The sequence below is a fragment of the Amborella trichopoda genome, chromosome 6 (assembly GCF_054954075.1).
Source record: "Amborella trichopoda isolate Santa Cruz 75 chromosome 6, AtrichopodaSantaCruz75HAP2 v2.0, whole genome shotgun sequence".
Lineage (NCBI taxonomy): Eukaryota > Viridiplantae > Streptophyta > Magnoliopsida > Amborellales > Amborellaceae > Amborella > Amborella trichopoda.
Genome location: NC_142341.1, coordinates 33,118,005 through 33,190,093, shown reverse-complemented (window position 1 = coordinate 33,190,093; position 72,089 = coordinate 33,118,005). Strand labels below are relative to the sequence as shown.

At 36.9% G+C, this 72,089-nt stretch overlaps 1 protein-coding gene and 3 long non-coding RNA genes across 7 annotated transcripts; 3 read left to right on the top strand and 1 right to left on the bottom strand.

Annotated features, from left to right (window-relative positions):
* Window positions 1-19,514: 19,514 nt before the first annotated feature.
* Window positions 19,515-54,849, bottom strand: LOC18434997 (trihelix transcription factor GT-1). Of its 3 annotated transcripts, XR_016058214.1 has the most exons (8): window positions 53,763-54,841; window positions 49,022-49,060; window positions 46,467-47,416; window positions 46,109-46,264; window positions 45,434-45,856; window positions 20,676-20,807; window positions 20,235-20,459; window positions 19,515-20,146 (listed from the first exon to the last, which is right to left on the bottom strand). XR_016058214.1 is itself a non-coding variant. In XM_006845054.4 (5 exons), the coding sequence occupies exons 1-5, from the start codon at window positions 54,289-54,291 to the stop codon at window positions 19,938-19,940; spliced, it is 1,134 nt and encodes a 377-aa protein (XP_006845117.2). In that variant the 5' UTR covers window positions 54,292-54,849; the 3' UTR covers window positions 19,515-19,937. The 3 variants fall into 3 exon arrangements, 1 of the variants encoding a protein (XP_006845117.2); XR_016058213.1 differs by having other exon boundaries at window positions 46,109-47,416; XM_006845054.4 differs by lacking the exons at window positions 45,434-45,856; window positions 46,109-46,264; window positions 46,467-47,416 and having other exon boundaries at window positions 53,763-54,849.
* Window positions 28,187-37,318, top strand: LOC148781703 (uncharacterized). 2 transcript variants are annotated; one of them, XR_016058216.1, is made up of 2 exons: window positions 28,187-28,336; window positions 34,698-37,318. It is a non-coding gene; the product is annotated as an uncharacterized LOC148781703 (long non-coding RNA). The 2 variants fall into 2 exon arrangements; XR_016058215.1 differs by lacking the exon at window positions 28,187-28,336 and adding an exon at window positions 33,186-33,269.
* Window positions 42,237-45,138, top strand: LOC148781702 (uncharacterized). Its single transcript, XR_016058218.1, has 2 exons — window positions 42,237-44,975; window positions 45,093-45,138. It is a non-coding gene; the product is annotated as an uncharacterized LOC148781702 (long non-coding RNA).
* LOC148781701 (uncharacterized) lies at window positions 45,285-46,214 on the top strand. The gene is made up of 3 exons (XR_016058217.1): window positions 45,285-45,367; window positions 45,738-45,870; window positions 46,127-46,214. It is a non-coding gene; the product is annotated as an uncharacterized LOC148781701 (long non-coding RNA).
* Window positions 54,850-72,089: the final 17,240 nt, after the last annotated feature.

Sequence of the window (72,089 nt, the reverse complement as noted above, 5' to 3'; positions counted from 1 at the left end):
TCCTATTAACCATCTTGAACAAATCAATGGTGACCTTTTGGCTGACCTTAAAACAGTCAAAGAAAATAAAAAAACTCAGCTTTTTGAAAGATCTCTTTTAAAATAGGTTAAGGACAGGGACAACAATACCATGTATTTCCATGCTTTGGCAAATTCCAGACATCGAACTAATAGCCTCAGTGCTCTAGAGATTCTAGGAGTTAACATTAATAATAATGAGCAGATGACTGCTGTCATAGCCAGACATTTCCAAGATGTTTGTACTTCATAACCCAGGATGCCCTTTGACCTGACGCAAGTGCCTTTTAAAGTTTGGGTCAGGAGGCATCTGCAGGTTTATAAGCTGAATTTTTTAATGAGGAGGTTAAAAATGAACTTTTTGACCTACCTAGGGACAAAGCTCTGGGTCCGAATAGCTTTCCATTAGCCTTTTTTCAAGAATTCCGGGATGTCATCAAAGAGGATTTATTACTATGGATTAATCAGTTTTACCTAGATGGAATCGTATGTAAAGCCATCAATTCCACTTTCATATCTCTCATTGTGCAGAAGTGTTCTGTTGCGTCTCTTCAGGATGTGAGACCTATTCGCTTGCTTTTCAAATGCTATAAGATTCTATCAAAGATGCTTGCTAATAGGTTACAGTTAGTAATCAAAAGGTCGTTGACGGACCACAAACTGCCTTTATCAAGGACAGATTCATTATGGATGGCATTCTTCTAGCATAAGAGACAATTCATACCACCTCCTTGTCAGGAACAAAAGGAATCCAGCTAAAATTGGACTTTGAGAAAGCTTATGACAGAGTAGAATGTGATTTTTTGGACAAGATCTTGGAACTCATGGGATACCTTGGCCGTTGGAAAAAATGGATCAAAGGTTGCTTATCATTTATTGATCTTACTTCGAAAAAGGCCACCGGTTATTTCAAAGCCTCAAGGGAATTGCGTCAAGGTGACCCTTTATCTCCTTTTCTTTTTACCTTAGTGACGGAGGCTTTTAGCAAAATGATTCAAGGGATAGTGGACTCAGGCTTGATCCAGGGACTTCGGGCTTGGCCCAATGGTATGGTGTTAAGCCATCTGCAACATGCAGATGACACTCTGATGTTATTAGATGGCTCGATGGAGAATATGCAGAATGCCTGATTGTTTCTCAAGCTCTATGAATTGGTTTTCGATGCTCAACATGGCCAAATCTCGGATCATTGGGATCAACTGTGAGACCTCGGAGATCTCAGATTCTATGCTCTGGTTCAACTGTGTAATCGATCATTTTCCAACTAAATACTTGGGCTTGCCGCTTTTTTATGGGCAGCAACCCTCGATCCCTTTGGGTCTTCCAATCTATTATCTTTCTCTTTTTCAGGTACATGGAGCTATCATCAAGAAGCTGGAACAATTAATGCGCAATTTCTTGTGGAACGGCTCCCAACATAAAAATAAATATCATCTTGTTAATAGGGCCTTAGTCTGTCTTCCTCGCAAGTTAGGGGGACCGAGAATTCGCAGGTTGAGGGTGGTTAGTGAAGCTTTAATGACCAAGTGGTGGTGGAGGCTCTCCACTAATCATAATTAGTTGTGAGTTCAAGTCATTTTGGGCAATTTGGCATTGACCCAGACGACTTCATCACTAAAAGGTGCTCAACACCGGCATCCTTCTTGACAGTATGGTGAGGTATTATACGATTCAACCGCTACTCTTGGCTTATACGAGGATGCTGCTTAGCGATTGAAGGCCTACTAGGTTCTTGGCATGTTGTGGCTTGGAGAATATCCACTCAAGTTGCTGTCACCCAATGTTGTGGGAGGTTTATTTACAAGCAGGAGTTGGCTTGAAACTTCATTTCCATGGGAGGAGGCTGCCAGGTTGGAGTATACTGTTAAATATTAGGAGGGTAGATAAGTGAGTGGCGAATCAATATATTGCTTGCTATCTAGCCTTTAAAACTTTTGCTTCCTGCTTAGGATGCCAAATAAATTTGTCTGTACCTTAAAGCCTAGTGGAGACTTCTCTGTTAGTTCTCTATGACGTTCTTTATAGGGATCGTTATATTGAGGGTCGACTTTATCTCGCTAAGCTTTGGAATTGCAAAGTACCTAATAGGGTCAAATCTTTCCTGTGGTTGCTTGGCTTTAAACGCCCCCTCACTGTTAACCGGCTTTATAACAAGGGGATGATCATGCCCAATATATGTCTTCTGTGCAAGGGTGGAGAGAAAACCATTGATCACCTTTTCAATCAGTGCCCCTTTGTAGAAAGGATGTGGAATTGGCTGAGTCTGATCTTGACTTGGATTACCTCACGCCTGGAGGGGACTAATGACCTCCTGCAATAGTTTTGGTCGCCACCCTTCTTGTCTTTGGGCATTAGCTTGCGGAGGATTGTTGTAGCTACGTCTCTTTGGAACCTCTGAAAAGAGAAGAACCTAAGAACTTTCGAAGGCCGTGGTCGTGATTCCCCAACCCTTTCTATCACTATAAAGAGATCCATCATCTTGTGGGCATTTGCCTCTCTGCCTTTTTAAGTGATCCCCACATAAGATTCCTAGACGCCTGAACTGTGTTTGGGCTAGGCCTCCAGAAGGCTAGCTGAAACTCAACTTTGATGGAAATGTTCGTCACAATGTCAACGGATGAGGGGGCTTACTTCGAGATCACAATGGTGTCACCTTGTGGTCTTATCACGAGAGAATGCATGATTGTGAAATCAATGAGGTTGAACTTTGGGCGCTCAAGATGGGAGTGGCATATCTGACCTCAGCACACTTCAAAGTCATAATTGAAGGCGACTCAGCAAACATCATCAAGTGGTGCTTAAGGCCAGATTCTATCCCTTGGAATCTGAGTGCTTTTATGGATGAAATCTTGCTTAGTTTGGCATCCTGCAAAGTGGTTTTTTTCTATGTTAGGGGGGGTTTCAATTCGGACGATGATGAATTGGCCAATGTAGTTGTGCTCCTTTCCCTTCTTCCCTTTTTGTCTAATGTTATTTTCTCTTTTCCTTTCTTGATTTTCGTTGTTCGTTTTGTAACTGGTTCATTGCCTAAATGAAATTTGCGTGCGTTCTCAAAAAAACAAAAAGTTATTATTACTGTAATTTTTAGATTTTGAGTAAAAAATATTCACCATTAGAATGTGTAGTTTATAAGGCATCCAACTTAAACAATTAAAGTAAGATACACCTCTAAACCCTATGGGAAGAAATGGTTTCAGTATTGAAAAACTCTTACAAGCCTGAAAATCTCTTCTTACCTCTAATTAAGAAATTTAAATCTTTAAAAAGTTGTGTGGATCAAGCAGATTCATAAGCTTGAAAATCTTGATATTTGAATGTTTAGATAATGTACTACAAGATGCAATATTTTTAAAACATGAAATTTTTTTTGTTTTGTTTTGGTTCATATGTATACATCTTGAAGTCGAAATGATCAATTGGAGAGTTTTTTAATATACAAATAAGCTTTACCAATAACTTTTTTAGGTATCTCACTTCTACAGTATGAGGTTTATATCTTATATAAACTTTCACACATACACATACACACACAGTTGAAATGAGAGGTGCATTTTGATACATTCCTTTTTTTAATTTTCTTTTTTATTTGGAGTGAGTTTGAAATGATATGATTACCGTTTTAAATTTATAAGGGTATAATTTCCCCCGAAAGTACTCTCTCCAAACAACCAATCACACTACTATTCACTATCTTTACACAACCAAAATGACTTTCACTCTCTCTCCTGAAGCCTACTCTCTTTCTATAGGAAGTCAACTAATAGAGTTTCTCGCTCTACACAAACTTAAAGTTGCTCTCTATAAACAAAAGTTATCCTACTGGTCTCCTCCATTTTTGTAAAATTAGTACATTAATTGCAACTTGGAATCTTGGATGTAAAAGAAGAAACAAAATTGTAAAAATAATTTAATGTACAATTGAATCCCCCTTCCACAATTATCCTACCTTAGATCCCCCTCATCCAATTAGCTTTCCTCCTTGTAAAAGGGATGTCATCTCCAACTCATGGGCTGAGCAATTTTGGTCTGTAATATATGAATATATGGCCATGGTGATCCCTACATATTCCGCCCACTTCCGCTTTGCAAGGGTTTCTATACGAACACATGTCAAAGTTAAGTTCGACTGCAAGAGGTTTCCATTGGTTCCAAACGAGCTCATGTCAAAGTTAAGTTCAGCTGCAAGAGGATGCTATTGGACAAGGAATTGTGGCATTTCTTTAGATTCCCCAAAAGCTCCTCTATGAATGCATTCTACTCTATGGGAGTGTTTGTGATCTTCAATCATATGACTTCTAATACTTTGATGATACTTTCAAAGGATATTTGGTTTCTCTCCTTCCAAGCATGTCTGAAGAGAGTTATAACGAAGGGGCATTGAAGGCCTTCTCACAATTTCCAATGAGACATAAATCTCAACAAACCCTTGATTCCATAAACCACAGATACTATCTTGGTGTGTACAAAAAGGAGGGCAACCCATATGTTTGTGAATCGATACTCAAGTATGATAGAATCACTTTACAAACACTACAATTACCTTGTTGGAGAGGACTGCTCTATATAGGAAGCGACTCCTATGGGTGAGTTCTCTATGAGAGTCGAGTATGGACTCCTATTCGTAGACATAGGATGATGTGGAACTTCTGAGTCACCCACATGATACAAGCCTTTGGATGGCTAGTTAGGCTGAAACAACTATTAACTACTGATGACTCAAGGCGTTGATTTTACCCAATATTTGTTTGTTGTGTAAAAATGATATTGAGTCAGTTGATATATGTTATTACATTGTCCCTTGGCGATAAAATTGCGGTTTTAGTTGCTAAACTTGTTAGCTTTTCAAACACTTGGGAAGCACAACTTCAGTAGGGGATCACCAATCTATTCACTATTCCAAAATATGGTTCTATCCCTTTTCTCTGCTAGTATTGTGTTGTTTCTCAAAAATACTTCCACACGATCATTAGGTGGTTCTTGAGTCACCAACAACTAGAATGTATCATGGTCTAGATAAACATTATCTACAGAAGACATGGGTCAATTCAAAACCTGAACAAAATAGCTCAAAAAGACTTGAAATTTGCTCGATAACTAAGAATGCCATCATACAAAGGGAATAATTTCAAAATCGTAGCATCTTAGTTTTAAGTGATTTGAAACTTTGTAAGATGAATTCTTCAGGCTATCAAAGCATATTGATGAAGCTTCACTAAATATAAGCATTAAAAACTGAAAACGTTCATGTGGTTCACTGCAGTAGTTCATGGAGTAAGCCATTAGAACCTCAATGAAAAATCGGTCTTAAGTCTTAATCAACCACGATCCTAAATCACAAAGGGTGAGTTTTAAATAGTGAGGAGATGCATTTGAATAATAATCAACCTATGACCAATGAATCTGAGCCATCTAATGATCTACGTTTTTTTGGGCCACAATGAAATGTGAAATCTCGCAAAATATGACATGAACCCTATGGGATATCTATAAACTCCTTGGAATCTTGGGATAATTACGTTTTGGAAAATTATTACAAATATCCCATTTTTATTGATAAATTTCAAAAAAACCCCTCTTTTTACCATCTCATTCATGCCACCTTTTTTATTTTTTTACTGTTCATATTTTGTTACATAAGGTACCCTTCATGTATCTAAGAGAACTGTGAAGTTCATCATGGACCAAATAGGACCATGATGCTCATGACCTAACACAACCGTCAAGTTTGTAGTATGATTATTTAAATCATCATGGTTCTACTAGAGCCATGATGGTTTTTATGATATCAACCATCACGGTTCTAATAGAAACGCGATGACGTTTTATGTTTTGGGAAGCATCACAAATCTATTGAAACCCTGGCCTTGTAAGAAACCATTACTCATAACCATGATGGCCTTGTAAGCATCATTTCAGATTTTCTAAATGTTCGAATCTTCCAAATCCCACTGTGTTTTTGGGAGAAAATATGCCCACCGAGAATGACATAGTAGGGTTCGATGATTCCTTGCTTTTCCTACCTATTAGAGTGAAGAATTTGCAGAACCTGTGAATTAGGGCATTTTGATTGGTGTTTTGTGCATCTAGGGCAGGATTGAGGGGCAAATGATGAGTTGGAGCTAGATTTGGAGTCTTGAATGATGAATTAGGGTTTTGATGCCATGCGGATTCTGGATTTTTGGGCAAAATTTACTTGTGAAAAGGGTGGTCCGGGGCAAAATTTGGAGGCTGGAATGTTGAAAAAGAGCTTCGGTGTTTGGCGTGAATTTGTTTTCGGGGAAAATTTTGTTGGTGATGATGGAGAGTTTGTGACAATTCAGCTGCGAAAAGTGTGGATTAAGGTTTGGTATTTATCGACTTCATACATAGGCTGCTGAATTTATTAGTGAAAATGGTGGATTAGGGTTAGTCGATTCATCACCTATGTGTTGAGGAGGTGTGAGCATCAGGGTCCTAAATAGGACTGTGATGACCTTCACGGTTCTAATAGAACTATAAGGGTATTTTAGGCACTAAAACATTAATAATACAGAATTTGGGTATAAATGAGGTTCTCAAGAAAAGGGTTTTTTTTTAAAAAAAAATTGATATTTTTGATAATTGCCCTTATGTTTTTAGATCAGTTGAAGATTCAGAGATGTGATGGTGAATCCAAGAAATTGTTTAACCGACTATGATAAACATGGGGAAAATACGATCACAACTTTTGTGTTTAGAAGGTTTGAGACCCAATTGTCAAGGGTTGGAAAGCTAAGATCCTATAAGAATTCAACATTTTTGGATGGAATAATCTATGAAAATAATCCTTGAAGTGATGTTTTTATATAAATATGATGATCTGGAGCAGAAAGAATGGAAACATCAACATAATCTGATATGCAAAGGTGTGGCTTCATGGTTTTGTTGAACGCAATCTATGATTTTCAACATCAATCATCAAGAAACTCATAAACAATTCAAATTGCTCAATGCCTCATCTTCTATGTATTAGAGCAGAGTGATTTAAATGGCATGACTATCACAACATGATATCGAAATTTCAGATGATACAATGGTAGTTGTTGCATCATTGTTACTACTAAAATTTTTGCATTTGAATTCAAAATCCAATAAGTTGCAATTGGATAATTTCAGTTGATAGGTTTCCCATCTTTGTCGGCATATGTAACAAAGGAATGCCATTGGCTACTGAGATGGATGGGTGAAGATCTTAAAATTATTGAAACATAGTTGCTTACTCGCACAAAAACCAAGTAGGCTCTAAGCCCAAAAACCAAGTAGGCTCTAAGCCTACACTCGAACAACAGAGAGAGGAGAGGACTAAAAGTCTACCAAAATGACCTAAAGTGTTTCTTTGATGATTGGGTATTAACTTATGGCGAATGAGACATCAAGAGAGCAGAATTAGAGCCTCATTCATAGCAAAAATTTTCAAGGTTCAAGAATTGGTCATTTTTGCATGGTGTTGCTTAGATCAACATGGTATTTGTTTTCCTCATCTTTTTGTGATCAACCTAAACCTTTAATCAAAGGCGTTTCACATTTGGTCATTTTCCTCTTGATTTTATTCTTAGAAAAATTTAGGCGAATCACATTAATCTATACATTTTCCATATAATAGAGCCCCTAGGTCAAGTGTTGTTCAGTTTTTTTGAACTAGGCTGTCATTTGATTTACAACCATATTTAGCCAGTATGACTTGTTCCTACAGTGATTCCCTACAACAATACACCACCAATGTTTAGTTAAAAAATGCCATATTTGTGAGTTTCAAATTACCTTCTCCTAACCTTTTGTATGTACGTATACATTTACCAAATGAAATTTGTGTTAATCTACATGCCCACTATTTCATCATACTCTACAAAAGAGAGACAGGTAGTATATGTGTCAGTTAACCAGAGTTGATTTTGGCAAAATGCTTCCATCCTGCAAAGATATGCACCTAGCCTTCCAAGAGTTTAGTTTTTTCTAAAACCCTTATATGATAAGCCCCATGCACTTCTGGGTAATCTGCCTTCATGGAGATGAACTCCCATACTTACAAAACAAAGCATTAACTCCACACCCTATGACTCTGGCTAGGTTTGTCACCTCCTCATTACTACATCCCACACCAATCAGCATGGTCTTTTCAAAGTTCACCTGTAGTCCAGAAACCACCTAAAAACACTGTATGAAAAGCCACATATTTCTCATCTAGTGTGTTATATATAATATCAATATGACCAGGACCATAAGATCATTTTCGGTAGCCAGAAAACCTAACTCTAACCTTTTTAGTTGACAGTGCTAAAGATTTTACCAAAGGGCTCGGCCATGAATGTGAATGGTAGGGGAGACATAGGATATTCTTTCCTTAATACCTTTGGATTCTGTGGAAAAACAAAAAAATTCTCTTGTTCTACCAATGACAAAGAGAGAAATATGGGTAAAAAAAAGGCACCATAGTCCTCACCAAGAATTAAAACCCCTTAAATCTATTATTCGGTTAAGTTACAATGTCGTAAGCCTTCTAAAGGTACAATTTATTATACACGGCATTCCTATTGCACTCTTAAGTCAATGCATTGCTGGGCCATTAGGATATCATCAATTATCTCTCTCACAAAGTTCGATTATGGTCCTAAAATAACTTTTTCAATTATTGATTTCAAGCAGCTTACCGGACCTTAGCTAGGTAAGTATGGGCTTCCCAATAGACTGATAGGTCTAAGGTCATTAAGGGTTCCAATTACCACTCCTTTTTTCTCAAATTGCTTCTCTCTAGGCAACCTGGTCATTACTAGCTTTATCTATGGGTTAAAAGAGAGAGAAATTAGTAGGATTGGATTTTGTCAGAAAGTGAGAGAGAGTAGTTGGTTTGACTATGTATATTTGAGAAAAATCTATGCTTGTAGTGTCGTGGTTATATATATATATATATATATATATATATATATATATATATATATAGAAGATGCTACGGTATCCCGACAGGTATACCTATAAGAATACACCCAATAGTCTAGATTGAATCTGGGCCGATCTAACAGTCACGAGAAGACCACGACCTCATTTCATGTTTAAATTCTAATTTTTTTCTACAAATCCAAATCACTTGAAATTTTAGACGCGTGTTCTTCTCATCAAGGCACACCTAATAAAAATATCACAAAAATAATTCAAAAAAAATAAATTGACCAAAATACCTTCAAAACTTTTTGGGGGTATTTTGATCAATTTATTTCATGTAAAATATTTTTTTGATATTTTTATTAGATTTTTCGATTTTTGAAGAACACAAACTTAAAATTTCAAATGATTTGGATTTGTAGAAAAAAAATTAAAATTCAAACACGAAATGAAGTCGCGACCGTCAGATTGAATATGAGCCGTTAGGAGTTTACTGTAGCAGTACATACATGTGTGTACAGGATCTTCTCTCTCTATATATATATATATATATATATATATATTTGTGAGTTAGAGGACGAGAGATAGCTAGGTATGTGGGACATTAAGGACACTTTTGGGTTAGAGTGCGAGAAAAAGCTTGGTTTCTTGGGCTGGGGGTGAAGAGGGGAGACGCTTGTGGTTTAGAGTGAGAGAAAAAGCTTGGTTTCTTGGGCTGGGGCAAAGGGGGGAGATGTTTGTGGTTTAGAGTAAGGGAAAAAGAATGGTTTCTTGGGTCGAGGGGAAGGGGAAGAGATAGAGAATGTATCACTTGTGAATTAGGTTTTTATTGATTATCAGGCGAGTTACTTGGTATTGATTAGGAAAACTTAATTTCCAATTTTTTATATATTTCAAAAAAGAAAAATGTGGGTTTGGCCATGCCGAGCCATGGACACTATTCCATGCCTAGCATAATGCCCACCTTTGGTGGCCTGAGCCCAGTTCCGGATGACAGGGCTGGCTAGGCTAGGCCAAGCCAACCAAACATGCCTTTGGTTCATCAGTCCAAGAGCGCAGTATCATGCTAATCATTCAATTGACATTCAATAGTCTTTTGTGGAACCAAAAGAATGACTTTTCAACATAACTAGCTAATGCAAAACCGACATTCAATAGTCTTTTGTGGAACCAAAAGAATGACTTTTCAACATAACTAGCTAATGCAAAACCGACATTCAATAGTCTTTTGTGGAACCAAAAGAATGACTTTTCAACATAACTAACTAATGTAAAACCATACCTTCACCAAGCCTGCATATAGATTCTTGACTTTGGTAGTCCTCACAAAGTATAGTGTTGGCAATGGGTCAGACCGCCTTGTCTGGCCAGCCTAAAACATCCCAAGGATCAGGCTTAAGCCTGAAATTTAGGCTTGGTTTCCTGGCTAGGCTTTGATCAAATGATCTTGGCCTCGCCCGTCTTATCCTAACCTTGCCTTTCTCTGTTTTATTTACTATGTAGAAAATTAATTTAATATCTACTAGCCCCGTCCTAGCTTAAGAGTAGAGCTAGGGTTGGACTAATGCCCTTCTGGCCCTAAGGAATCCTCTAGGTCTCGGTAGGGTCTAGGTCCAACCTTGCCTAACCCCGGCCCAATACATTGTCACCCTTAATTAAGTATATTTTTATACGTCACTAAAAACACTTCAACCGTACAAGGGATATTCTTCAACTTTTACACATGAGCAGCTTGATTGCTCATAATTCCCCCATCACATAGTACAGTAAATCTAGTACATTTGTTCTTAGGCACTTCATACTATTTGCATCACCTTTAATGGTCCAGCCCAACTTATGTATGAGGATTTGTTGGGCCATGGACTTCAAGCCCAGGCATGCCCTGTGGGGTAGCTATAGTGGCCTGGGTCTAGGTCTTTTAGGGCAGGCTGGCTGAGCTAATTAAACTTGGCTTTGGAGCACCAGTCCAAGGGTTATCATGGTAATAATACTATTTATGCTCAATAGTTCGTTGTGTAAAGCAAAGAAAGGATTTTCAGCGTAACTACCTAATGCAAAATCAGACTTTCAGTGGGCCACAGAAAGGTCCCGAACATCTCCTTACAAATGATCATCAAAAGCTACCCATACACTGTCTCTACTTTAACATTACTCACAAAGGATATTCTGGTAATTAAGTAGTGATGGAGGATAAAGTTATTCTTAATTTAAATTTTTATTCAATTTCAAATAATGTATATCATATACAATTGTTTTAGCTTTAGGGTTTTTTTTAGCTTTTTCGGGATTCCAGGATTTTTATATTTTTTATTTACCTCATGAGTATCATTCACGAGTACTGTTCACAAGAGTAAAACTATCATTACGAATTTTAAGTGTAAGTTAGGATATATGGATCAATACATTATCTGTTTAGATATTTTTTTGTACTTGAAATATTAAATATTATTATAAAGAGGTGTGTGGTAGTCTAGGAGAAGGCAGTCATGTGATTTTCTAGAATTGAGAAAAGAGAAAAGCTCGAGCTTTTGCTGCCCTACCTTGGGTGTGGAGAAGAAACTCTAGATTTCTTTGAATTGTGCTTATGCTTAGCGTTGTTTCTTGCCAATTTTACTATTTTCACAAATTTCCCCGCATCAATTTGGTATCAAAGCTTTGGGTTTCTTCAACAATAAAGCCAAAGAACTGCAGCCAAATCCATGATTTGCTGATCTTACCCAAGTTTTGCCTAATCAGCCTAGGTTTTTGTTGATCATCTGTGTAGGGTTTGTGATTTCGGCAAATCCATGGCGGCAAGAAGGAACCGGGGGAGGGGGGGCGTTCGTATACTCGCTCCTTGATCCCAAAGATGACAGAATCAAGGAACTTGAAAGGCAAGTTCAACAGGTGACGCAGTAGTTTGAGAGCCTCAGTAATGAACGCGACTACATCTTTCAACCCAAGAGGCTCCCAAGAACAAGCATTTTCACTTTTGCATTGTATGTGGAGAATCCAGTGATTAGGATAGTGATCGAAGACCTTGATGTGGGGACCATCATTTTAGGGTTTTCGATTTGAAATATGAGATTTTTGATTTTGACATAGCTTGCACCGTAAATTAATAAGTTGTTGATTGAGATTCAACACCAATATTCGATACATACTTCGATGAACAACAAGATCGTTTAGGGGATTTGATCTATGATAAGGATCAAGATGATGATGAAGAGATTTTGGAAGAGGGTGAAGAATATGGAGAGAATGTAGTAGGAGGATAGATCTAAATCATGGCCTTTGAAGATCTCATTAATATCGCAGAGGTAGAGCTTTTGAGAAATTTAAGGTATTGGAATTATAATAACGCAAATGATACATGGTCAACTCTTAAACCACGAATTATGCCCATGACTTCATATAGTAATGAAATAGATGAGAAAACCTCTAAAGACCAAAAGAGTGAATTTAAAGTTTCCTACATGATTTTCAATGAGAGTTCAATGATAGCCATATTTGATAAATTTGCATTGATTCCTCAATATGCATATTACTACCCGTTTCATGATGAATTTTTCTTACCACAAATAATATTTGAGCCGACAGAAAAATAAGGTTAATGAAGGCGATTTTGATGCTGAATTCATTTTCAAAATTTGTGTATACAATAAAATTCATCTCCACACTTCAAAATTTAGGGATGAGTTTTCTCCAACCAGGGGGGAATGATAGAGGGAAAAACCATTTTTACTTTGAATTTTTATTTAATTTCAAAATGTGTATATAATGATTTTAGTTTTAGGATTTATTTCTAGGGTACTTTTAGCCTTCTAGGGATTCTAACGTTTTTATTTATTTATTATTTACTTCAAGATTACTATTCACAAAAACTGTTCACAGTTGTTCACAAAGGTAAAATTATTATTACAAATTTTAAGCTTAAACTAGAATATATGAGTCAATGTATTATTCATTTAGATACTTTTTGTACTTGGAACACTAAATAATAATGTAAAGATGTGTGTGGGTCCCACAAGTAAGCAGTCGCGTGATTTTTCAGAATTAAGAAAAAAGAAAAACACGGGCTTTTACAACCCTAGCTTGTGTATGGAGAAGAACCCTAAGGTTTCTTTGAATTATACTTATATTTGACTTTGTTTCTACCTGATTTTACTACTTTATCAGGAAAGACTGATATTTAAATTCAGGGGATCTTAATTCCTCCATCACATAATACCATAAATCTGTACTTCATACTAATTGCACCCAAACCATAAGCCAAGCCATCATAGACTTCTAGCCGAGGCCCAACCCATAGGACAACAAATTTCCTACAAAAAATATGGGTTGGGTCGTGCTGGGTGATGATCTTCAGGCCAGTCCTGGCCCGCTTTAGTGGCTGAGCTCGGGTTTTTTAAGGCAGGGCTGGTCCGGCAAGCAAGGCGGAATTTGCTAGGCTGGGCATATCGAAAAACGGCTTTGGAGAATCAGTCCAAGAGATAGAATCATGGTAATTCTTATGTTATCGCTCAATAATTTATTGTGAAACCCAAGAAGTAGTTTTCAGCTAAGCCAAAATGACACCTTCAATAGACATGCCGAAGGCCCTAAACATCTCCTAACTAACCTATTCCTCCCAAGCCACATATTCTTGTGAATAAGTAGTATAAAATTTTTAAGTTCAAGGGAAGCTTTATACTCTAAATAACCCCATCACATAACACCATATATCTCGGGGCATATGCTCAAAGGGCTAAGATTTAGCTATCCTTCGTTTGCAGCTTGACAACTTTAGTATTCAAACCAAGCTCGATATGGAGTGACCCCCTCCCTTCCCCTAATGAAGGGACTTCAACACAATACTCAAAACACTGCTCTACTGAACCAATCCTTGTGCAATTCAGTAGATGGAATTCCATAATCTATAGAATACAAGAATTGAAAAAGAACAAACATGTGCAATGAGAAGCAAGTTCCTGTATATGACAAAGCCAGATTACGGAAGAGTAAAAAATTGTAATAGCCGTAAGCTTGCAATATTTAGTTGATAATTACAAAAACATATTTGTTCCTTTCCAGCTGATCATCATCATCATTATAATCCTTTTTCGATTAATTGGGGTCGGCTGCATGAATCCTGGTCAGCCATTCTGCTCTATTGAAGGTCATACCTTGAGTGAGGTCATAAGTCCCCATATCTTTTAGGACTATTTCCAACCATGTCTTTTTGGGCCTACACCTGGCTCTTTTCAATCCTGCCACTTGAACTAACTCACACCTCCTAACAAATATTGTACTTAGTCGATGCTACACATGGCCAACCCACCTAAGTCTACTCACTCTCATCTTATCGCCTATTGGTGCGACACCTAAATTCTTCTTAATGGATTCATTTCGAATTATATAAGTTATTGTCTTGCTACATCCATCTCAAACACCCTCATCTCCGCTATACTCATTTTATAGGTATATTGTTTTTGTTCGCCCAACATTCTGCCCCATAGAGCAAAGCTAGTCTCACAAGTATCGCAATAGAACTTGCCCTTCAGCTTCATTGGTATGTGGCAATCACATAAAATTCCAGTTGTATATCTCCACTTTGCTCACCCGGCTTTAACTCTATATGTGACATCTTCTTCAGTCTCTCTATTTTTTTGGATTATCGAACTATGATATCAAAAGTGTGGTCTTTTTTGTACTTCCTGGCTGTTAATATTAACTTCTTCCTCACCTTTACTCATATTAGGACTAATTTTAGTCCTGCTAATTTTAAAATCCTCATATTCCTCATCTTTACTCATCTTAACTACTTCCTCATCTTAACTACTTATGACCGTCAATCTTAGTCCGGTTAATTTTAAAACCTTTGGATTCTAGGGCACCCCTCCAAATTTCTTAATTTTTATTGACACCATTTTGGGTCTTATCGATCAAAACTATGTCATCTGCGAACAACATGCACCACGGTACCTCGTCTTGTAAGTGCCTAGTTAAGTCGTCCATAATTAAGACAAATAGGTCCGGGCTCAATGCTGACCCTTAGGGGTCGTTTGGGTACCTGAAAATATAATACAGGGAAATAGATTACTAGGAAATATGACATTTACACTGTTTGGGTACATTTATTAGTAAGAAAATAAAAATACACATTTCCTCAAATATCGTGAAATATATTAAACACAGAGGGGGCTGGGACATCTTTTACGTGTGTGACGGGTAATCTACTGCACACTCTAAAAAACTATTTTCCCTCTCTCATGCGTACATCCTCTTCTCCCTCTCAAGCTCCTATTTTTCCTCTCAACCTAGTAAGCCTACCACATCCCTCTTTCTCTCTCAAGCTCCTATTTTCCAGATTCAAAGCCATTTCTAAATCATGGTATCAAATTTTTTTCTCCCATCATTTTGCTCGAATCCACTCTCTCTCGTCTTCCATACTTTCTCAATTTAAAAATTAGATTGAGATATTGGAATAAGCCCATGTGATAAACTATATGTTATTTAAATTATAATGATTACTCTTTTGGAAAGAAAAAAAAAAAAAGATTTTTTAGGATTAGAGTTTAGATATGGATAAAGAAGTGATAAATTATTTACACATTGGCATCTTCCAATATCTCAATCTAATTTTTAAAATACTTTACTAATTTACAATAATTTTTTTTAAAATACATCACCATCTACTATTTAAACTACAAAGTAACGATACTTAAAGGTTGTGACTAAAATAGTTCACTCAATGTTTATGTCCAATATTAATTCACACTATTAAGTTATTATTCTTTGAGGCATGACAAGCATGGTATAGTCGTGCTATATTAAATAAGAATGTCTACAAAGAGACCATTTATCTTTTGTGAATGGAGGTCACAATTATTCTCAAATATTAGATGTCAAATTGGATTGCTTGAGGTGAGTTATGAAGTGAAATTTCCTTTTTTGAAATTTTGTATTTATTCAATAACACTACTACAACCACCCATTTTGAAATTTAATGGACAAGAATTATTGTGCATACAAAAAATAAATGGTCTCTTGGTAGACAATTCCATATTAAATCGTTATGTCCAGTAAGAGCATTGTAAGAGCAAATTTAAGGTGCAATGTAGACAAGTTCATATTAAACTATGTCAAATAAGAGCAATGTATTTCCCAGGTTGCATCTAAATACTACTCAAACAGTAATAATTCATTTGCATGTAATGTCTTATGCAGTAATGAATTACACCAGTAATATATTTCACATACAATATATTTCAAGTATCCAAACGACCCTTTAATATAGACCTATTGTCACTGAAAATTCATTTGTCTCTCCACTAGTTGTTTGTATACTAGTTAGCGCTCAATTGTACATATCTCTCACCAAATCAATGTAGTGTCTGGAGACTCTTTTATTTTCTAACACCCGCCAAATTAAATCTTCATGTACTCAATAAGTTTTCTCTAGGTCAATAAAAACCATGTAAAAATCTTTGCCTTTCGCCCTAAACTTCTCAATCATTGTCTACGTAATCAATCACCTCAGTGGTTGACATTTCGGACATAAAACCAAATTGATTTCAAATACACCCGTTTCATGCCATAAACGTTGCTCAATCTCTCTCAGAGCTTTATAGTATGGCTCATAAGCTTGATCCCTCACTAGTTCGCACATTTATGTATCTCCTTTGTTCATGTTAATAGATACCACAATACTTTTTCTCTATTCGTATGGCAATTCCTTGTTCTCAACACCTTGTTGAACAACTTCGTCAGTCTGTCAATTAATAATTTTTTAAAATAAATTCTCCATTTTTTGTTATCTTCATCATCCTTCACCAAAACCTTTTGATCATCGCTCTTAATGTATTTAATATGGTTTAGATCCCTACATTTTTTCTCTTTTATATTTGCTAATTTTAAGATATCTTTTTCACCTTCTCTTGTTGTTTGTTTATTATATAGATTATTATGTGCCTTAAGGTTGGCTTTACTTACTATTTGTTTAGCGATTTTCTTAGTATTTTTATATTTTTTTAAGTTTTGATTGTTTCTATTACATTGCCAAGTCTTATAATATGATCATTTTTTGCTAATAGCCTTTTGAACCTCATCACTTCACCATCAAGTTTCCTTATCGGACTTTATTTTCCCTCTAGATTCTCCTAAACCTTCTTTTACCATTTTCTTGATACAGTCAATTATGTCATTCCATATTATATTAACATCATGTTCAGAGTTCAATTTCCTTCTTGAACTAATTTATCCCTAAATAAGTCTATGTTCTCACTTTTTAAATTCCACCACCTAGTTCTTAGATACCCATTACTCTCACCCCTTCTCTTCCATGTCATTATGCAATCTCTCCTAGGATAACTTTGTAGTCTTTACATGATGGTCACTCTACCTTCTTAACTAGAAAGAGGTCTATCTGACTTTTATGTGATCCACTTTTATAGGTTATTAAATGTTTATCTCGTTTTTTAAAGTGAGTGTTTACTATTGCTAGGTCGTAGACTATAGTAAAATCTAGAATAGTCTCAATCATCTCATTTATTTTCCCAAACCCATATCCTCTATGTACCTTTTCATATCCTCTACTATCTTTCCCTACATGACCATTTAAGTCCCCTCCTAAAAACGTCCTCTCTCTATTTGGTATGTCTTGGACTATTCTATCTATGTCCTCCCCCCAAATTGTCTCTTAATTCTATCATCTATCATACTTGTGGTGCATAAGCATTAATCACGTTAATTGTCTATTCCTCTAATACAAGTTTAATTAATAAGAACCTATCACCTATTGTTTTGACATTAACTACTTTATCTTTTAAATATTTGTCTACTATTATACCTACACTATTTCTATTACTATCTTTTCCTGTATATCAAGGTTTATACCTATTTATTTATTTAGCTTTTTCTCCTTTTCATTTAGTTTTGGGTGCGGTTTGTATAGAGCGTACCTTCAAATTGTGTCGAGAAATGTGGTTTCAATATTGGAAATCTTTATGATGGCCTTAAAATACATTTTTCATCTTTATTTAAGGCCATCATAAAGATTTCCAATATTGAAACCACATTTCTCGACACAATTTGAAGGTAGGCTCTATACAAACCGCACCCAAAACTAAATGGAAAGGAGAAAAAGCTAAATAGTGTAGATCAACATATCTATGAAGATTTTCAATATTGATAGTGTAGATCAATATTGATAGTATTTCACCGTACCCCTTCATCTCTTCTCTCCCACGTTTATTTAACTTTTGGTCACAAAAACTTGCCCCAATAAATTGTTTTATTCTATCCAAAAGCTTTTTAAAAAAGTGCAAAATAGGGTTCAAAAGATTTTTGGATTGAGATGAAATAATACAATTTGTTGAGGCTAATTTTTATGGCCAAAAGTAAATAAACGTGGGAGAGAAAAGATGAACGGGTACGACGAAATACTCGAGGGTTTTTTTATGCCGCTTGAAATAAAAATAGGAAGGTCTACCGTAAAATAAGATGAGGAATTAAGGGCCTGTACGATATTTTCCCAACAAAAAATTTAAACATATAAGCGCAAAATATAATTAATGAGGTGATAATCTTGTCTGAAAATAAAAGTGAATTAGAAATCCCATTTTATAGAGGACAAAAACAAAATGCTGCAACCCAAGAATAATAAATAAAATGAGCATATAGATGAAATTCATATTTTCACCTCAACTATAAGGAGTTGAGGCAGTTAAAGAAACTGGAAAAAGCCTATTTGGCATCTTACTTAGAACACCATCCACTATTGTTGGGTTGGTTGCAAAAACAATACATTATATTTCAAATCCATAAGTTTTAATCAGTTTGTCTATCTTTTCTGATAGATGAAAAAAGATGAACAAACTGATTACTCAGTTTATCTATCAATGGGACCAATTTGAAATCCATAATTTAGAGGATAGGATTCTAAAATCATCAGACGTTCCAGCAAAAATATGCTTAATGTTCACAGAACAAACTCTTCCAGGCTAACTGAGGCTCTAGTGTAAGCCATGAGAGGGCGATAATTATCAATCAGTACAAATAATGCTAAATATCTAGAGATGCACAATAGGGTGCGGTTTCTATAAAATTGCAACCTTAAACAATCCAATTAACGTGCTCCTCCAAATTTTATCATAACATGTAATTTTAACGTAAAATATTTTTAGAATTATCTCAAAATCTATTTTCATATCTAATTATAAAATTTTAAACTCCAAAAATGGTTAAAATCAAATAGATCTATAAACATATGAAAATCTTTAAAACAGAAGGTTTAGATAATGAGTTGCAAGATACACTATTTTTGAAACTCAAAATCTTTTTTTTGTTTCATATTCATACATCTTGATGTCGAGATCATCAATTAAAGAGTTTTTCAACGTTAAAACAACTTTTTCCGATGGATTTTTTATGTGCATCTTTAATTCTACATTTTAAGGTTGCCACCTTATATAAACTTTTTCCTATACAATATAACTGGAAAAAAAAAAACATGAGCCAACATTTCCTATTCCAACATGTGTAATACGCCAGAGCTATTACTAGAGAGAAACTGAACGGATGTATAAATATTACAGAATGACTGCTCAGGGACAAACTCCCCATCTTCCAATAAATGAATATGGCAAACTGCACTTCTTTATTTATAAGCCTTATGAAGGGTAACGCCACTTCCTGTGTAAAATATTTCGAAGCCAGTGGGGAGAAAAATATAATTACAGAAATTCTGCCAAAGAGGAAGAAACTTGTCCTTCACTATTGTACTATACACAATTGAGCATAATGATAACAGATTTTTATCCAAATGCAGAGGATTAAATAGAAGTTACTGGCTCCAGAATTGAAGCATCCATAACCAAAATTCATCATGCAGGGTGGCACTTCAGTTGTCCTTGAAATAGCTCAGGAACATACTAGAGTACAACAATATCTGCAACAGAGCATGCTTTCTTCTGATCTTTCATTTTTTGAAACTGAGCAAGCTAACTTCTGAACTCCAAGGAATTCGTGGCTTTTGGATTACCAGCATCTAGTAAAAAGAAAAACTACTCTCCCAGCAACCTCAGACCCTGATATACAATATTGGGACGAAGTTCATCTAGAGAATCAACAGTTTTAAAGCCATTGAACTCTCGAAGAGCAGTCCAGCCACGATGTGTAAGAAAATCTCGGAAATCATCTTCTGTGTAAAGAGTTTTTTCTTCAGTACGAACCGATAGCCGATCAGAGTCATCATACACTTTAATTGTCAGCCCTGGAGCCAAGAATATGGATGTTATTTCCATGGGGGTAAGTTTTTGTCAGACCAGAATGTAAAGAATACAAATGTAGAGAATGCTTACCCTCATCAAGATGAAGAGTATAGGTACCCAATGGCATGTCCCTGTCAAGGCTGCGAACTACCCCATCTTCATCCTCTAGCCAAAATGTCCTTTTGGTTCGCAAACCAAAAGCAGATTTAATTGCTTCTTTGATAGCCTCTGCAGTACCATCAACACCAATCCTCCTACTGTAGTCACCACTGCTAACTAAAATGACCCTTCCAAATGTAGAATGATTTTCTCCTCCTGCAGAAAACCACAGAAACTTGTTCATACGATTGAATGCAATTTGAGGATGAGGACGTTTACCACTAGTATAAACTTGAGCATATTTAAGAGAATTGATTAATATGGTCCAAACTATGAATCTAGAAGAACACAAAAGCCTCTAGAGGAATAGTCCTAATTGAATTCAATAGGGCCTGTACGACATGCACATCCTACCATGGAAGGACGTCTTACCATTTGCTGAGGTATCTCTCCAATTCCATGGAGGAACATTGTTGGCTGCAACTGCGTCAGCTCCATTAAGTGCAAGAGGATGTCCATCATGATCCAGACGCCGCTCTAAATTGAGAGATGACCTACCACTACCTGCATGGCACATTTTTAGTTTGCAGCCCTTTATCAAAAAATATTTTCTGGTCATAGCCCATTATCGACAATTTTAGCAAAAATCATGGAACTTTTTCTATTAGTGAAGGTCCCAGCAGTAAACATATCATAGCAAATAAGAATGCACTTACAGAAGACATAGACAAGCCTTTAAAGAGACTATGTGGTGTAACTGTTCCATTATCAATAATTCTCTACGAACAGAATAATACTAAAATTAAGTTTTATGCACATCATATTTTGAGTTGGCAAAGAAAATTTAAGTCGTAAATTTCACCAATCTGAATTGGACTTTGCTGATACACACTAAGTTTCATGCTTTACATTGATTAACTAAAGGGATGTGTCTGTATACCATTGGAAAATAAGCTTTGAGCAAATGGATTGCCAATAACTCAAGAGAGTAATTAATAAATACTCAAGTCAATACCATATGAGTGATTCAGTAAACTCAACATTCTTTGGCATTTCCTCTGTATTTACACAGTAATTGGCTAGTATGATTTTCCCAAAAATGAGCCTACAATTACATGGCCAACGGCATCTATTTTTTTTTTGTAAGTGTCCTACAAGGTATTATATTTTACATATCTTATTGTAAATTTTGACAGAAAACACACCAAGTCAAAATGGCATTGATAGTAGGAAATGTTTCATAAAACATGTTTTTAACGAAGTCGTCATCCAAACAGCAAGGAGACCGCATAGTTTTCACCAATATTATAATCATTCAAACAAATTAAGAAGATAAAATTTTTTATAGTCACATGGGCCAGTATCGTGCAATTTGGCCCACAGGACAAACTAGTTAGGAGGATAATTGTTTGCACACTTTGTGATTAATTTTAAAAAAATTGTTTACTTTGAGTACTTAAGACAGCATTGTTTTAGCCCAAAATCAATTTTCCCTCCCTCCCTCAGCAGAAGGCAACATGTTCATAGGGCCCTAGGTAAATGGAAAACTCAAGCACCAGCATTACAATAGTCTACAAGCAGACCAGCACAAGCATGCTGGGCATCATAAACCTAGAATATGCAGTTAAACAGCTCAATGCAAACACTGACATCCCTAAGACGCATCATTGAGCTAATAGGCACCATCAAGCTGAATATGTCCACATTTTAGGATCCCGTTCTTTACGTCAAGATCCACGGCCCTAGGCAATTCCAATTCTAAGAATCTTAATACGTCAAATGGAGTGAAATAGTGAATTCCTCGCTAGAAAGGAATCGCTAAGATCACAAGGACAAAACATTTCCAGCAAATCCGCCCGACCACCTCATCAGCCATAAAAATTTTGGGAAATGATGATTCGCCCATGAATGTGGCTAACACTATTTGGTTATGGCATCCATGTCAAGCAGATCTATTAAAAAACGGGATGCACTCACAATATCATAGATTTGTTGGCCATCATCTATCCATTCAAGACATGAAATCAAACTTACACCACTATCCATCTTGGTTAAACAGAGGATGCACTTACTATTGGACTTAAGGCCCTGACTTCGTTGTTCTCTGATAGTGTTCTTGGTCACAGTGGGAGTGAACCAGAATGCTGGAATTACCAGTTTCTTGACGAACTGGGATTTGGAAAGTTCTAAAACATCGAGTCATGAGGCATGAGTGTAGGGCCTTGAAATCGAAAGGTTTGAGGGGTGGGAGTACACCTCATGACCAAAACTTCAGCCGTCCGACTGCCTGGGCGAAAAAAATTAAAAAAACAACTAGGCGCAATCTGGGCAGGGGCATTATGCGTTTTTGCGTTTGGGCACCCGCCTAGATAGTGAAGGTGCCACCTAGGCACTATTGTTTGGGCACCCGCTTAGGCACCGCCCCATGACAACTTGCAGGCAACGGGAGGTGAGGGCAAAATATTTAATTTTTCCCCTTAAAAAGGGAGGACAAGGGTTTTAGGGGATATTCTAAACCCCCAATAGAAAATCCGTGGCCTTTAGGGTGAGAAACACCTCTCTAAAACAACTCTTTTGTGACTTATCGAAAGATCGATAAATTTTTTATTTTTTCGATTTCTTCCCAAAACAAAGGCAATAGTTTGTGGGTGGATTTGGAGCTTCTAATAGTTGATTTTGAGAACTTTTGACGACCCAATAGACGAGGTTTGTACAGGCACCAATTTGATTTTGATATTTTAAAGTATTATCATATTTGAAAGAGGGTTTTGATTTTATTTTGCTATAACATATTATGTTATGAATCATGTATCTTTTCTTTAATTTTTTTTATTTTACGATATATTTACATGTTTGTAATTTAAAGATTGATTTTTTTTGGTGATTTTTACTCACTTGGACGATAAAATTGAGCATATATCGTATTCTCTTATGAATAATTGATTCCTTTTTTGTACAATGTGTCTTATTTTGATATTCTATTTTTTTTTGCTTTAGTTTATTTGATAAATAATTGATTATGTGATATCTTAATGGGCTAAGTCTTATGTGAAAGTGAAACTAAAATCTTAAAATGTCTTATATGTCCAATTATTCATTTAAGTCTTATTGTTAGTGTCTTATGTTTGGGGAGGGGGGAGGGGGGGTTTATTTGGTGAGGGAACCCTGTCTCTAGGCAGCGAAGCACCCAAACCGCCTAGGTGCCCCAATCCGTTTTTTTGAACATTGATCATGACTGTGAGCCAGGGCATGAGGGAAATATCCGAGAATTTGATGTGATAGAGAAAATGTCTGAGAATAAGCCTTGCGTGGGAAGACTAGGCCTAGAGAGGACATGAGCCTAAATCCCTAACCTCGAGCTTTCTCACAGCATGTGCATGGACAGTAGCAAGTAAGAAGCCACTCTGATAAGTTTTGAACTGCTTAATCAGAGTTATGCAAATATACTAGAGAGAGGACCCCCGCATCAACAGAAGTGCATGTCCTGAGGGGTGCAACCGCAATCAATTCTACATTCAGAAACCGGGTATAATATTGGGTCATCTTTGATAGAAACCGGGCATAATATTGGGTCATCTTTGATAAACCAAGCACGTACCCCTGCCGGAGACTGTGAGACATGGTTTTGTTGGGTTTACTTGAAAAAATGGCTTTAAGTTTTGAAGCTGGCCCAGTGGAGTACCATACTGCCCAATTTAACCTCGTGAAGGATACTAATTTCCCAATTTATATTTTTCTCGGATGCCGGACTGAATTAATTTGTTTGAGAATGACTAAGAATGATTTATGATGATTTTTTTAGAATTTTTATAAAATTTTTATTTTGGGTAAAATTGATTTCCTAAAATTGTTGACGCATAATTCCAATTAAGCACAGTTTGCACATGTGGGGAGAGGCATACATTTGGCCAGTGTATGCCATGTGGACCCCACATGGCTGTCATGTTGTTTCCATGCGTAGATGATGTGGCGCACTTTCCTAGGCATGGAGCCCTAGTTTGGATAGTGCACTTATCTTGGTTATGTGCAATATTTTTTATGAAGCTTTTACATGTGTATGTGTGCATGTGTGGAAAATGTATTTCTAAATATTGCATTTGAATTTGGAAAATCTAGCTAATAGGATTTGCGGAGAAAAAGTGATTTACTAGTGTCTTGATCATCTATTGGTTGTGTGTGTGGTTTATGACATCACATGTGTGATTTATGGCACTCATGACACCACATGTGTGGCTTATGACTCCACATGTGTGATGTGGTCTTATTGAGAGTGATGTTTTTACTTTATGGAATTCAAATTTTTGAGTGAGAAAAGAAACCCTACAGAGGAGCTCATCCCACTTAAAGAGATTTTTCATCACATAAAATCTTGATCAAGGTTTTATAAAATCAAGGGTGATGATAGGAGCAAAAATTTGAGTTTCTGACAAATGTAATAGAAATTCAGTTGTGGGAAATTTGGACGTAATTAGGGCTGAATTTGTTGATAAAGGTGATTTAAACCCATCCTATGATAGCCATGGAGGGTGATGACATAGGCTAGGATCAAAAGCCTCTTCCAACCCTTGGATGGTTCAATCAAGGGCTAAGATTCAATCACAACTAAACCCACACTAGCAACCACATATAAAAGGGTAACTTGACCTAATTTTCCATACTTCAAATGAACAATTTAGAACGATAGAGCGAGTCATAAGTGACACACCCCACCTAGCCTTGCCATCCTTGAGCCTTTAATTCATGAGTGTGAATTGAATGAGAGTTAGTGCATAATATGGAGGCTCAGTGAATGGTACATGTTGTCCCCACGATGCCTTGCACCAATATGTACAATAGTCCTTTTTTTTTATCACTTGGGTCCTAAAAATTCCAGAGAACTCTAGTGGATTCATGGAGGGTCTAGATTCTAGACCTACCCTAAGGGAAGGGCTGGAAGGCATTGTCTAGAATGTTTTACAGGCTAGAAGGTTAATAGCCATTGGATTTGCCACGTGTGTCAATCCTAACCATTGGTTGTAAGGCCCAGTGCCTATATAAGGGGGAGGACCCCTCATTTAGACCACAACTCAGAAAGTTGTAAGCTCTTGAGTTCCAGTGGAATACAAGCCGTTCTTATTCAATTTGTTTGTGTCCCTCTCTCTTGTACTAGTGTGTGTTGGTTGAGCTAGTGTGTGGGTGATGAGTACTAGCATTGACTATCTTATCATGCTTAGTTAATGCACACTTGTGCTCGTGATTGGGAAGGCTAACTTATCCTCGACGGATTAAGTTACGAGTGTCGCACGGTCAAAGCACAAGGCTTCACTAGGGCCGTGATAGGTGGTATCTAAACAAAGGTTGAGGGAACCACCAGATTGGTTTGTGGCAGCTAACATACTTGTGGGTTAAGAGCATGCGACCATGTCTTATGGGGTGACCGATGGTAACCAGGCTCATGGCAATACCAACAAGGAGGGGAAAAGGGACAAATCCTAAGATCCGTTGGCTGCCTTAGACAAATGAGTTGCATGATCGGAGCTCACTATGGCAGATGTCCAAGAACTACTTGGGGAAATCGGTCAGAAGGACTCGAGACTGAGCTCGAAAACCTCAAGAATGGCATGTTGTGTGCCTTGAATGAGATGACCAACACTGGACACCTTTGAGAGCAAGGTGATGGCACTCCTGTCCAAGCTGCAGAAGTAAGTTGAAGAGCTAAGAAGCGACTTAACGTTGTGTAAGAGGGCCATGAACAATGGGGGCATCATGGCTCATGAAGTTCCAAAGGTGCATACTCCTGACCCCAAAAACTTCAATGGGTGAAGGGATGCTTGGGAGCTAGACAACTTCCTATGGTAAATGAGAGGTATTTTGTGGTCATCTCCCTGAGGGATGAGAAAACCAAGGTACCTACAACCACTATGAACCTCACATACACAGCTACACTCTGGTGGTGAAGAAGACACCGATATCGAGCAAGGGAGTTGCACCATTGATACATGGATGATTTTAAGAGGGAGATCAAAAGGCAGTTCTATCACGAAAATGTTGAGTACTTGGCCTGAAAGAATCTTAACCGGCTAAGGCACATGGAGTCCCATCCGTGACTATGTCAAGGAGTTCTCCACTCTCATGCTGGAAATTCATGATATTGCCAGGAAAGACTTGATATTTACTTCATGGACGGGTTGCAACCATGGGCTGAACAAAGAGACATGGGGTGCACGACTTAGTATCGGCCATGGCGGTGGCCAAGCATTTGGTGGAGTTGAGAAAGAGCAGTCCCTCTAAGCAGGCGGCCCTTCAAGGATGACCAGGATAATGACGAAGGTGACCAGGAGAGAGTCTCCAACAATCAAGGATGACCTAACAAGGCCTTAGGTGGGAAAAGCAGCAAGGAAGGTAAGAGTGACGAGGAACAAAGGGATGTGTCCAAGTCACAAAGTGTGGGATGCTACATATGTAATGTACCACACCGGGCACGGGATTGCCATAAGGAGGCCCTTAATGACCTAGTGGCAAGGTTGGACAACATCAATGAGTCTCAAATGGGGTCACTACAGATCTTTAATGGGATGAAGGCTGAGATGGAGAGACCCAAGGCCCCAAGCAAGAGTCTCATGTATGTGGGGGCTCAAGCCAATAAGAAGGCCATGATCGACACAGAAGCCACACACAACTTCGTCTCCGTTGAAGCTAGTCCATTGGGATTGAAGTTTGCCAAGGAGACGGCCTAGGTAAAAGCCGTCAATTCAGAGGTCAAACCCATTCCTGGCACAGCTCGTGGAGTAGACATATCCCTTGGCCTATGCAGTGGCAAGGTCGATCTGTCTGTTGTGCCTATGGATGATTACCAGGTGATCCTCGGTATGGACTTCCTGAGTCAGGTAAGGGTGATGCTCATGCCATTTGCAAACTTTGTGTGTATCATGGAGGAGGGAGCTCCATGCATGGTGCCTGTGGTACAAGGCACCAAGACCGCACTAAAGACCCTATCAGCTATGCAACTCACCAAAGAAGGGGAGTTGATTTATGTGACTGCCATGGGGAAAGTACCTAAAAATGGGAACCTAAGGAAGTAGACCACGTCTCAGAGAGGGCCAAAGATATGAGGCCACCAGAGCTATCTAATAGGTTGCTCCCAAGGAGAAAGATAGCAAGCCAGAGTCTGTGACAAGAGCTTGCCAATTCCAAGGGATGGCACGTGACGAGATGCGGGATGGACAGCACCACAAAGAAAGGCGGTACACGGTACGGGACAAGGAGATAAAAGCTATGGGCCAATGCCTAAGGGAAAGAAGGCTGAGAATGTCCTCACACAAACGGCACGTCGACAAGGAGGCCACCGCGAAGGGAGTACTTGAAGGAGCCTGTCGGACCGAAAGGCTAGCTGGGGGCACTCTCAAGCGCTACGAAAAGTCGAGGACCAGGACACATCATGGAAGAAGTTCGAAAAGGGTGTCGCCAGATTAGGCGCAGGAGAATGTCACGCCCAAAAATGCCACATGTTGTCCCTATGATGACTTGTACAATATGTACAATAGTCATTTTGTTATCACTTGGGTCCAGAACATTCTAGAGAACTTTCGATGGTTCATTGAAGGTCTAGAGGGTTTCCAGATCTATCCTAAGGGAAGGGCTGAAAGGAATTATCTAGAATGTTGTATAGGCTAGAAGGCTCCTAGCCATTGGATCTATGACATGTATCAATTTTAACCATTGGCTATAAGGCCCAGTGCCTATATAAGGGGGAGGACCCCTCATTTGGACCACACCTTAGAAAGTTGTATGTTCTTGAGTTCCAGTGGAATACAAGTTCTTCCTATTCAATTCGTTTGTGTCCCTCTCTCTTGTGCTAGTTCCTATTGTGTGTGCGTGTTGGATGAGCTAGTATGTCGGTGGTGCGCTGGCTATCTTATCATACTTGGTCGGTGCACGCATGTACTCGTGGTTGGGAAGGTTGACTTGTCCTCAACAAACCAAGGTACGAGTGCAGCACTGTCAAAGCATGGACCTTCACTAGGGCCATGATATTATGCTCATATACCTTTGAAGGCCTAAGCATAGTATCAAGTGGACTTCATTTGCTTTCTGTAAATCCCAACTACAGCAAGGTAAATCTCATGGGTTGGCTCATATATTAATCGCTCCATTTCAACATTAGATTATTTGCTCTTGTGTACCTTGCATTCCTAGGCAACTTGGTGTAGTCTTTGATTATCTTTCTTTAAGCTCCTACAACTGAAATCTTTTTGAGATTCTTATGAGAAATGAGTAAAACCTCCTTTCATTGCATTAGAAACTTATCTCTTGAAGCCTCCATTATGTGCCTTTGTCCATGGCATCCACGCTCATCTCTCCACGCACCCACGCCTAGCTTTTGCTACTCTCCCACACACTTGAAAGGTGGCTATGTAGATTTTCAGGCTATAAATTAAAAATTTTCATCCTGTTCTTTTATTAATTGCTATAAATTATACTAACAGGTGCCATGAATACAATAAATTCAGCCTACTACAATCTAGAATCTTTTTTAACTTATTGCCAAAAATAAACTTTACTTAATTGAATACAATACTAAGACTTTAGGAAGCAAAAAGAAGAACAAAACAGCAGTAAATAAAACTAAATAACAAAGGGAAGATTTACTGGGTTTTGCCTAGGGTTACCCCTCTAGGGCTTAGCAAACTTACATCCAATTACCTGACCAATGGTGCACTCAGAATTCAGGATCCTATTGAACTCTCAACTATGAACTAGAAAGCACATCTTAGTCACCCTTGCTGTATTTTTTGTGGAGCAAGAGAGCAACATACACAACTAGGGTTTAACTACGAAGACCCTCTAAAAAACTAAGGCCGGCAACAAAAGCACCAAACCCTAAGTCTAGGGCTGAGTGTACCGCTCTTTTTATGCCTTTTTTGCTAGGCGTGCCACCCTATGTACTTAGGGAGGGTGGCCTGCCACTATTTAGAGAGAAGCTTCGAGAGAGAGATGAGAGAGAAACTTAGAAAGAGAGGCATGGAGAGAGAGACAAGAGAGATCAAATGATGTACAATGAGGGGGCAAACCCCATATTTATAGACCACTAGGGCCTAGATGTCCCAATCAAAGTAGGAGTTCAAGGTGACCGAGAATTATTTAGTTATGAGGTGAGAGAGAAATTTAATCTTAGATCAGCCATCATGATCTAGAGTGAATCTTTAGGGACCTTATCCCCTAAGATTTGACCCATATCCACTTTTAATTCATCCAGAACTTTGACCAGTCAAAACTTATCCTCTAGAATTAACTAGAACAATCTAGAATAATCTAGAAATCCCCCATTAGCTCATAAAGAGATACTTAGGAATTCAAACTAATTCAAACTTGGTCATATCCAAGATCAGCCATCAGGATCTAGAGTAAATCTTTAGGAGCCTTATCACCTAAGATTTGACATGTATCCACTTCTAATCTATCTAGAACTTTGACCAGTCAAAACTTATCCTTTATAATTATCTAGAACAATCTAGGATAATCTAGAAATCCCATTCTCTTATAAAAAGATAATTAGGAATTCAAATTAATTCAAACTTGGTCAAAGATTACTAGATAACAAGAAAATCATTAAGATAATCTCGAAAGAATATATTTTTAACCAAATAATACTTTACCAAAAAAATATTCCACAAAAACTTATTTTTAATAAAAAGAACATGTGCCACTTGAAAAAGCGTGTCCCCCATAAAGAGAGATGTGCGGCCCCTAGTGGGGTCCATGTGAAAACCCCTTAGTGGGGCCACATGTGTGAGGCTGGGTCCTTAGCCCCTCCACATGGGTCCCTCCAAGAAAATCCAAAATTCCAAAAGTACTCCCGTAATTTTAAAATACCCTTTTAAGGGTTTAACACATTTAAATTTCGTTTTTTAAATTCTAAAAAGTTCCCAAAATTCACAGAAGACACATTTTTAGTTGAAAACAATATTTCTGGAGTTCCACAAAAATCCAAAACACACAGGATTACAACTTGTAAGCGGATAGGTACCTAATGAGTCAAAAAAAATTAACTATAAGAGCACTCCACCCGTGCCAGAATTCATGATCAACTAATGTCTTCTCAAACTAAGGATCCATGACCCACAGCCAAGTGCAGGGGCTCATGATTGGCCCATCAAAATTAGCCATCAAATAATGGAACCACAACCCTAGTATGTGGATTATGGGTTCTCCCCCTAAAAGCAAGTTAGATGCACATACAATGCAAAGGGGCACGCTCTCAATACACATATACATGTGTCCATCTATATACGGTTGCTTCCCAAATGTGGTTGTCATATATACATGCCGTGTAAAAGTTTTGTTGAGAATTTGGCCCTCACTCTCACAGGCCCTTCCTCTGCACACCGGAGACTGCACAGCTCTCCTGACGTACAAACAACATCCCTGAGCATCTCTCCAAGCTCAACAAGGGATAACCCTCAATAAACCCTCAAAGGTACTGCCATATGCCCACGAGTAAAGGTTTTGGACATAACTCGAGCTATAAACTGCCCAACCCTAGGTCCGTCAACCATAGTACACTACCACTGAAGTGCATAAATCACTATAAATGATTTTATATACAAGCTCTTTAGGCCTTCAAAGCCCATGAGCCCCAACAACACCGGGCCCTACTTCTTTGATCATTGTTGAGTTTCAACACCCATTTTAGTGGGGTATTATTTCATTATGGTGCATTGACTCGAAGCCTTGAATCTTACACTATTGGAAGGGACCATAACAAGATTTGTAACTAAATCCCTAGAAGTCATACGGGCACTTGAGAAACTTTCATTGGCTAGTAATATATACATTTTGATTTGTTTGAATGGAGATTTGAGTTCATGTAAGTTTTTGCATTCCAAGTGTTTGTGTCAATTAATGAATTGTATGTATGAGGATAAATTGTTATCAAGAGAAATCGTATTGCACCTTTTTCTCAACCCCATGGTCTCTGTTTTTAGTGGGAATTGTATTAGGGACTATTTGAAGTGATCGTTTGTAATTTTGGAGAGAAGGTATGCGAGGAATCGAGTTTTTAGCAGCCATATATGCTGCTGTAAATTGCATGAGCGAAGTGTAATACAAGTTGTATTGAATAAAATTTTGTTTTCCTATACCTTGAAGTCGTCCTCTATACACTCTTAACACTTAAAATATATCAAGTAGAGTTGAGTTCTATAAGTCTAGCCCGTGGTATGATTACAAATATGGATTATAACTGGATGACAAGACAAAGTTCAAAGTCTAGCCCATGGCATGATTACAAATAGGGATTATAACTGGATGACAAGACAAATTTATGACATATGATTTTTAGAATGTTTATTTGATCTTTGTGAATCTTCTGATATTTTATTTTTGTCATTTGGATTTATAAATTAAGAGAAATTAATTTTACAATGCCTTAAATAAATTATAAGATTTTAAAAAAAAATACAAAATAAAATATTTTCTAAAATTAGATGGGACACTCCATAAATATGGTAGCCCAATTTAGAACATATGGGATTGGATGGGGCACACCCCACCCATAGGGACTAACTTGTTCTCCAAGATTGGGTGATAGTTATTCCCCTATTTGATGGCTTTTCTTTTGGGTATAGTCAACTCGCATGATAAGATCAAATATTTAAAATATTTAACAAATCTTTGAATCAAGATTGCTTGATCCAAGAAATAAAAAACGGATATACTAAAATAAAAGTAAGATATATACTCTTTCTTTATTTAAAGATTTGATGGGAATAGATCTAGGAAAGAGAGGATAAGGCTCTAGCTCATCTATTTGAATCTTGATGGTGGATCAAAGAAATAGATGGCTCAAATCTCTCACCCCACGAGTCTCTCTAGATCGACGGTCAATATTTGACCCTACGAATTGAGGCAAACCCCAAGGCATAGAAAATCTATAAAAAGAGGTTTATCTTCTATCTTCTCTCTACAAAGGTTTATCTCTCTCTCAAAGATCTCTCTATAGGTTCACGCCCCACCTATTTCTATCTTCTCTCTACAAAGGTTTATCTCTCTCTCAAAGATCTCTCTATAGGTTCACGCCCCACCTAAGGCTTCAAGATCTCTCCCAAGTTTCTCTAAGGGGGGCATGCCACAACCAAAATCTCTCTCAAGCCCAGGGGAGCATGCCCAAGTAATCTCTCTCAAGCCTAGGGGGGCATGCCCAAGTAATCTCTCTCAAGCCAAGGGGGCAATGCCCAAGTCATCTCTCTCTCTCTCTCTCTTTGCTAGGTGGCACGCCCAAGCTAAAGTTCGCTTGTGGTGGTTTGATTTTTGGGGAGCAAAGGGGATCCCCTTTGCCTGTAGATCTCTCTCTCTTTCTTTGATCTATCTCTCATCTCTCCAAACATCAAGCCAAAGGGGTATGAGCAAGACTAAATCATTGAGGCCTTAGGTAGTTGGTTCTAGATTGAGATCCATATGCCATGAAGAGGGTTTTGCCATATGTAAGAGAATCAAGAGACCGATCATAGATCCCGAGCACCATCGGAACGAAGAGACTTGATGTGGGATGTACTAAGCCCTGTAGAGGTAATCTCCGGCAATTTTACTTTTTCAAATCTTTATTTGTGATTTGATCTTCTCTTCCCAAAAAGCAATGAGTTAAGATTTTGATTTAAGGAATTGTATTCAATAGTGGTAGCAAGTGAGAACTGTGTTTTTTTTCTTTTATTTATTTGTTTCAAGAGTTATTTGCTTGTAATTGGACATTGTGAGTATTCTTGCCGATGTGAGAATAAGAAAAATAAGAAAAATTTTAATTTATATATACCGCGATTGATCATATAGTCCAACTTTCATTGGTATCAGAGCTAGATTTACTTGCTTCCCTATCTATTTTATTTAACTATTTTTGGTGAGTTGGAAAGAGATATAAGAAAGCCAAGGACTTTTGTGGTCAAGTGATACCTCTCAAGAAGAATTATTGGCACATTCAAACGCCGAAGAGGCACTCTGCAAAATCGGGTATTCTTGTCATTTTTGAAGCGTTGATATGAACAAGATAATGAGGTATTTCTTTGATGCATACTTCAGTGATATTATGTATTTGTGAGAGTAGGATCTACCTACAAAATTAGTTATGGACTCATCAATGAAGGGTGTCAGTTCTGACCGTCCAAAATCCAGGAATTGTCCATTGGTTTCCGTGAATTTTTCCACCAATCATGTGATTTTATTTTTAGCTGAAATTTGACCATGACTCGTCAAATTGAGTCTACTTTCAAACAAAAAAAGTTTCATGAAGAAAACCCTTGTGGTTTGAAAGATATGGTGAATTAATTGAAAGGTTTGCAAGTGTTATTTTCTGCAACGAAAACTGACTCAATGACTAGGAAGTCATGATTTTATTTTCATTCTTAACAGAATGTTTCGAGGCTCACACTAAGTTTCTAGACTTCCATTTTGAGTCTAGTTTCTAATAAAATTTATTTGAGAGAGAAATATCCATGGGAAGAGAGGAATAAAGATGTTGGATTGAAGAGAGATCATCCTGAATTTTCAGCAGTTTGGTGTGATCTTCATTGAGACATGAATAGCTATATTTATCAAGCCTACTTAACAGAGTGATATGAGGCTTGTGGAAACATGTGGTACCATTTTGTGTCTACTTTTCAAACAAAATTGGTTTGAAAGGGAAACTCCATGAGGGTAGAGAGAAAAGACAATTTTACTAGATAGTATTCATCCTGAAATTCTACAGTATGATTTATTTTGTGATGTGAATGTCACTTATTTATTTTTCTGGAGAAAAGTATTATTTGGGATTCACACCATGATTTTATGTTTTAGTTTTGAGTCTAGTTTTCAACAGAAAAGATTTAAAAAAGAAATCCTTTGTGAATTGAGAGAAACAAACATTTTATTGAGAGGTGCGCAACCTGATTTTCTGCTAAGAAAATTGTATTGTGACGAGAATGTCATTAATCATAGACCCACTAAATGGTGCAATTTAGGGATGGAACTAAGAACTATTTTATATTTTTTAATCTATTTCAATACTCAAAAAGTTTCAGAGATAAAGTCCTCATGAGTTGAGAGATATCGTATTTCTATCATGGGATGCTCATCTTCTATTCTACAGTAAATTAAAAGATGTGGCATGTTGAGGCACATCTTTGTACTTCTCATAATTGAAGCTTTTTAAGGCTCATTCAAAAGTTTCATAATGTGCCATGAGTATGATTTATAACAATAAAACTTCAGAGAGAAATAATACAAAGTTGGCGAGATATGATACTCTACGTGAAGAGTGTTCAATCTAAGAATTGTAGAAAGAAGAAACACAATACCTGTAAAATCATCTTGGTTTCTTCACAATGAATGGATTTGTAGAGAGACATGGTGGCAGCATAGAAACTCTAAAGATCAGTGGGAGAATTAAATTTGTGATCTTTGGAATGATAGCATGAAGAAGAGTATTCATTTCTATATGTATAGGAGAATCCAAAGGCCGAAGAGTTGGGTGCTTCATCAACGTATAAAAGATGATGACCAAGTGTTTCTTCATCAGTTGTGTGCTCTTTCAAGTCTATAAAGCTCGTCAGCAAGTAAAACCAAAGAATCAAGAAAGCCCAGGTACCACACTACATGGTTTTAAAGTATGAAATCTATCCCACATTACATGGTATGGTCATATAGGGAAAGAGGATTCAAATGACTTTTTACTTTATATTTTATAGACTTCTTTGATTATATTTTGGTTGTTTGTTTATGAATATGCATGGAGTGTATGGACATTAGGAAATAAGTGCTAACACGTTTGAAGGAGCCAATTTTTCTTAATACTCTGTGTTTTAGTACCTCGTTGTGCTTGGAAGAACTACTTAAGGAAGTGATACACATGGAGATGTGGTTTGATCAAGGACTATGAGCCTAAGTATGAAACATGAGAGATGGGTATGGCTCATTCACCTATGTAAGCACGAAAGGAGTGCTCCGATGGAACCTAGTCTTAATGACCATTGTCCCAATAATGTCCAGTAATATGATGTGTTGCATGTGATGACAATCACATGATAAAGTCTCCATATTTGCCAATAAGAAGTGTTTTTGTCAGGTTTTGATAACCATTCTTTAGTCATGCTTTATTTTGGATAAAATTATAAGATGGACTTTATGATTTGTTTTGTGGCTATAAACATGATTTGGTAAGTAATTAATAGTGAATGTGATAAAAACGATTTATGAAGACTAAGCATGTATTTAAAATTAAATTGGATCATTTGTGAAAAATCTAAGTCTATGGATATGGTTTTGAGAAAGCCCCATAGTCTTGCGAGGTCCACTAAGTATTTAAGAAAAATCGTTTTTACACCACTATGCTATTTTCTAACTATGGTTTGTAAAAATATACCAAGTCAAGAGTTTTTGATATAAGGAAAAACATTGGGTCTTTAAAGTATTTTATGTCCATATGAAAAAGTGTCATTAATCTATGCACTATTTTCAGATACCCACATGTCTTGACTCTTGTTTTCTTAATACCGATTAAGTGATCTGCTTTTGAGTTCTTTAGAATCCTCGATTACCTAAGACCATGAACCATAGAGTATGTCATAGAATGGTCATCTTGTTAGATCTCCTTGACACGTGATGTGTGGATTAGAGAACTTGGTCTGTATGAGTTTACAACCAAGAGCGTAGTGCAGTTGAACCTTTGTGGTTCGAAAAATGGTTTTACGAAACCAAACGAGTATTGAGTTATTGTTTGGTATGAGACTTGTTATACGACCTCATGACACAGGCATGAGAATGCTGAGATAATATTTTTTATATGTTATGTTGAGTGAGAGCTGTTAACAATCCCAACAATTTCTATCAGTGGGAATGATGTTTTGGTGTGGACTCTTTCCCCCTCCAGGTGCTTCACAGTCGCCTCATTCTATAGGAGATTCATCCAATCTCCCATTCTGCCCTTCAATCCCTATTCGATCCTAGCTAAAGTGTGGCCCTCGATTGCACCCCCAAGGGTTCAGACTTTCAATTGGATAGCAGGATCACAGAGAGCATTAACCATGGATCAACTACAAAAGTGGGGAATCCATACTGCAAACAAATGTATTATGTGCCAAAATGAGGAGGAATCCAATGCTCATTTGTTCATTCATTGTGAACAAGCGAGATACCTTTGGAGTTGACTCTTACTACTCTTTGGCCTACAATGGGTTACTCCACCCACAGTACTATCCCTTTTATCCACAGATTTCGCCAAGCCCTGGCCCAAAGCTGGAAAAACCATTTGGAAGGCTATCACTGCTGCGCTTATATGGGTTATTTGGATAGAGAGGAATAATAGGATATTCCAGGGACTCTATCAACAGTTGCCTGCACTTCTCCACAAGGTTAAGACTTTGGTAACTTTTTGGGCAACCAATCACAAATTCTTCGCGGGCACACCCACAAACGTTTTTCTAAGCCGTTGGGATAACATCCTTTTTCACCAACCAAGAAAAACTCACAAAAACCAACAACTGGCAACCACCCCCGAGAGGAACCATCAAACTTAATTTTGATGGTTCCTCAAGGGGCAACCCAGGGCCAGCCGGGGCCGAGGGAGTATTCCGAGATCATGAGAGGAATATTCTGCTCACGTACGCCGAACCCCTTGGCCATACAGACTCACAACATGCTGAAGTGATGGCACTGTTGATAGGGCTCAAGCACTTTAACACCTCTTGGGGATCCCACTTGATAGCTGAAGGGGATGCATACAACATTATATCTTGGACATCTGAAAAGTCTAAACCCTAGTATATAGCTTCAATCTTTGATGAGAATGAATTCATTTTCAGGGATATCAGCGTCTCTTGGAGGCATAACTTCAGGACGTCCAACATGTTCGCAGATCTCATGGCCAACGACAGAGCCGATCTTACAAACAGTCTTGGACCTCCTCAAAGTTAGCTGCAGGGTCTCTGTCTCTTTTCTATCTCACCACTTGTATTTATGTTGTAAATAGGGGGTTATATAAACCCTCTCACCGTTTTTGCTGAGCCAACCCATTGTTGTCATAGGACTGGACTGTTTTTTTGCTTTCATGTAAAGGGATTACCTTGCCCATCAGGGTTTTGGTAGCTCCCAATTTTTTGTAAGGAACGCTCCCATTACTTGTATTTACTTCTTTCATTCTTCAATGAAACAGTTAACTTTATCGAAAAAAAAAAAAAACCATCCCATGATTATTTTTAGCTGCTTGGATATTCAGATATACAGATATCTTATTATGAAAAGATCCAAATGAACTCAGTATTCTAGTGGGAGCACCTGCATGTGTTTGATGGGCCAGCTGGAACAACATACCGTTGTTCACCCATGGAACCCGGATGTGTGGCGTTAGTTGTATGGCTACAGAAAGGAGTAGCTTGATTGAAAAATTGCTTTAAGCCCTTGAAGATACGACCCCCATGCAATGAGGGACAAAAAGTCTATAATTTGCGATGCGACATGAAAGATATACTACGACCACGTTTGAGATGAGATCCGAGCAACAAAAAGAAAGAGGCGCTGCCTTCATACCTTTATGAAAGGATAGATGGTGAAAGTCATGATTAATGTAATAAGAGAGGAAAAGTGAAAAATGCTGGAGAGAAAGATTGTAATTGGGGGGATGAGAATGTTACAACGAGATATTATAAGGCCCCCAAAGGCCAAGTGGGAGATGTTAGGTTTATGTGGCCTTTAAAGGCCTTATGAGAGCTTGTATAAGCATTTTATATAGTGAAACACAAACTCAGTGGGAGTGTGGTCCTCGTGTGGACCATAGTAGGCAAATGCAATTTACCGGAACTCGGACTAGGCTTGACGTGCTAGGCCAGCCGAGTTTTGAAAAAATCCAAGATACCTGGGCTTAGGGATCTACCGAGAAGGGTTTAGTAGGTTAGCCCTTGATAAGGTTGGAGTATGCCCAGATGAGATTCGAGAGACTGTGTGGCCCTTACGTATGATGAATAGCCATTAGAGACGGGATAAAAGCCTCATCATTATATCATCACACAGCATGTATATAGATAGCCGTATTGAGATTCACCAATGAGGGTGAAGCGTGTACATGTGCAAGATATTATCCCTATGCACCACAGAGTCATGGTTGCATCACGGTCTGGAGGACCATAATTTTTTTGTCTCTAGGGGAGAACCTGAAATCCATAAACTGGAATTGTGTCCCCTAGTCTATTGGCTGACTTTGGTGGTCCAATCATGAGCCCCTGCAATGAACTGTGGATCATGGAAACTGTTGGGTTAATTTGAGAAAGCTAGGTGGATTGTGCTCCGCAGTTGAAAGTGAAGTGCTCCCATATATTGATAAATTCCTAGATCTAACGGATCTAATTCCCATCAAAATTAATTAGATTTAATTAATTTTATGATATATGATTTTTAGAATGTTTATTTGAATTTAAGTGAATCTTTTGATATTTTATTTTTGTCATTTGGATTTATAAATTAAGAGAAATTAATTTTATAATTTTTTAAATAAAATATAAGATTAAATTCTAAGTACAAAAGAAAATATTTTCTAAAATTATATAGGACCCTCCATAATTATGGGGGCCCAATTTAAAACATGTGGGATTGGGTGGGGCCCACATGTGGCCACCAAAGGGTTGCACGCCCCACCCATAGGGACTAACTTGTTTTCCAAGATTGAGTGATAGTAGATAGTAATCCCCTTGTTTGTTGGCTTTATTTTTTGGTATAGCCAACTTGCATGATAGGATTAAATATTTAGTAAATCTTTGAATCTTGATGGTGGATTAAAGAGATGGAGCTCAAATTTCTCACCCCATAAGTCTCTCTAGATCAATGGTCAATATTTGACCTTAAGAATTGAGGCAAACCCCAAGGCATACAAAATCTATAAAAAGAGGCTCTCCCACCTCATAAAATCTCTACACCTATTTTTATGTTCTCTCTATAAAGGTTTATCTCTCTCTCTCTCTCTCTCAAAGATCTCTCTATAGGTGGCACGCCCCACCTAGGGCTTCAAGATCTCTCTCAAGTTTTTTTAAAAGGGGCACACCACAACCAAAATCTCTCTCAAGCCAAAGGGGGCATGCTCAAGTAATCTCTCTCAAGCCAAGGGGGGCAATGCCCAAGTCATCTCTCTCTCTCTCTCTTCTCTAGGTGGCACATCCAAGCTAAGGTTAGCTTGTGGTGGTTTGATTTTTTGGTAGAAAATGGGAGGATCCACTTTGCTAGTAGATCTCTCCCTCTCTCTATGATCTATCTCTCATCTCTCCAAAGATCAAACCAAAAGGGCTTAAGCAAGACTAAGGCATTGAGGCCTTAGGTAGTTGCTTCTATATTGAGATCCATAGGCCATTAAGAGGGTTTTGCCATATGTAGGAAAATTAACAGACCGATCATAGATCCCGAGCACCATTGGAAGGAGGAGACTCGATGTGGGATATACTAAGCCCAGTAGAATCTCTGGCAATTTTACTTCTTTAAATCTTTATTTGTGATTTGATCTTCTTTTCCCATAAAGCAATGAGTTAAGGTTTTGATTTAAAAAATTGTATTCAATATTGGTAGCAAGTGAGAACTGTGTTTCTTTTCTTTTATTTATTTGTTTCAAGAGTTATTTGTTTGTAATTGGACATTGTGAGTGGTCTTGCCGGTGTAAGAATAAGAAAATAAGAAAATTTTAATTTATATACACTGCACTTGATCACATAGTCCAACTTTCAGAAAACGGGGCTGATGTGACTTTTATGCTTGGTCGTGAGGTTTTATCTCCCAAGCGGCAGATAGCCATCACAGGTTACGAATATAATATTCATCTAGGGAGAAATTAGATCCTTCTATCATAAATACATGAGTATATTGTAGGCATTGCCAATGAGGCTTACATCTAGGAGGCATGTAGCAACAAGAGGATCTAAGTACACAATAACAACTGGGGAAGTTAGATAACATCTTAAAACCTGCCTCAAGCTGACATTCCCTTTGCAGACATCGTCTACCCTCTTCCAACATCCACCACACCCCAAATATCCACACCATCCAAACCCATCCACCCCAATAAACCCCCCCCCCCCCCCCCCAAAAAAAAAAAACAAAAAAAATATGAAAGAAAAAAAAAACACCTCTTTCCCCAAAACAAGGCCTCCATAAGGACAGCTGAAGGAAAACTTCTTAGCTTTTTAGGATAACATGCATCAAAAAGGATTTCAATTCCCAATCCAACTCAACATATGATGGTTAGGGAGGTGGAGAAAATGCGCGAACACTTGCTCCTACATCAGGATATTGCCCAGACGATCTGAACACAAGTTTTAGAGATAAAATAATTGGATAGGGTCCTTCTAACTTTAAACTGAAGCTTCTTTTGTGGAGTTTCACAGCTTTCAACCTTCTGGAAAAGGTTTTATAGTATTTCTGCCTAACAGGTTTGGTGGTTTGATAAGTTAAGTTGGCTTATTGAGAGGAAAACTGAGTCCATCTCGCGATGGAGGTGTTTGCACATTGATGAGCAGATGGTGGTAGGTGAACGATGATGAGGTGGCTGGTAAGGAGTTGTGAACATTTCTAAATCTGAGATCTAGGTATTGCAGTTATACGTTGAGGTATAAGTTGAGGATTGCTTCAGGCTCTTCCATGAGCCAAGGAATTTCTCAACAAGGTCGGCTTGAGGACTTCCACACTTCCCAGAGCAAATGGAGAAAATTTTCGATAGATTCCAAATATGAGAACAATATGGGATTCTTGTGCATTCTTGCTGCATACATTTAAGAAGACACCCAAAAAGATTAAGGGACACTTAGATATACGCAAAGGTTTGTCATAAAAAAAAAGATCTTTCGGTAACAAAACAATAAAAACTAAAAATATAAATTATTTTTGTAGGACGACAAAAAACCTAGCTCCAAATAGAAGAGCAATGCAGGATAGATTAGCAGATGAAACTAATGGAATTTGGGAAAACTTTCATACAAAAGCAATCATGAGTAGTACCCCACTGTTGTCACACAACAGAAGCTTCTTTCCAACACAAATAGGCACCTCAGCGACAAAGGCATCTCTGAATAAAATGCATTTTGCTTGTATTCCCAAAGGGACCAAAACCACTTCTATGGGACCTCAACTGGTGTAGGAAGCTTGTACACTCCAAAGTCAAGTTATTAGGGAGCCTATTGATTTCCTTCAAGTATTTGTCAGGTGTTGGGGGATCATGAACAACAAGATCCCCAGGGGCCCAACATTGCGATCCTATGGTTTTGCATTCGAACTTAGTGATGAAGTGAAACACAAATAATCAGATAGTAGACAAACTAGTACACCTTCTCACTCTAAAAACATCCTTATATTCACAATCTTATGAAACTGTGGAGCGCAGCAGCACGTCTATTACAATGAACTAAAAAATTTGCATCCAGTTACTTAGCCAAACAATTCACGTCAATTTCACAATTCAGAACTATAAACTAAATATGAACAGTGTTTACAACATTTCTAGCTACCAAAGGTAAATCTCTTTAAGAGCATATTGTGGCCTTGCCTAAGAGGATTTTAAATAAATTCCCTCTTGTTAGTACAAAAGCCTTGACTAAAAAGGATAAAGCCCACACTTTACATATTGTTTATCTATTCTACATATATTGAGCCAAAGTTAAGGATAAGGGCACATAACATTCACCTAGAATGCTCTATAGAGAGAGACTTTAGGGGAGCATACTATATTGAGGGGCCCTACAAATTGGGGGCATAAAGTAATGTACCTCTTAATCGATGTTATTTTGACGCTAATTAGGACCAGGAACCGGTGAACCAAAGGTCTATCCGGGGTGGTCTAGTCCCCTAGATCGGCAACACCATTGAATAGGGTCTAGACCGGCGAACTGGCCTCTCCAATGTCTGGCCCGAAGCCCGACAGGTCCACCAGTCCAAGAATGAACCAGTCAATCCCAATGCGGGCCAAAAAAAGGTCATTTTTTACCTTTTTCTTTTGGGCTTTTTCACCAAAAAATGGTTTTTATGTTTTTTTTCCCAATCTTTTGGGTTTGTGTAGGGGCATTCCAGTAAAATAGAAGTGGTTGGGGCTTTTTTGGGGGAATAAATAACCTTTTAGAGATAGAGAAAGAATGGCATTGGCGATTTCCTCACTCTCATAAAATCCAAAATATCAAGGCTTATGGAGAAATCTGACCACTTTTTCAATTCAAATAGAAGGACAAACGTTCAACCACTTATTAAGTGCAAATGATTTATATTTTTATTTAGTTTTGGATATAAATTTGGCTTTGGGTTTAGGACCTTTAAATAAATTGTTTGTGCAATTTTTTATATTTTCAATTTTTATTCTTGAAGGGCTTTACAGAATGTAAAAACCCTTAGAAAATTAAATCCAAAGATGCAAAGAAACCAAAAACAAAAGTTATTTTGTTTATATTTTTTTGTTTTGATTCTTAAGGGCTTTTATAATTTGTAAAAGGCTTCAAAAAGTAAAACCAAAAATGAAGAGAGAGAGATTTTGTTCATTGTTTTTGCATTTTTGGTTTTTCAAATTTCAAGGGCTTGTACAATTTGTGTTGTGGACTTCCGTTAAATGCCTTCAATAGTTAGTTGACTTATTTGGTAGAAAAATTTATGTTCGTGTCCCCCTAAATTTATGTTATTATAAAAAATCCTACGAATAATTGTATCAAGATCCAAAGTCACCTCTCGACATTAGACCTTGAAGGTCCAAAGCCAAAACGTTTAAAAGGCTTTATGTTTTGGCTTTGGATCCAATAAAATATAAAGTATTGGTTTTGGACCTTTATGTTTTGGCTATGGAGCCAAGACTTATAAAATATCAGCTTTGGAGCCAAGACATATAAAATATTGGCTTTAGAGCCCATACAAAACATAAGGCATTGTGTTTTGCTTCAAATCTTTGAGGTCCAGAGTCAAGATAACTTTGGATTTTGAAGGTCCTAAGTCATGCTATGAAAATTTTGCTTCAAATCTTCAAGTTCTGAAGTCATCACATAAGTTACAACTTCGGATCTTGAAGGACCCAAAGTGAGGGGAATTTCTAACAAACTTGGGCAGATTTTTATTATAATGTAAATTTAAGCGACAGGAGCATAAATTTTTATATTTTGTTGCATATCTAATATTTCTCATTGTTGATGAGTATTGTCATTGACTTATTACTCAATGTTGACAGGTTCTTTGTTTTCTAATATCTTTTTCAATTATTTTTTTTTTTATATTATATCTTTTTCCTAATTTTTTATTCTTCCTAATTTCCATTTTTTTCTTGTTTTCATGGCTACAGTTTCTGTAAGGCCTAGGCTTTATGAAAACATAGTAAAGCCTCACCTAGAGTCCACATCCATAAAGCACTTTGGATATTGGAAATCTCCATGAGAGCCCTAAAATCAATTTCCAACACCAACTATGAAATTTGGAGCTCAAAAAATGGTACAGATCTTGTGGATCCATGAACACTTATTTTTAGGGCAAAATGGACAATCTAAATAATTTCTTACAATATATACTATCTTTAGGGATTGAAATCCTAATTTTTTTCACAACCATAATGGTTAAAGGCGAAATGATCGATTTGAAGGTTTTCTAACGCCCGAATTGCAATTTTCAGTGGGCTTTGAGGTGAGGCTTTACTTAGTTTATGTTGGGCATAGGGGTTTTCTCCATGCCTTATTGGACTGTTTTGGAATAAATAAAACTGTTTTTATTTATCATTTTCATAATGACCAAATCATCCCATCGTTTACTCAGTTCCCTTTTTTCCACATTTTGGGAAAACTTCTCCACATATTCTTTCCAACTGTTGAAGTAGGGTTGGTGTGATGCACCTCGCATTCTCCCTCAACATCCTTCTTCCCTCTCTCTCTCACTAAGCATTTAGAGGTGCCTTGAGCCCAAGGATGCATCTATAGTCATGCAAGGGACACCCTAATTATCTATTGTGAAGCCATCTTATTCATGTCACCTCTCTATTACTTGCTCTATGTAAATTGCTATTAATTTCTCTATGCTCCAGAATTTCCAGCAAGGTATTAGCAAGCTATTGATGTTCTAAAGGTCTGGATTTGTCCATTCTCTACAAGCCCTAGTAGGTGCATATTGGTGAGTTCGTTCCATACACCATATTTCCTCATTTTCGAATGATTTATGATTAGAATAAAACATGAAATGGTGGATGATAGATTGCCCATTTGGTTCAAAGTTACGAGGAGCCTTTAGTCGTAGATCCATGCTTATGATTCTTATGTGATTTGACTATGTGCATGTGAAGTGTTTCATAATATTTTCAAATAAGGTTTAAATAGAGATATTGATCCAAACATGATTTTGAATTAATCTATATCAGTAGCAATCTTAAAATCAATCCTAACAATTTAATAGGGATGCAACCCTATCAAACCATTTTCCTTTTCCAAATGTTTTAAATTTTTTAAATTGACCAATTTGTTTTACTGGTAAACAGGTCTGTATGGGATTCCTCTTCTACCACCAATAGCGACCACGGATGAGTCAAACCAAGTGATAGGCATACGGGAAGAGATTTTGCTTCGACAACAGCAGAATTGCAAACCGCCTGGGGACCTGAAAAGGATAATGTAAGGTCTCCACTGGACCATTTCGAACAAACCACTCACCCAGCCTAGACCAAGTTACGAAGAGAAAAAACATTCAGAATACAAGCCCAACAAGTGGAAGTTGCCACTTATCGTCCTACCAGGCTAGACAGCTCTACTCCATGTAAGAACTATATATACCTCCAACCACTGGAGAAAGCCATCAAGAAAGGTTCAAAGAAATTAGAAGAAAAAGGAACCAAAAAATCAACAATCTATTAACGTCCTCTGAGACTTGCAGCTAGGAAAGATAATGGCTAAGATATGATTGTTGCACGCCCTCCACTAGCCCCACAAAGTGCAACTAACACGCTTTCCAAAGGGCCCTTAGAAGTGAGAGAAACTGCATCCCAACCTACAAAGAGCCCAGCTACTGAATCTGGCAAAACTCAATTGAAAACAAAAGCTAGCTCAAGCAAAGAATCCCAATAAGATGGCTATTGGGGCAATGAATAAGGAGGTGATCGACAGAGTACATGCGACAACTACAGATTTAATAATCTTTGCAATGCAGAGGTACAAAGAATACCCTTCGCAGAATAACATAGTATGTTATGCATATGAAACAGATATATATCTCACCTGTCCTGACTCTGTAACTTCTGAAAACAGTATGTCCCCTCTCCTTTGCCTCTGGACTTAATTAGAGTGCTGGTTGCTCATGCATGTTGAAATATGTAGGCATCATGAACAGAACTACCTAATGTCTGGAACACCAAGTGTCTTTGGAGAGAAAATGATCCAAATCTGATTTTGCATTCATCTATATCAGTAGCCATCTTAAAATCGATCCTAACTGTTTAAGGCCTGCAGCCCTCTCAAACCATTTTCCCTTTCTATATGTTTTAAATTCTTTAAATTGCCAATCTGTTTAACTGGTAAACAGGTCCGTATGAGATTTCCTCTTCAACCACCAATAGCGACCACGGATGAGTCAAACCAAGTGATAGGCATATGGGAAGAGATTTTCTTAGACAACAGTGGAATTGCAAACCGCCAGGGGACCTGAAAAGAATAAGGTAAGGTCTCCACTAGACCCTTTCAAACAAACTACTCACCCGGTCTAGACCAGGTTGCCAAGAGAAAAACAATCAGAATACGAGCCCAACAAGTGGAAATTGCCACTTGTCCTCCTACCAGGCTAGCCCTCCCTACTCCCTGTAAGAACTACATGCCTCCAACCACTGGAGAAGGCCATCTGAAAAGCTTCACAAAAATCAGAAGAAAAAGGAACCAAAAAATCAACAATCTACTAACTTCCGCTGAGACTTGCAGGTAGGAGAGAGAGTTGCAAAGATATGATTGTTGCATGCCCTCCACTAACCCCACAAAGTGCAACTAACATGCTTTCCAAAGGGCCCTTAGAAGTGAGAGGGACTGCATCCCAACCTACACAGAGTCCAGCTACTGAATCTGGCAAAACTCAATTGAAAACAAAAGCCAGCTCAAGCAAAGAATCCCAATAAGATGGTCAATGGGCAATGAATAAGGAGGTGATCAACAGAGCACATGTGACAATTACAGATTTAATAATCTTTACAATGCAGAGGTACAAAGGATACCCTTCACCGATTAACATAGTTTATTATGTGTATAAAACAGATACGTTTCTTACCTCTCCTGACTCTGTACCTTCTGAAAACTGAATTTCCCCTCTCCTTTGCCTCTGGGCTTAATTAGAGTGCTTGGTGCTCGTGCATGTTGAAATATGCAGGCGTCATGAACAGAACTAACTAATGTCTGAAACACCAAGGCTCTTTGGAGATATCTGATGAAAATGACTGAAACACCAAAAAAATGGACTAGAAGGCCTCCTAGTAGGGATCCTTCAAATGATTTCAGCATGAGGAAAAAGCTATCACGGAATTACTTGTGTGATCGACCTTATGCTAATGGCATGCAACATACAGTTTTGGATATATCATGATTCATGAGTGCAAGAAGGTCCACATAAGGTAGGTTCAAATATTCCAATTTCATACATGCCTTTTGGCATATGAACGATAATTCCTTATAAAAATTGAGACATAGCCCTCAATATCTGAAAGATCAAGAAGTTCTCATCAATTGAGAAAACTTCTTCCAATGCCACGACTTGCAACAGTTACAACTTTCCAAAGTCAGATTCTAAATCCAAGCTAATTTTCTAGTAAAAACCATAATATATAGGGAAAATTACCAAAAAAAATCCAAGACTACACTTTCTATGCAACTTACCCCCAACCTAACTTTTTCTCACTTTTTTCCCCGAAACAAACTTTCTATACAAATACCCCCCCAAGGGAAAATGTTCATTTTTTTTAGACAGAAATGCCCTTCCCGTACACAAAAATCAATTTTGCCATATTTGACGTTGACTTTTGGACCCCAGTAGCACATTGCCGGAGTGCACCATCGCATTACCGTACCGAAACTGAGTATTGCCCGACCGCCCTTTGCAACTGCCGGAGCCCAGTGACTCAGAAGTTCTACTCCCGGACCACACTTACACAGTGCCAGAGCCCTGTGACTCTAGAGTGCTCCACTGCTGGACCGCACTTACACAATGCCAGAATGCTTGATCCACTGCCAGACCGCACTTACATAGTGTCAGAGCCCAATTTTGGTGGAATTGAGAAGAGAGAAGCATGGGTAAGGTAAAAAGTAAGGGAGGGTAGTTTAAGTATTTTTTTATTTATTTTTTGGTTGGGGGGTATTTGCATAGAAAGTGTATTTTGGGGAAAAAAGTGAGAGAAAAAGTTGGGTTGGGGGTAAGTTGCATAGAAAGTGTAGTCTTGGGGTTTTTTTGTAATTTTCCCTAATACATACCTATTGTCTTTTCAATATAAAACTCAATTGTTATCCCCCATTTTCAGGTTGATTTTCTTACAAATATGAGACAAACTTTAAGGTGGTTTTGGATAGGTATACTTTTAGAATTGACATTCATGAATAGGGATAGTTGGTGAACATAACCATACACACGAACATGACTCCATACCCACTCTTACTAATTAACTAGAGATAGGTTGTGGATGTGTTTGCCAGTATTTTGCAAAAAAAAAAAATTATAATTACATTTTTTAATATAATATTTATCAAAATCTGCCTCCCTCATTTGATCACTAGACGACGAGCTGCAATGTTTTGGATGTGAAAGGAATTAACATCCATTTATATGCGATTTATGTATAATCACATCAATACCCTATCAGATCAGTGATTAGTAAAATATTTCATGTCCTCACACATAAGTTTCACCTTGGCAATATACATGACAAATATATAGAAAAGTGTATGAGGAATTCAACATCCATTTACATATTTAGTAGATATTATTATTAGATGGAAAATATTTGCTCTACAACTGTGCATATTGAAAATTAATACCCTTATCAGATCAGTCATTGCTGAAATACTGCATATTTCTGCACATAAGTTTCTTCTCAGTAACTCTACATGTAAAATATATATAAAAAGTGAACGAAATGAATAACAGCAAAGGATAAAGTTTGGCTAGTAAACAACACCAAAAGCATGCAACCAATTAACTACAGCAGTAAAATCATAAACATGGTTCACAACAATGGGTGCCATGTGGAAACAATGCCCCTTAAAGCCATCTTATATTACAAAAAAGTAACAGTGGGAAGCATAAAAAGTTCTTCGGGGAGCACATAAAGGTCTCGCAGCAATGATCACGGAAATTTATTCTAATAAAGACCATTACATAATGGTGTAAAAAGCCACTATAACATGTTTAAGCCCTTAAAATTCAAAGGCGGGAAAAAGGAAAAAAATGCCATATTCAAAAATAACTGCCATTATAATGGCCATTGAAATAACAACGTGTGGAAAGGTGCCTATATCATCCCCCCAATCGAAAAAGAATGTTATTGAAACTGCATCATTTTTAAAAGTAATTTAAAAATCCATATTCCTTTTTTTACTTTTCCAGCAAATTTTCACTATTCTCATTCTTTCCCTTCTCTGGTTGTTTCTTTTTTCAGTGATTTCCCATTAAAATGGATTGTTACCGACAGACTGCCTATCATGGCCACATGATCACAGTAATCTCATTTCTATTTAGATAACAACATGAAAGAGGTCATGGCAAGAGGAGCAAATTTGCAATGTTAATTGAAACAAAACAGAGCAACATTTTGTAATGTTGAAATAACTAGAGTATACCTTCTACAGATCCAAAGGGAATACCAGCATCCTCAAAACCTACATCACAGAATTAGAAAAGCAGATTAGTCAAAAAGTAGAGAGGTGAGCATATTATAGAATCATTCACCAATTTTAGATAGTTTAACTTATAATATATTATGCACAATATTAAATCTCAACCAGTGTTTATAATCGCGACTCATAATGGGACTCGCAAAGGCCCCAAGCTTGAGTCCGGCCAACCTACTTGGCAGAGTCTCAATAAGATTCGGTCGAGTCTATGGCAAAATAAACCTATAGGGTCTTAAAAAGGGTAAGATTTGGCAACTCCCATGGTATTTAAAAGGGGACTAGCTGGGGTCCTGAAACGACTGGACTTCTTAAAGCCAAATCACCAAGTTTTAAAAACTCATCTCAACCAAAATTCAAAAGTGTATGGAACATTCCTCCATCCTAATTTTCCAGAAGCATGAATTTATAGTGCAGATATATACTACCATCATACTCAATTCAGATGAAAACAAATATTAGAAGGGAAAAAAGAGATTGTTCTATAAAAATAAAAGATCAACAATGAGATAACTTTATGTAAATATGTCAAAGGCTAATCCCAAACTAATAGTGTGGAGAGAAATAGAACATAAATGCAAAACCTATTTGACAAAATTCATGCCAATTGCAACATGGAAGACCAAACTCTCAAAATATAATTAATTTGGTATCTCAAATTCACTGGTATTGGTCTAACAAGGATGAGGACCTTAAACTTTCCCTTCACCCGTCCCAAACCCGGGTAAAGGAGGTGGGTTGCATCATAATTACCGGGATCTCCTACTTTGGTAGACAATCCCTTCTAGGATCTCGATTTTGTTGCTCCCAGAACAGATCTCTCAAGTATATCAATTTTTAAATTTTGGAATCTCGACCCCTAGTGATAGAGATCCCGATTCTTGTGTTAGGGATCTCGATCCCAACTTTAAAGAACAAGACAACAACCAAACTAATGATTTTTTTTGTTTATAGCCAGCTAGCAGCACAACTATAATTTTAATATAGTTGTATTGCTTGCTTGCTATCAATAATGATATCTCTACTTTGAAGAGTTTACATAATCTTACATTATCATACACTTGAAGGTTGGTAGAAAGATCCTCAAAAAGTTCAGATCAAGATCCCAAAAGGTTGGGATTAAGATCCCCAAAAGGTTGGAATCTCGACCCCTGACATTTGGAGATTTCGATCCCTAATGTGTACATTTTCCAGATGGCATTCCCAACCATATATATCTTCTAGCATTTGATGATCCCCCACTCCCGGTACCGTTCCCGCTCCCGATCCCAACAACTATAGGTTGCATTAGGTAGGCAACCAGCGTAAAACTTTGCCACATCTTATCATGAATCACTAAGATCTCAAATTCACGATAGATCAACCATTCAAACAAAGGACACTACCTTGCATATATAACTTGACCTAAACTGAAAGGAAACCACCTTCTAGAAAATGGCTTATCAATAACAATCCCAATCCATATTATTTCAAAACTATCCAGATAACAGCGAAACTTCAAGATGGCTCTACTGGAGGCAAATATAGAGTTAATCAGCATGAAGGTGCATCTAGACATCTAAACATGGAGGCAATCAAGTCTAAACATACACTAGTATCCATGATAGAGAGTACCACATTTGTGCACCTATATTTATGTAGATCATTTCGGAAGTTACTATGACTATTACAGCAACTGAGCACAATTACCTGGATGTGCATGTGAAAACTACAAAAATAATTGTTGAGAAGACCCACATTGTCCCCATTTTATCAATCATGCAAATAAAATGAATTGCATGAACATAGAACCATCTATTCATCTAATCAAAATTCAAGTAATATGATATGACATGTACAAAAGGTGCACAATTTACACTCTTTGAATAACGACTAGTTAAACAGCAAAAGAACAGGCAAGAAAATGAAGAAAACATTTAATACAAATGTTTAACCACGTGGACATTGTTTAGAATGAAATATTAGTATCTCAGTTTTTAGAAATTTCCCCCAAGAAACGTCAATGGAAAATTAAAAGAACAGGAAATTATATTAATAAACAAAAAGAAAATAACATTCAAGAAACAAAGAACATATTACCTATCATATATGCTTCATCTTTGAAACCATTTTTGAAAAGACAAGAATAGTGGCTACCTTTAAACATCGACACCATAAATTTAATGGAACATTATTAAGGCAAATTTAATTCTTTCATAGAATAGAGCATAATCCTGAGAGGAACAACTGAAGAAGCATGACCTTTGGATAATGTTAATTGCAACAAGAAACAAAAACTAGAAGGGAAAATTTCATAAATATCATAGAGAATTATCTATAAAAAAAACAGAAGTTTTTGCATATTCAATCCTTAATTAACACGCATATATATATCTATGTGTCTACATGTATGACGTAGAAAAATTAAGTGTACATTATAAAAGGAAAGCAACACTTTTTAAATTATCAATAAAAATAAATATTTTTTTTGAAGAAGAAGACGTTCACATTTTACTGGGTTTCTTTTATATAATTTATCATATCGACCAATTTCAAGTACCATGAAAGATTCATGCTAAATCAAACTAAATATAAAATTCAGCATAATAGCATTCATGATTATAAATAACAAGAATGCCAATATATTAGGCTTAGGTTCCCAGACAGTGTCAAACCAAATTCCAGTACCAAAAAAGTCAAGATAGTGCACAGCCTCAAAAGTTCAGCCCTGCTCATCAACGTACACAGATGTCTTTAACACAAAAACAAGTAAAGCTAGTAAAGATGCATCAAAGTTAGTCCAGTGCCCTTTGAATCCAATGGTGGAACGGGTTTAAAACCTTAAGTTGTAACTCATGTAAGCCAATAGCCCAAAGAAAGAAAAGAATCTACAAATAGAAAATCACTTTGCGTAACATCCGAAATTGTACAAGTGCATTGGGAGCAAGGTTCTTTAAAAATCAATGTTCAAATCCTCAGACGCAGCTCAGGACCCACCCAGTCCCAAACAGTCACCTCAATAAATATTGGCTGAGCCTTACAAGACTCAAGCAAGTCTCTTAAAACAATTAAAAGACCAAACCAAAACACTATCAAGTCTTATAAGACTCAATCAAGCCTCACTAGATTACCGAGCCATAAATATTTAAAGAAATTGCCTTGGCATATTCAAATGTTGTCATTCCAGGAGGACATACTATCAGAACAACAATTTGATCTTCCTCTTAAGTTTTTTCTTCAACAGAGAACAAGTAAGTAGAAGGACAAAGTCAAGTTGCACGGTGCATCAACCAAGGAACATGGACCAAAAAGAAAAGAAATAGAACGAGAAGGGAAAAAGAGCAACAGAACAAACAATGATGGAGAAGAAGGAACTAAATAAAAATAGAAAGGTCCAGAGGAAGGCATCAAACTTCAAACATAGAGAGAGTATCCCTTACACCCTATCCAGCGAGAATTCCTACCTCGCTACAAGGTTCTGTGTGTACATGGAAATGGGGAATAAGAGCCTCTTTGCCTCTCAAGCATACCTCTCTACAAACCCATCTTTCTTCTTTTTTTTTTGAATCAAACTTGAGATGTAGCGCTGCTAATCGTCAATTGCTAACCACTCGACCCCAAGCTCGATTCCTACCATCTAATAAAGTTAAGTGAATCAGTCTTTCAAAATTTCCACAATCCAGGGGCCTATCAAGAAGGAAAGAGCAGTTTAAGGCCTATCAATGGGCCTTAAGGGATCTAAGGCCCATAAATAGGACCCTGGCTTCAGCCTCCTATGAATGACAATAACCGACAAGTCCTGTTAACATCTTAAAGGTCCTTATAGAGGTTATCCATAAAGACCCCATGCACCCAAGACTTCGCAACCCTAGCTTGAGTTGGAGTTACCCCTTCCAGCTGCTGCAATATGTTCTAGCCATCATTCCTATGGAGAAATCCTTCCTGTATGCATCTTCCTAGGCTCACCAGACTCAAATACAGTAACAGCTGAACTATCGTAATCATTTTCTGCCCTTGATTTCTCATAGAAGTTCTCACCAGCATCGACCATGTTGGGACACAACAACTTCCCCGTTGGGACGGAACAATTTCCCTTGCAAGGCATTTTTTAGAGGCAGATATCCAACGTGGCTTTGGCTCACACAAATGCTAAGAATTGATAACTAAGGACCGCTAGTCAGGCTTGGATGTTAAGGTGGCCGTGGAGAAAGATAGTGCTATGGGGTCTCTTGCACAATCGTTTTGGAAGAATAGGTTTTCGGGATAGCTGGTTTGGATGGATGAGAAAGTGCATTTGCTCAATCTCTTCGCAAATGCCAAGCCAAGCAAAACTCAACAACTACTCATCTAGGAGTCTAGTTAAAAGATAACAGGCGAATGCCAAGCGAAGCAAAACTCAACAACTAGGAGTCTAGTTAAAAGATAACAGGCGAACGCCAAGCGATGCAAAACTCAACAACTAGGAGTCTAGTTAAAAAATAACAGGCACACACAGACAAGAGCAAATATTCCAAAAAACTCAATATTCCAAAAAACTCAATCAAGAGAAAAGCATGTCAATGACATTTGAGAATTCAATACTGCAACAACACTGAGAAATTGTAAATGATACCAAAATGCAATCATACTAAAATCACAATAAAAACCTCAAAAAGGAGAGAAAGAGAGAGGAGCCAGGTGAGCAGGAAGAAAAGAAATGGGGAGATTCTACCTTTGTCAGCAAATTGCATGTAGGAGTCCACTTTTGAAGGGGGGCTCTTATAAGGAGCGTTCCTCGCACGCTCACGAAACAGGTCCTCCAGCTCTTTGTAGTATGAGACCTTAGCAGAGCCACCCCTGTCATGGTGACGTGACTTCTTGTATTCCTTAAGGAGGTTCCTCCACTTATCAGTGCACATAGTTGGGGACCTATCAAACCCCTTCTCTCTCATCTTCGATGAGATCTGCTCCCACAAATGCTTGTTCGACTTGGACGTGTTGAAAAGGGTATCCATTTCTCGACGCAAACCAATAAGTGTTCGAATCTCTTCCTGAATCCAAGTCTCCGCTCGTTTTTTCGGGGCCTTAACCTCGTGGTCTTCTCCGCTGCTCTCTGTGAGAATCAGAGCCGCCTGCTGCTGTTGATGCTGTTGGAGAGCAGAGGGGGGTTGAAGGCCTATGGCGACCGCCTCCATTATCATTTCGCGGCTCTCTTCGGCCTTATAGAAATCGATAGGCTGCTGCTTTTCAGAGAGATACATGGCACCTGCTCGTCCTTCTTTCTCCTCCGAAGTAACATGAATTGAAGAGATGAAATGGAGCAGGAAGCTTTTCACAAAACCCCAATCCACCAAGCAAGTTGTCCTGAAAGAAACCCGACAAAGAGAACCACGTGCACAGCCAAGATCTTTGAGAGAAAGAGAAATGAATAATAGGAGTCTGGAAGGAGCTTAGAGAAAGAGAGAAGGGAGCCAGTAAGCAAAGAGTCAAAACAGAGAGAGAGGTAAGGAGAGTGAGTGAGTAGAGGAAGCTGAAAAGCATGGGAATTGCGACTGGATTGGGCAGTTGTGGGTAGCGGAGTAGAGCAAGAGTGAGAGAGTGGGCGCGTGCTGAGGAGAGGAGAGAGAGTGTGTGTGTGTCGGACGTGTTGGTAGCGGGGAACCAGGAAGCGGACGAATTTTGGCAGCGGCGGAGTAAAGAGAGACTCGCTCAAGGTTGGAAATCCCCGACAAAGAAAGGAAATCAACCCGCATTTTCCTTTTGGGAATTTTTTTTTTTTTTTTTTTTTTTTCTTGGGAAATGTTTGATTCATGGTTGGAACGATGGGAGAAGAGAGGACCTTTTCAGGAGGGGACCTAAATGGTAGTTAGAGAATGATAGTAGAGGTGAGAAAAATAAAGCAATTTGGTGTTTCGGCCGATTCGGGAGAAGACTTCAGATTTTTTTTTTAATTTAGTATAAATAAATTAAGTATTTATATATAAAAATATACAAATAATTAATTAAAAAATATATTTATATAGCTATTTCTTTGTTGGCCAAAGCAAACCCGAACCATACTCAAAGCAGTCCGAATTTGACCGAAACAGCCTGAAACAGTCTGAATCTGACCGAAGCGACAGCATCAGGCTTCACTTCTCTTCGGTTGTGCCTAAAGTCCGAAAGCTTTAGCCTCTTCGGCCGAAGCGAAACAAATTTGATAGCATTGGTACGATGGGGTACACGGGGATATGGGTTTGAAGAAAAATACTAAACAAATAATAAGTAAAGCTAAACTCAAGGCATATGATAATCTATACAATAAACTGTGATATCTTTAAATTAGCAAAAAAGAGAGAGAAAAATGTAGTGATCTAAATCATATTAAATGCATTAATAGTGAGGATCAAATGGTCTTGATGAACAATGACAAGGTCAACAAAAGGTTGACAGTTTAGTATAAAAAATTATTAAATGACAAATACAATGGAAACATAGTGGTAGAAGAAACTGTTGGTATAAATGAGGGTGGAAGTCATAGATACATTTGTAGGATTAGGAAGTCGAAAATGAAAGAAACTTTGAAAATAATGAAGACAGAAAAGGCTTTAGGACGAGATGGTATCCCAATAGAGATTTGGAAGTGCATAAAGCAGATTGACATTGACTGGCTGACAAAGTTGCTCAACAAGGTGTTAAGAATAAAGAAAATGTGAGACGGATGAAGGAAAAGTATTGTGGTACCTATTTACAAGAACAAATGAGATATATAGAATTGTGCAAACTATTGAGTGATCAAACTTCTTAGTCATACTATGAATATATAGGAGAGAGTGATTAAGCAATGACTAAGGCATGAAACAAGTGTATCTACAAACCAAGTTCATTTTATGCCAGGAAGGTCAACAACCGAGGCTATTTCCTACTTAGGCAACTAATTGAGAAGTTTAGCGCAAAGGGAAAAGACCTCCACATGGTCTTTATTGATCTGGAGAATGCTTATCGTAAAGTACCTCGAGATTTGATTTCACGGGTGTTGGAAGAGAAATGAGTCTCCAGACACTACAACGACTTGGTGAGAGAATGTATAATGGAGTGCTAACAAGTATTCGAACAACTAGTGCAAAAACGAGTGAGTTTTAAGTGACAATAGGTCTACATTAAAGGTATTGAGCCCGTATCTCTTGTCTTAGTTATTGACGACTTAACTAGATACTTACAGGATGAGGTATCATGGCACATGTTATTCGCAAATAACATAGTTTTGATGGATAAGACTCGAAATGGCATCAACACAAAGTTACAACTTTGAAGGGATGTTCGAGAATACAAAAGTTTTAAATTAGTAGGACTAAGACAGAGTATATAGAATGCAAGTCTAGTAATTATTGACGTAGAGATGAGTGAATAGTTAAGATTGATTGCCAGGATGAATAAAAAATACCACACCTTCGATATCTTGGGTTGATAACCCAAAAAAATGGAGAGATTGAGGAAGATGTCGTACACAAAATTACAGTTGGGTGGGTGAAGTGGAGATGTGCAACTGGAACTTTATGTGATTGACAAGTTTTTAGATAATTGTGAGACCAGATTTCTTTTATGGGGTGAAATATTGGGTGGACAAAAAATAATATACCCATATAATGAGTGTAGCGGAGATGAAGATGTTGAGATGGATGAGTGTAAAGATAAGAATGGATAGAATTTGAAATGAATCCATTATGGAGAATTTAGGTGTGGCACTAATAAGCAATAAGATAAAAGAGAGTAGACTTAAGTGGGCTGGCCATGTGTGGTGCTGACCTTATACAACATTTGTTAGGAGGTGTGACTTAGTTTAAGCGGAATGATTGAAAAGGGTAAGGGATAGACCTAAAAAGACTTGGTTGGAAGTAATCCGAAAAGATATAGGGACTTTTGGCCTCATTGAGGATATGACCTTGAATAGAGTAGAATAGTAGACCAAGATTCGTAAATAAATATAAGTAGATATATATAATTTTCTCATAAATAAATGTAAGTAGATACCATGACATCTAATTTTAACATAGCACTTCCCATCATCATCATTATCATAGCCTTTTCCCAATTAATTTGGGTTGGCTACACGAATTCTGGTCTACCATTCTGCTTTATTTAAGGTCATACCCTCAGTGAGTCCAAAAGTCCCTATATCTTTTCGGACTACTTCCAACCAAGTCCTTTTAGGCCTATCCCTCAATTTCAGTCCTTCCACTTGAACTAACTCTTACCTCCTAACAGGTGTTGTACAAGGTCAATGCCACACATGGTCAGTCCATCTAAGTCTACTCTCTTTTATCTTATTACTTATTGGTGTCACACTTAAATTCTCCCGAATGGATTCTTTTCGAATGCTATCCATTCTTGTCTTGCCACTCATCCATTTCAACATCTTCATATCTGCTACACTCATTCTATGGGTATATTGTTTTTTGTCCGCCTAATATTTCATCCCATAGAACAAAGCTAGTCTCACAAGTGTCATAAGAACCTGGCCTTCTGCTTCATTGGTATGCGGCGATTACATAAAATTCCAGTTGCACATCTCCACTACACTCACCCAGCTTAATTTTGGGTGCGACATTTTCCTCAATTTCTCTATTTTCTGGGTTATCGACCCAAGATATCAAAAGTGTAGTCTTTTTTATACTTCTTGGCTATCAATCTTAACTAAACTTGCATTCCATATACTGTCTTAGTCTGGTTAATTTAAAACTTTGGATTCTAGAACATAACTTCAAAGTTTTAACTTTGTGTTGATGTCATTTCAAGTCCATCCATCAAAACTATGTTATATGAGAATAGCATGCACCACAGTACCTCATCTTGTAGGTGTCTAGTTAAGTCGTCAATAACCAAGACAAGAGGTGGCTCAATGCTGACATTTTATATAGACTTATTATCACTTAAAACTCACTTGTCTTTGCATTAGTTGTTCATATACTAGTTAGCACTATTTCTAAAACTTGAAATCCATTTTTGCCCATGTCCATGCATCTTAATGTCGAGATGATCTATTTGAGGATATTTGGGCATCAAAACGACTTCTTCTAGTGAAATTTTTGATATGCACTCTAATTTGATTGTTTAGAGCCTTGCCTCTATAAAAATGATTGTATGGAAATTATGATCTTTAGAGTTGAATTACGAATCGTAACCTCCACTTGGCTAGACCCGGAAGCCAAAGTTACCTTCTCGAAATTACCCAACAAACTCATAACCCATCTTGTATAATCAAGAGCTCATGATAATGGCTTAAAGTCAAACCCATGAGTGATCTGAATCCCCAAGTATAAGTAGATTTCAGGTGGACCCTTTAAAGGACATACACAGACATAGTGTGGGGGTTCCTCCCTTACCACATGTGCATACCTCTTACTAATGGATCCTCGGAAGAGCGGCTTCTCATGCATTACGTCTCTATATGCACATGCTACGAGAAGGTACTAAGAGTCAGGAATTTAGGCTAGTGCCCTCATACAAAGTTATTTTGTCATCATGCTCATATTACATAATCACATAAATTATATTACCCTGACCCATCACTCAGTCATAAAGCACAAACATAACAATCGACCCCGACGAAGAGGTAAACTCTCAAGGTACCTCCTATGCATATAAATCCTCATCATGACTCACTCGAAGTTCCATGATTTTTTGTCCCAATGCGCCAAGATCCTAGAGTCATGTCGCACTTTTTCACTAAAGTTAAGAGTCATTATAAATGTCTGAATTTAAGACCTTAAAAGGACATAATTCCAACATAGTGGCGAGTGTAAGTGGTTTGATCATACAGCAATCAGCTTAATCTACTAATGCAAGATAAAGATAGAACAAATATATAACGACCTTAAAGAAATCTAATATAATAATATAAGATCAAGAATTCTAAATTAAGCAGATAAGATCAAATAGGTAAGATTAAAAGATCAAATCTACTCTAAACAATAACAAAAGTCTAAATCTAACCCTAGGTACTATCTCATATTTTTTTAATTTTTTGGAATTTTTTTGGTCATTGAAAACAAGAAACAGAAAGTACAAAAACTACGGAGGGCCGAAACAAGACTATCAAAAAAATTTCGGCAATTTCTTACCATGCAAGTCAAGTCGACTTGTGCTAGGCCTACCCGACTCGATTCAGATCGAATTTCAGCGTCTTTCTGGTGAATTTCTGGCATGTTCTAGCTTTTGTAATTCTCTATTTTTTTTTTTTTTTTTTTGGAAAACTAAATTTACATAAAGCTTTTTATGATTTAAATGGGCGGATCTGAAGCTCGAGGGCCCCATGGTGGGAGCCAAACTGTTCACACTCTAATTTGGATGGGTCTATGATCACAACCGACTCAAATCTCTTGTGAAACAACGTACTTTTAAAATCAATAGAGAGAATGGGGTCGCTCAAATTATAGGCTTATGGGCATCGTTGATCTTTGCAGATCCGGTTCTCCTCTAAACCTATTGGTAGGGCCAACTCGAAAATCCATTTATAAGACCTTGAAAACCTTCTAATTCTTAATTAAATCTAAAAAAATAAAGAAATGACCAAAAAACTAAATAATAGAGCAAAAAAATAAAAAATAAAAAAAATACATAAATAAAAGCAATTGAAAGATCACATACCTGGAAAACTCAGAGTTGGAGACCAAAATCAAGACCGCGAATTGATTTACACCTTTGAATGCCTTATGTTCTTGATGCATGACTCTAAGGATTTGGATCTAGGAGAACTGCTTCTTAGGATTAGATCTTAGTTTTAGAGAGATTTTAAGAGAATTTGAACGTAGGGTCTCTAGTCTAAGGTTTTCTAGGGATTGTTTCTTGGACCATGTGTAGTGCAAATCCAGTAAAGCACCTATTAGGAAGCGCAAGTTAGTTCAAGTGGAAGCTAAAAAAGGGCAAAGGGTAGGGCTAAAAGAACGTGGTTGGAAGTATTGAGAAAATATGAGGGTATTGCCCTTACTTGAGCATAATGGTATACCAGGATTTGTGTAGCCTAACCCAATTATGTAGAAAAAGGCTTTGACGGTGATGATATGGCTCATATTTTTATTTTTTATTTTTTATTTTCAAAATACCCTCGATGAATGTTATTTTTTTTCTCTTGGATAAGACATTGGTCTAGGACTTAAGTCTAAAACTATTCTCTTATTTGATAATTAAGGCAGTAAAGAGCTTCAAGTTCTCCAACCACATGTTTTTGTTAGCAAAGAAAGAGAAGTACAATGTATTCTTGCTGGAGCACGTTGTAAATCTAGTTCCTTAAATAAAATATATATTTAAATCCGAAATTTAATATTTCTAAAAATAATAATCTGATAATTCTAAAGCGGATCCAAAATTATATAAATATATATATCTTACCCAAGGGAACACATATACATTGTGCTTGCAGAGTACCATCTAACAAAAAGTTAATTGATTAGAAATTTGAAAAGCGTGCATATGTGAAATTAAATGCAATCAATGAGATGGCATCGTAGGAAAAGAGTCTAGGTTTAATTGGTTAGAGCTTGACGATTGCAACATTACGTCCTTAGCTAGATTCCCACAATGGGTAGGGCCCTCTCCCCATTACTCACCCAAAAATTGAAATGGCATCGTCTCATTAAAATTTTTACAAGGTGCTCATGAAGGTGCATACTATACATTTGCTCCCTTTGCTAAAATATTCTTTTATCTAAAATGTTTTGAGGTAATTTAGAATCGGCAGATAATTATTGTTTTGGAAATTTAGATTTCATATTTAGATAGGTTTTTTGTTGGAAGAACTCAATCTATAATTTACTCCTGTAAAATTTCACTATATTTCTTCTTTGGCTATAAAAATACAAGTATGGACAGTTGAATACTTCCATTAGCTGAAAAACTTGATTGGAAGTTTCAAGTTATACTTTGTGCACAAGAAGTTATAAGTTCTTGTACTGCTGACAAGAAATAATGTATTGTGTGTAAAATTAATCTTGGGAAAGTATATGATTAAGTAAAGCAAATGATTTTATTGCAAACAATGAAAGCTATATTTTGGAGGTATATGGTTAAAATGGATTGAAGATTGTTTGATTTCAACACAATTTTCAATCTTGATCAATAGAAAAGCCTAAAGACTTTTTTAAAGCACGAAAAGGGATTAGACAAGGGGAACCTTTATCACCATTTTTGTTTACCATTACGCGTGATGCTATCTTCAGTGCTAAAAAAAGGGATGTTAAATAGATTTCAGGTTAAAAACAATAGGACAATTGTTTCCCACCTACAGTACGTAGACGATACACAGTTCTTCTGTGGTGCAAATGATATGGAAATTACTGTTTTAAAGAAATCCTTGAGAGTATTTGAAATGATAACATGACAAAAAGTGAACCTGCACAAAACACACATCATTGAGGTTGCATGTGATGAAAGTAAAGTGAAATAGTTTGTATTGATTGTGAAATAGGAAGGTTTTCATTAAAATATCTAGGGTTACCTCTATCTGAAAATAATAGAATGGTGGCTCTTTGGGATCCAGTTATTCAAAGAGTTCAATATAAACTTGATTCTTGGAAGTACAAGCTATTGTCATTAGGAGGTAGAATTACATTGATTGAAGCAACTGTAGTAAATCTCCGGGTATATTTTATGTCATTGTTTAAGATGCTTAGATGTGTTGCAAAAAAGATAAAAGTATTGGTTATGTGGCCTTTCAAGACCTTAAAGCCAATAGTCTTATGCTCAGTGGGAGTTAGAGAGAGACTGAATCTGGGTGTTTGGCGTACTGGGGCCCAAATTCATATACCTCGAGTATTTGATGTATTGAGAGTATACGTTTTGGGAGTGTGAACTCTCGGGAGGTGTGAGGGTCACCTTCCACTCAGGACTATATTGATTAGAATGTCTCATAGTTGATGTGATAAGCCAGGGCTTGGAGAATCCAATCAAGAATAATAGAACCCGAGTATTTAAATTGATATTGGATTAAGTAAGAATGAGTGTATTATATGGAAGGTAGCTAAGGTTGCTATTTTTTGAGAGATTTGGAAAGAAAGGAATCAACAGTGTTTTGAAAATAGGGCAAGACAACAATGCAATTAAATGAAAAATTAGAATTGTTGTGATCACTTGGCTTAGGATAAACAACGTTTACTGAGGTGTTTCAAGGGTAGATCTCATGTATAATCTGAATCTTCTAATAAAAGAACGTATAACAAAAGAAATAAGAGTCGGAATATGGAAATGTCCTAAGGAATGGTAGATTAAAATAAATTTTGATAGTAGCATTGTGGGCAATCCAAGCCCCACGGGGATTGGTTGGATTATAAGGGATTGTAGTGGCTGTAAATTGTTGAAATTATTTAGACCAATTGGGATTGTCATTGAAAATGAAGCAAAGTGTAGGGCTACTTTACAAGGTGTTAAGCTAGCTAGAGATTTTCGAAAGCCTACTGTTATTGAAGGGGATTCAATGATTATCGTCAAATGGATTAAAGGATAAGCAGAATACCCTTAGGTCTTACATAGTTGAAAGGATAGATTGTTATGAGGATTGTTATAGGAAGAGTAATATGGAGGTTGATCGTCTTGCGGAAGTTGGTGTTTCTGCTGCGAGTTTAACAATTGTACAAAATGGTGGAGATTTTGGAATTGTAATCTTTTTATTTTTTATTTTTTCTATTTTTTTGTATTTGCTAGTTTTAAATTGTGTAGTGATGTAACGATGTGGTGATGATATGAATAAAGATGTTAATATTTGTAAAAAAAAACAAAAACAAAAAAGAACTTCAAGTTCGACATTGATCTCTCAACCAAAGGAAAAGAAGAAACACTCCCGTTTTGAATTTCCAAATCAGGTTATTTTGCCAAAGAACTGCAAAAAAGAATATATGAGCATAAAATATAAAAAGCCAACTATATTTTTAAAATATTGCAAATTATAAGAGATGTTTATGAATATTTTCCTTTTATTTTCTACCTCTTCTTTGATTTCAACCCTTGGATCTTGCCCATAAAATAAACTAGTCACATAATAATAATATATGGGAAAACCAAAACATCAAAAATAAATTTGTTTATATTAAAAAAATTTAGTGGCAAAACGTAGGTAAAAAATATGGATTGCAAAAAAATACGTAAGTTAAAAAATTGCCAATATTTCAGCTTTAGCTAATACACCGGAGTGAAAAATTAGATTTGTAAAGATGATATAAGATAAAATTATGAGTTGCAGTTACTGTAAAGATATATCAAAGTTATTGAATAATAATTTTAAGCCCTCACCTAGTAACATTTAGGGTCCTACTTGACAAATATTGCTAAATTTTGCATTAAATACAACAACAATGCTTCCTAGATTGTCCAAACACAAAATAGACAATGATTTTATTGAAAGTGTTATGAAATAGCAACAAAAATGCTTAATACAAAAATACAATAAAAAATAACAAGAATTGTAACTGAAGGTATTAGTTACTATTCGAAGGAAAATAGAAGGCCCTCAATATATGATTGCAATTAACAAAAACATAAAAATCCAAAAATGTGAAATATTGGTTCATCTAAAATAGTGGTTTATACAACAATGATAATAAGAAATATAATAATAATAATAATAATAATAATAATAATAATAATAATAATAATAATAAAAGAAGATAAAATCAAGGGAAATTATCAGAAATATACCTTAATTTTCGTCTAATTAGAAGAAAAACAAAAAAAAAGACCTAAACTTTTACAAACCTCATCCACACCCTTTTTCCTCACTTTTGACATTTTTTGACCAAAATAACATTCTCGTATTACCGTAAGCTTTTACAGCGGCTTTATATCCCTTTCTTATCCTCAAGTACTCAAGAAGAGTGGCTCAACTCATGGATCTTCTCAAGAAGGACCGAGCAGGTCGGATGAGTGCCAAAGATTGTTAGGCATGTCAAAGAGCTTTTGAAGACCTAGAAAAGGCGATAACAAGTGACCCGGTACTGTGCTTACCTGACTACAATAAGTTGTTCGAGGTCCATACTGACCCATCGGACTTCACCATAGGTGGAGTACCTTTGAAATACATAGAAAAAGTCTTTCTTTTTTTGGTATGCCGCTCCACGAGCAAGGAGCGCCGCGAGTAGAGCGAAGGCTCAACATCACGGTACTTAAAATAGCATGATGACCACCAAAGTTTATAGTTTGGAACGTATGTCTTGAGGCATCACAGTACTCTAAGTACTGTTATGATCACCACAACTTATACAACACTTAAAATGTCGTGACGACTAGAAAGAGTGTCACGGCATTCGAAAGACCGTGATAGTCATGGGATCTTATAACCCACCCTAAACTCCTTTCTTCATTATAGTTCTGTTTTTGCCATTCTGTTTGAGTTCGTTTTTCTTATCGGGTATGGCTTGGATATCTTGATTTATTGAACAATTTTATTCAGATTTCTAGTATCATGTATGTGTTGTAAAACAAATATGATAGAACGAATGATTTTAGTGGTCTTAGTTAGGGTTTTTAACTTGATGCTTTAGTGTCTTTAGTTAGGGTTTTTAACTCGATGATATGGGATTTCAATTTGTTGTTGCAAACAAATCTGAATCAATTTTTTCCTGCTCACTCTATTGCTGTAGTTTTTGTATAAACTTGGATTCTAGAATTTTTATGTAAGTTTGATGCGATTATGTTGACATGCATGGGCTTGTCCATGTATTGGAGATGAAATGGATGATTTAGTGGCCTTAGTTAGGGTTTTTAACTTGATGATATGGCATTTCAATTTGTTGTTGAAGTCCAGGTTATGAAGAAAAGTTACCAAGAAAACTATTTTAATCGGATCAATTGCATTGAAGTCTCAAAATTATGCTTGTCCTTTAAAATTATGCTTGGCAAGAAAATTAGTATGTTGATTGCAGTGTATTTTATAAAATTATGCTTCTTATTTAACAAGATTTGTCCAGAAGGAAATAGTTTCTGATGATAGTAGGTTGGAGATAGTTGCTTGATTTCTGAAATAGTTTCAAGATGGTAGTAGGTTGGAGATAGTTGCTTTAAAATTACGAAAATAGTTGCTTGATTTATGAAATAGTTACAGTTGCTTGCAAAGCTTTCAATCTTTTGTCTACTTTATCAGTGGCTATAATATTCTTTGAGTTTGTTAACATAGCCTTCAAATACGGACTCTTAGGAAAAGCTTTCATAACCTTTTGTGCTAGAGATTCTATAGTTATCATACGATAATTGACTTACAAAAAACATGCTAGAATGAATAAAATTCCATTAGCACTAGTAGTGATCCCCTTTGGATCACCCATAAATATCCATAAGAATAGTTCTGAAATAATATAGATAAAAAAAAATGAGGAGTAAGCAGTCCAATTAACTTTTGATAAGCACATATGGTATGCAAAGTCATAGACACCTGGGAGTCTAGTAGTACTTACCTTATTTTAGAAGATATTATGTACATGAGATGGAAGCTCAGTTTTTTGTTATTAACATTTCGGTTTTGAATCCTAAATGACAGATTAAATTAAATCCCAAACAACTTATTGAAGAATGTGATTGATGATTTTTTATTTATGGTTTCTTCTTGAAAGTTGTTATTATGAGATTTTTGGTTTGTTATTGTTGATTTTGTCACCATAGAAAACCGATGGTGACTTTTGTAACAGGGATCATAGCCGAAGGCATACCCTACCCTGGAGGTCCTTAGGCTCCTACATTGCTCACTAGATTAAGTTAGCATATATCATAGAAGGTCTGGAAAGGAATGGTATATAAACATATTCAAAATTATATTCTTTGCATATCATCTTGGTTAACTGATATATTTGTTTTAATATTTGAAATCACAAATTCCATTTCAGGATCGGGGTAATCTTCTCAGGATTGATGAGAAGGCCAATGCAATAGCTTTATGGCTTTTAACAAACCATGCTCAGATTGACTTGGTCAGGACATTAAAGTTGTTTCCTCTGACCATAATGGCGATGACTCACCACGACCGTGGCACATTGGCTATTATTATCAAGAGGTGGCATGAAGACCGGGCACTTTAATATAGACGTCGGAGAGATGATACATAGTCCTGCAGATATATATAAAATTCTCTAGTTAAGGGTGACAGGTGCAGCTGTAACTTTTAGGAGAGTGGAGAACCAAAGGGATTTTATAGTCTGTATGCTAAGAGAGTTGCCACTAGGTATTAACCATTCCACTATTTGGCTGACTTGGTTGATGAAGACAGCTGCCATAGAATTGTAATAGGTGCACTTTATTATGACACACTCATGCCTACCTCCTATATTTAGTCGGCGATACAATCTTTGCAAATTCCACAAACAATACGATGTCATTATATTTGTAGCTTTTTGAGGATATGGAAGTTGTTAGTTAATAGGCATGGGGTGCAGCTGCCCTAGCTTATTTGTTTTGATCCTTTCAAAGATTATTCATCTTGATCACCAAAAGTGGATCAGCCACTCTTTTGCTGGTATTGTTATTATTTAAATGTTTTGATAGATACTTAAAAGTTTTGAAAGATGTTTGGTTATAATACTAATTTTTTTATGCATTCATTTCATTGTTGGGCGTATGAGCACTTCAAATTGTTGCTCCCAATTCTCAAAGACATCCTTGTAGGGCTCCCTATATCCCTCAGGTGGGCTGCTCTTAGAGTACAGGATAACTGTCACAATTGCCATCTCGTGGGGCGCCAGGAGATCGATAATGCACAGACACATGACATTAGTATTGAAAAAGTTTTCATTGACTTTATTTATTTAAATTTTAATAATTTTTTGGTACAGGTTATTTATAAATTTCTTTTTCTTTTTTTCATAGGTCATATGGACCCCATATGATGATTATCCTGATGTAGGAGATGAATTTGAGGAGGACGGAGATTTTTCCCTTCTGGTTCAGCAAACTGCTTTGTGTAATACGTACCTCATATGTGGACACATTTGTGAGGAGTGCATGCTAGATCGTGTGCTTTGGCAGTTTGGATTGCACCAAGGGATACTGGCAGATCCTTGTAGTGGGAGAGGAGGGAGAGAAAAAGGAAGAGGTCCGAGAATTGGAGAGACGAGCTTCGACATGAGATAGATATGTGGACGAATAAGCTAGATTATCTATGTCGAGCAACAAATGACATGTTTAAAATGGGAAACCAACACAAGAATACATTGAGTGGTACACACCAAGGACTAGGCACTAATCCATAACCCATACAGACACCATCCCTCACAATTCATGCCCCAAGGTAATCACGATGAAGATATAATGGTAAGACTATTTTAAAAGTATCATTGTTTTATTCACGTCTTAGAAGTCTCACTAGTCTATTTTCATATGACTTGATGCAGCACAATTTGTACGTCAAGGTTTCACTTTAAGGAATTACGACCTAATGGGAGAAGCATTAGAAACACTGAAATTACATGATCCATAAGTTGGGCTGCAGGCAAGGGAGGAGAGGAGAATTGATGAGGAGGCCTCTGAGGACATGGAGGTGGATGACAGACATGGGGAGATGGAAGACCTGGTTCAAGTATGGCATACTTCTCGACTAGATGAGGGGACAAGTAATACACAATTTATCCGCACACCGATTCAATCGGAGGCTCCTAGATGGGAGTTACCCTCTCGCTTAGTTAGACAGGAAGAAAGAAGTGCAAATACAATACAATTTGAGTTGTCACAGTGGGATCAGAAGTGTAAAGTTTGACAAAAATGTCCTCAATGATTTGTATTTTCTATTTTATGTTGGTCAAGTTGTTTTTGTAAAGAGGCCAGTAGTGTCTATAATGTGCAAAGAGGCTAGTAGTGCCTATCATTTCAAGTTGTTTTTTAAATTATTAGTCATCGTGATTAATATACAATGGGATATTTATGCAGATGAAAATGTGTTTTGGGTTTCTTGAGCTCTGTGGAGTTTAGTATGGTGTTTTGGTATTGATGTTCATCCATATGAATATGTTGAATGTGACCTTATTATCTATATGCACATGAATGTCTTAAAACTACATGAAACTTCAAACTGGTATTTATCTTCTAGGTTGAAGATTGTTATAGACCCTCAATAGTATGTTTACTTTAACATCATTAGTAGTTTAAACTTGTGTGTTTTTTCTTTTTTCACAATACTTTTGAATTCTTTGATCCAATGTTAAGATGTGCATAAGCAAAGTAGAAACCATGAATGCGGTCTATATTGTTATATAATATTCAAGGTACCCTTTATATCCTTTACGTTAAATGTTTCGGAGAATTCCAATAGCTTTTAGACATCACAGTCTTTGAAGTGGCATGATGTTTAGGGCAGTCATCACGGTACTTAAAAGACCGTGATGTTTGAAAAGCTACTGAAAATCTCAATTTTGAAAATATAGGGATGCTTAGGATATTCATTACAGTACTTAAAATACCATGATGATAATTATTGTCTTTTAAGTACTGTGATGACTACCCTAAGCATCACAGTGTTTTAAAGACCGTGGTGCTTGAAAAGCTACTAGAAATCTTAAGCATCACGGTCTTTGAAATACGGTGATGCTTATGGTCTTTTAGGTACCATGATGTCTACCTAACCATCACATTATTTAAAGACCGTGATGCCTGAGATTTCCAGTAGCAAGTGTTACGGTCTTATAAGTACTGTGATGCTTTAAGGAGTCATCACAGTACTTAAAAGACCATGATGATTGAAAAGCTGCTGAAAACCATTTCAAGTAGCTTAATTAAAATATATATTAACATATTTAGCTACTAAACCCACTATTAACATATAGCATGCTCCAAGGGGAATATAGTTACTCACGGGGATTTTGTTTAATTTGAAATCTTTGGATCCATATAAGTATTACTAAATGATTATTTTCAAAAAATTAGATTTTACAAGGTTCTTAAGCATCAAGTCACTTTAAAAACAGTGATGCTTAAAATTTAGAAGGCAAAAAGGCTTGAAGGTTGGGAAATTTCCACATTTTGGGGGGGAGAGAGAGTACAAACTACAAAATTATTTATAACATTGAAACCAACAGCTTTAAAGATCACAAAATTGAACCAAACACACCTTGACAGGCATATCAATTGGCACTACTGGCTTCTTTATATCATGAAATATACTGAAACAAAAAGGCATATCAACAAGCACTACTGGCCTCTGGTACTACATGAATTTCATATACTTAATTTACATGTTTTCCAATTATGCTCCACAACCGCACAACGGTTACACTTAAGAGGCCTTATATCTTTGTACTTTGTTTGTCTGTGTCGTTTCTTTGGCCGACCCGTGCTTCGCCTTACAATTGGTTACAATACTATTGTATAAACAATCTCTGGTAACTCAAGATCATCAGACATAAGGTTGAAAGGTAGGGAATATGCTCTATGGTACATATCCACTGCGAAATAAATACCGTAAAATTATATAACATCTTGATGCCTATGATCTATAATGGCGATTGCATAATTGCAGGGCAACCTAATAACTTGCCACACCTGATAACCTGTCACACCCGACTGCTACATGTATGTGTTGTCAGATTAACAACATATTTTTTATCTGCATTGATCTTATACATGACATCATGTGGCCATATAACCGTATGAAGGAATCTGGACTTATTTCTCCTCTTGTCTATTACCTCTTGAGCCTTTGGTGTAAGCACACTGCTCCATTCTAGGGACATGGTCATCTTCTTATAAAATTCGCCCATGTGCTTAACCTTTAGGCATTTAAGGAGTTTAATGATGGGATTTTCCCGAGCCTTTAATAACTACTTGTTATATGATTCGGAGATGTTCGATGTCAAATGATTGTATCTACACCTCCAAAAATATGCGTCTGCCTTTTATTTCAAATGTTGTATCATGATCCAGTCATAGGCCTTAACACTTATATTCTTAATCTTTGTTATGTACTCCTCGAACATTGATACAGACAATGCATGTGCAGGTTTCCAATAAAATCTTGTGAGCGCCGAATTTCTAAAGGCTTTTTTTATGTTCTCGGAAAGGTGACATATACAATACCCTTGCTCAGTGGTTGGGAATACTTCTTCAATTGTGGCTTGCAACCTTTCTGGCGATCTGAGACAATAAACAATACTGGCAAATCAGGCCTCTCATCAAACTGCTCATTAAAAAGCTCTAGAAACCAAGTCCAAATTGGTGTATTTTCACTCTCAACTATTACATAGGCTATGGGAAATATATTTTTATTTGTATCTACCACAACTGTTTGATACATACATAGCAATGGGAGTAGACCCTTCTAGCATATTTGCAATGTCGTCATCATCGCCAATACGTTCCATATTCCTGTTACCAAGTAACTCTGAGTCACTATACCTAATAATCATGGTACTTGGGGCAATTTGTTACTTTTGACAAGTGAGTCTTTAGTTGGTCGAAGGATGGGATCCCCTTAAAAAATATAACCTTCAGGTTCCCACCATCATAGAAAATATGACCATCCTTAGAATTCCTCTTGAAAGAACCACCAAAATGTAAAGCGATTTTCACTCTGTCATCACCCATTATTGATGCATACAAGCCCAATCACTATTGAGATCTCTAATTTTAGATGGAAACAAATATGAAATAAATATATTTGGGATCAATAACACATTAGAAGATAGCAATGCATGAGTAAAGGTTTCAAAATATTTATATATAATGAGAAGGTTGCATTACAAATGGACATTACATTATACAGATGCCACAATATAAATACATATCTAAGACTTATTTATGCTATATTTTAAAGAAAAAAAATTCCAATGTTAATCCAACAACATCAAGGACAATAGAAAAAACTACTTCATACAAAATGTTGCCTTCGCACATTCAAGGGAATATAATTCAAAGCTTGACGTGTTTGATGACATACCTGTAAAATGGTGTTGGTGTGTATATTTGATGCGCATAGATTGGGAAATAATTCTCAGAGACCTCGATCAAAGATTGAGAAATAGCTCTCAAAAACTTTGGTCAGAGATTGAGAAATAGAAGATGAGGATATCAAATGGATGAGAGAGATTAGAGAGAGAGAATAAGGAAGAGAGAGAGAGGAGGATAAGGAAGAGAGAAGTGGGGTTGGAGAGAGTGGGATGGGAAGATATGGTTTTAGGAAGGAAAAAATTGTGTAAGGAAAGATAAAAGCATGAGAAGGAGGATTTTAAAAATAATCATGATAGTTTTTTTATCGTTATTAATGTGCAATTTTATTACGGTAAAATATGTTAAATTCATCACGGTACTTAAAGTATTGTGATGCCTCAAGATATCACCATTTCAAATATATGCCTTATAAGCTTTGGTAGTCATTACGCTACTTTAAGTACCGTGATGCTGAGCTTTCACGGTAATACGACTATCGTAAAAGCTATTTTGGTCCAAAAGATGCCAAAACTGAAGAAAAAGGGTATGGGCGAGATTTACGAAAGTTTGAGGTTTTTTTCTAATTAGACAAAAATTAAAATATATTTCTAATAATTGCCCTAAAATCAATCAAACTTATGTATGTAAAGTGAAAGTAACAAAATGTTTGCATGTACTAAACAATATATATAAGCAAGCCCAATATTCGAACCTCACCCCAATTCACAGTTGTTGAAATCTTTAGTTGTGGTTGCAATACTATTTCTTCTTCTTTGTAACGATGCTCCTATTCTTCCTCTTTCTAATGAAGCTCCTGGTTTAGAAGAAAATAATATTCTTCTAATTTTACCTATTAATTTGACATGTATGGTTGTTTTGGTATAATATCCAGTTTGGGAATACATTGATAGCGTATTTTTCTTTAATACTACTTTTCAAAGAATGTGTTGGAAACTTTTTTATAGATTTTTTTTTATCAAATCATGGTTTTTAATCTTATCCCACTTGTAATATGCTTATTTCACAACTGAAAATCAAATATATGAAAAATCAATGAAAAGGACGGAAATTTCAAGAATGCTATAAGGAAGAGCTTTTCTTATTTTTTTATTATTTTTGGACAAAAAGGAAAAATACACATTTATGTCAATTCCATAAAAAAAAAAGTGATTTTTTAAAGATCTTTTCCAAAATT

Bases quoted from the DNA above. Each gene is read 5' to 3' on its own strand.
- LOC18434997 (XM_006845054.4), bottom strand. From the start codon at position 54,291: ATGTATCTCTCTGAAAAGCAGCAGCCTATCGATTTCTATAAGGCCGAA. The intron at 20,808-49,021 runs GTATACTCTAGT...TGTGCCATGCAG, and splicing joins TCCCTTTGGATCTGTAGAAG to GTAGTGGTAGGTCATCTCTC. The intron at 20,460-20,675 runs GTAAGACGTCCT...GGTTTTCTGCAG, and splicing joins GAGAGATACCTCAGCAAATG to GAGGAGAAAATCATTCTACA.